Here is a 72089-nt window from a genome sequence, read left to right as displayed (position 1 = left end):
AATGTGAGGGAACGATTACCATTATTTTGTTAGTATAAAGATATAGTTTATAGTTATTGATAGGATTACAGATGATAATGTCACTAATATAGTTCAGTTTTGTAAGTGAAATGAATACTGTAGGCTTTGTGCAAACAGCGTATCTTATCTCTTACAATATTACTCAAATTCACTAATTTTCTTGGTTGAGGAAAGGGCCTCGTTAACAAATAATAATTGGAATTATAAAATTCTTCTAAAATATAAGCTTTTAAATCTTGCAGTCGTATAGTGACCTCTACCAAGCTACAAAATGTTTTAAAGTAGAAGATGTGTTAATAAGTCAACAATAGTAAATAAGAAGAATACATGCCATTGATTAACTGTTTACTACTGTTCATGTGCTACACTAATTGTTTTGTATACGTAAGAGGACCCTATTTAGTCCTCTTACTTGTAAGAATGGTACTGTTCTCACTCCTATTTCACAGGAGGTAAGACCGAGGCTAGATAAGTAACTTGCCCAAACCATGCAACTGGTAAATAGTAAACGATAACTTTGTCTGACTCAAAAATCCCATTTAGATTTATTCAACAAGGTGCGTGCCTACTACATACCAGGTACTATTCTAGATTGAGGATCTTACAGTGAACAGAACAAAGAAAAATCCCTGTCCTCATAGAACTTAGTTTGTAGTCTATGTTATACATTTTCATAAGCAGTAGAAATAGTATCTCACAATTTAGTAGATTGGTGTTCTTCCACATATTAATTAACCTATTTATTTAATATTCATTATTAAATTATAAGTTCCTTATAGGCTTATAAGAAGTATATAATTCTTTTATTTTAATTTTCCTATAGCACAGTGAAGTGATGACAGATTGCGCTTTTCAATATGTACTTTTTAAACTATTTTTTCATTCTTTCCTTTTATTTTCTTTCCTTTTTTTTTTTCTTTCCATTAGCAAACCCTTGAGAAATCACCAGTGTAGGGCTGTTTTATTGTCTGAAGTTGCTGCTGATTCATTGTAGGGGCAGCAGGAAACGCGATTAATCCAGGTCTCCAGGGTGTCTACATAACTTTCACTTCCAGATGTTGTGCTGATTTGAATCGTGGGTGTCCAATGCCAACATCTAGAGAATAACTTAGAAAGTTATTCTAAACATTTAGTACCATATTAAAAAACTGTAATGGTGTGATGTCAAAGAAATTCTTTGCATCTCTTGCACTTATTTCTCCTTGTAGTGTACTTCAGCAGGGGGAAGAGTCAGAGGGAAGAGATAAAATGATACCTGACCTCTTTAAGTGATATCTTCCTTTTCCTTTTAAACAGAGTGTCAAAGGAAGCTGTGCCCTTGTTCAATTATTTTATTTTCAGTATTTTGGCAACTATAATGAGAAATAAAAGATTATCTGATTTAAATACTATTTTAAAACAATTTCTAATAAAGAGATTAAATAATCACTTCTCTCTTGGTCTTTACAGATATGTTTAAAAGGACCAGTGATGGCTTGAATTCCAGCAATGTGGCAGACTAAACAGCTAGGTATGTCCTCTCAGTTCAGAACACTTTTGGACTGAAAGCCAATGTCAACACCATGTCAAATTTTTGAGATGCTTGGAAAGCAGGACTTTGAGGGAAATTTAAAGTAATGCTTATAATTAAAAGAAGACAGAGGAAAAATTAACAAGTTACATGTCTAGCCTGGGTTATATAGCAAGACCCCATCTCTACAAAAAATAAATAAGTTAGCTGGGTGTGGTGGCACACACCTGTGGTCCCAGCTACTTGGAGGCTGAGGCAGGAGGATTCCTTGAGCTCAAGAATTCAAGGCTGCAGTAAGCTATGATTATGCCACTGTATTCCAGTCTGAGTGACAGAGACAGGCCTCATATAAAAAAAAAAAAAAAAAGTTAGAAAAATAAATAATATAACCCTCAAAAGCAGAAAGGGAAGGAAAAAAGTAAGAGCTGAACTAATGAAATAGAAAGCAAACATACAACAGGAAGGATCAAAACCCAAAAATTTGATTTCTTGTGAAGCCTAGTAAAATTGACAAACCATTTGCAAAACTGGTTACAGAAAACACACACACACACACACACACACACACACGAGAAAGCCCAGGACAGAAAAAGAAGGTCCCAAAACGTAGTATCACACTATTTGAAATAAATGGGGAATATGACTACAGATGTATCAAAGTCTAAATAAATAAACAGATATTATGACAATTTTATACCAATATATTGGTAAAATTATTAGAAAATGTATTAGAAAAATAGAAAATACTCCCCCCCCCAAAAAAAAGATTTTTCACTTTAGAAAAATCTTCTTATATTGACTCAGCACACACACACTCCTATAATACAATGCAGACCATACAGGTTGTTAAATATTGAAACATCTTTTAAATATTTCTTGTTTCAATCTTTTGAAATGGAACACACAAGGTTTTGGGTTTTGTTTTTGAGACAGAGTCTTGCACTGTCGCCTGGGCTGGAGTGTAATGGCATGATCTCAGCTCACTACACCCTCCACCTCCTGGGTTCAAGCAATTCTCTTGCTTCAGCCTCCCTAGTAGCTGGGATTACAGGCGCCTGCCACCAAGCCTGGCTAATTTTTATATTTTCAGTAGAGACAGGGTTTCACCATGTTGGCCAGGCTCGTCTCAAACTCCTGATCTCAGGTGATCTGCCTGCCTCGGCCTCTCAAAGTGCTAGGATTACAGGTGTGAGCCATTGCACCCAGCCTACATGTGACTTTTAAGAGCCTCTACCTTGGTCCCTAAGTATCTCCTGAGCCACGTTTGCCCCTCCTCAAGGACCACTCCCTAAGCCTCTCTATAATCCACTAACTTAAGATTAATTCTAGGCACAGAGGGGAACTTCAAGATTCTCTTTTAGGGCTATTGGTTGCTATCCCTCCTGACTAGTCCAGTGTCTGATCCAGATCACTAGCAACAAATTTCGTCACTTTTGCCTATAGCAATTAATTAAAATGAAATTATAATTTACAACATACCCATCAAAAACACAGCAGTTCCAGAAGATTTTACAAATGAGTTCTACCAAACATTGAAGAAATTGGTAAATTCATGCAGTTTTTCATATTTCTTTAGACTATAAAAAGAGAGAACATTGCCTACTTCATTCTACAGTACTAATCTATCCACAAATTCAAAATGAGACACACAAATTACAAAGACATGAAAATCACATGACAACTTTATTCACAAATTTAGGTAAAAAATTTGTAAACATAATATTAGCAAACCAAACCCAGAAATATATTTTGGAGATGATTACATTATTAAGAAAATAGATTTATTCCAAAACCGCAATATAGTTTCAGTATTACAAAACTCATTAATGTGATTTGTCATTTTAAGAGAATAAAAGCAAAAATATTTTCAATAGATACAGAAAACTAGCTTGGTAAAATCTAGCTGATATTCATGATTTTTAAAAATAGAATCATAGAAAATTTGGAAAAGATGGGATTTCCTTCATCTGGTAAAAAATATATGCCCAAAACTATAGCAAACTCCATGTTTCATGGTAAAATATTAGAAGCATTTTTTTTTTTCAAATTAAAAACAAGATTTTAAAAAGCCTACTGTCAACATGTCAGTCAACATAGTACTGGAACACAGACAGCTAAATTTGACTACAGAAAATGTAACAGATACCAAGATTGCGAAAAACAAAACTACATTGTTACTATTTTAGATAACATGATTATCTACATAGAACCTCCCCAAAATTGAGATTACTAGAATTATTAAGACAATTTAATGATGCATCCAGTAATAAGATAAATTTGCAAAGCTCAATTGCATAGGCTATAGAGAGTAAGAAAACATTATAACACATTTTATAGACAGATAGATAGAGATATATACCATACTTTTATTATTATAACAAGTACAAAGAATAAATACATTAAAAGTTGTACAAGACAAAACCTTATGGATAAAATTATAAAATGTTGAAATGCATTAAAGAAACCCTTCATAAATGGAAGGGTACATCTTACTGACTTATAGATGCTAATTCTCCCCAAATTATTCATCTTTCTTCACATTCAATTCAATTTCAAATAAAATTCTATAGGTTTTTTTTGTTTTCTCCTAGCAAGCTGTTATCTATAGGTATTTTTCAAGCTGATTCTACTATTTATATCTAAGAATAAAACTTTAAAAATAGCCAGTACGTTAATGCAGAACAATGACAAAGTTGTGGATCTGGCTGTAATCAATAATTATTATTGTAAAGTCTGATAAGACAGTGTAGTTTTGGGATAGAAACAGGTAAATAAATGCAATCAAATGAAGATTCTATGTACGTAGAGACTTGTTAAATGACAGAGCTGGCTTTGAAAATCAGTGACTAAAACAGACTCTACTCAATAAGCAATGTGGAAACAATTAGTGGCCCATATGTAAAAATATGAAATTGGATACCTATTTCCTACTAGTTGCAAATATCAGTTGTGCTAAAGTTATGACCTTAATGAAAAAGGCAAAATTTAAAACTTTTTAAACGTAGGAGACTTTGTACCTGTAGAATGGAAAAGATTTGTTAAAATAAACTCAAAAAGCAAAATTTGTTTAAAAATGGATAGATTCAAATATATTAAAATTAAAATTTGCTTTCAACAAATGACACCATAAAGAAAGTGAAAGAGGCAAGCCGCAAGTAGGAAAAAAAAATGTCGGCAACACATATCATAATAATGGATTTATGTTCAGGAGAAAAAACACAAAAACAGAAAATTAAAATTCAAAAAGAAGTAGACAAAATACCAATAGGAAATTTGACAAAAAGTCATGACCACCCATTTTCAAGAAGAGAAACTACCAATGGTCAATAAACATATGAGAAGATACGAATCTCCTTAATTACTAAGAAAATATAAATTAAAATCCCAGTGAGATACAACTATATAACCCATTGATTAACAAAAATTTAAACGACAATACTAAAACTTGGCAAGAATGTATAATGAGAAGTTTTATACTCTGTTGATTGGAGGATAAATTGGCACAATTACATAGGAAAATAATCTAGAAAAGTTCAAGATGTGTGTAGACTCTGCAACCTAGGAATTCTACTCTACAAGAGTAGAATTGTAGAACATCTACACGAATGTTCAGAAAACCAATGTTTGTAATAAAAAAATTAACTAATTAATTCTGGTATATACAAACCAGGAAATATTATACAGTAAAAATGAATGAATATAGCTACTTAATAATTTCAATGAATCTCAAAAACATAATATCAAGTAAAACATTGAAACTGTAAAATATAGAGAGCATGATTTCATTTATATAGGAATCAAAACCAGAAAAAAGTAAATAATTTATTGTTTAGGGAGACATACATGTGTAAAAGCAACAAGAAGAGTTATTAACACAAAATTCAGACTGTGGTTAACCCAAGCAGGGACAGTGGGAGTGTGATTTGCAAAGGGCATATAGAATGCTAAGAGGTCTTGGTATTCTATTTTGTATGCAGTCTTATCGGTACACAAGTTCATTTCAATATTTTTCTTTAAATTCTAAATATATGTTATAAACTTTCTTCTTTGTGGATGATATATTTCATCATAAAAAATTTTTAATATCATGAAAATCCCATGTCGAAATATCTTATGAGTCTCAAAAGAAAAACCTTGGTGATTGCCTATCAAGGCACAGCAATTCAGTGTAAGAAATAAACTCAGAGGCAATGTGCAGAAAATACAACTTATACCGAAGAACCCTGTTACACAGGCTAGGCAGCCAGGCACAGAAGTGAAATGCAATTTTAGAGTAGCTTAAATCTTCACATTAAAAAAAGACAAAAATATATATATTGGTTTCAGAGTGGAAACACAAATTTACATTTGAATGAGATTATTTTGCACAATCAAATCACAAGGGTGAAAACGTTCATAGATCTGTCTGTGGACTCTGAACACAACCGTGAACTCCTCCACAGGACTCAGGCAGGGCATTCAGCACTTGCCCTAGAACAAGAACCCTGGGAAGCCTGGTCTGGGAGAAAGAAACAGCTGGCAATTACAAGTCCAGGGGAGAGGGTTAACCCACAGCTGGTGGAAATCAACCAAATGACTAAGAAGACAAAGGAAAGCATGGGGGAGGTGCAGAGAGACAGACCAAGAGGGGAAAGGAGTTGACTAAATTACACCAGACATCCATATAAATTAAGCTTTGTTAAAACGGTGCTATGGTTCTGATTCTTTTAATACTAATTTATTGGTTCTAATAGATAGGTTCTTATAGCTGAGAAGAGCTCAAGGTACAGGGAAGCAGAATGTTCCCTGGGCTCTGGACAATGAGTATGTGAAGCTTCCCATATTCTCCTCTTCTTCCTTCCCCTCATTCTCCCATTCCCAAAGAAGTCTACCTGTTTGTCTACATGAAGCCCCTGGAAGCAAGCAGCCTGAAAAACAAAGACATGAGTCAGCGGCTCTAGTGATGCAGTTCCACCTAAACTGATCTGGCTTTTAGGCTTTGCTATTAAGAAAACATTTCTTACTGTCAAATGCAACAGACTAAAATACATTTTGTTAAAGAGAATGTTTTACCACTGAGGCACTAAAACCTAAATGGGCCACATTTCTGAAAGATCTATAAAGTTTAGGAGGAATTAAAGGAGAAATATATCAGCATTTATGGAAGATTAATGAGAGACTGCAAAATGTGAAATATAATGTCCTTAAATTAGTCTGGGAAAAAGGAAATGGAGCAAAGTGTTGAGAAAAGGGGGATGAAATACGGAAAGGAAACTCTTAGACTGAACATCAGGGAAATGACAGGCAGAAAGAAATCTACAATGATACAGGGACTTTCCCAAGGAAAGGAAAGAAGTGGCCCAGAGGAGACAGATCATTCTAAGGGTCCACTGTCAGGGCTGGGTGAATGAAATGATCTGTTTGTACTGTATCTTCCATCTTTAATGTCTCATTCCTGTCAAACCACACCAACTATCTATCTTATACCAGGACGTTTCATCAAAGTAGTGTCATTCCTGGGGTGGGCAAATTGACCTTAGGATAAAATGAAAATTCCAAACTTACTCACACAGTCAAACAAGAACTCCTCTCCCAAGGGAGCCTTCTTGACTAATGCACCTTGACTAATTCCTAAGGATTTTCTTTAGGAGGTTAGGGAGGGGGTGGCAGCACCGAGGGGCAAGATAGGGGACAGATTGTTTTGCTTTAAACAAAAATAAATAACATCTTGGATTTTTGATAAAACCAAAAAAACTCACGGACTTAGAAGGTTAGAACCTCTGATAAATCAGAATGGACCTAATAAAAAACTCAGGGCAGTTAAGTTGTATGATTTTTGTTTTTATTTATTTTTCCCAATGAAGAAAAAAGTAATACTTCCCCATATGCTGAAGAGCCAATGAGAAATTTAAAGTGAAAATGCTTTATTAACTGTAAACAGTAAAATGTTCAACATAGAGAGCTTCTTTGGAGTCTAGACAATATACATTGTATAATAGTTCAATTAGACCATAAGCTTCCTTTCTAAAAAATGTTCCATGCAGTGATTTTCCTAACCTACCCAAAGCAATACCTCTACACAAGAATGAATGAATGCTTTCTATATGTTCATGTCCTAAACACTCATTCACTATGCACAAAAGCCCCATAAAATGGACATTGTTTCTATCTTCGTTTTCCAGAGGAAACAAAAACTTAAAGAGATTAGCTGATTTGCTGAAGGTCAAACAGTGATATTAATAGCAAAAGGATCCCAGGCCAGTTCTGCCACACAATAACTGTGTGACCTTGGGAAATGTTCATTTCAAAAGATGATGGCATCTGCCTCTTGAGATTATTAGGAGTGATTACATGAGATAATATACATAGAGTACTTGGCACTAAGTAAACAGACAATACACCTTAATTTATATTTTAATTAATTGTAGAAAATAACCAGTATCGCCTATGAAAATCTTGAAAAAATATAAAGCCCTGAGCTCTACTCCAACTCAGTTCTACAGTGTCAGAATCTCTGAGAGTGGGACCCATTAATTTTTATTTGAAAAAGTTTCCTTCCAAGGGATTTTGTTACAGTAGTGCAGAACCTGGTATTTAGAAACCAATGAAATCTGTATTTTGGCCATAGGAGCTCAGTGGAACAGACCCGGAGGCTGTGGTGGTTGAAATATGCAAAGACATGAAATCAACTTAAATGCCCAACAATGACAGACTGGATAAAGAAAATCTGTACATATACACCATGGAATACTATGTGGCCATAAAAAAAGAATGAAATCATGTCCTTTCCAGGGGTATGGATGGAGCTGGAGGCCATTATCCTTCACAAACTAACATAGAAACAGAAAACCAAATACCACATGTTCTCATTTATAAGTGGAAACTAAATGATGAGACCACACACTGGGGCCTATCAGAGGGTGAGGGTGGGTGGACAGAGAGGATCACGAAAAATAATTAGTGGGTACTCAGCTTAATACCTGGATAATGAAATAATCTGTACAACAAACCTCCACAACACAAGTTAAAGAAAAAAAAAAAAAGAAGAACTATTACCTCCTGAAGACGTGGGCTGAATCTGCCCCTTTAGAATGCATGCTATGTAGACAGATTGAGGGAAGTCAACAAAGCACAACCCAGTAACTAGCCACCTGGTCATGAGCATTGTCTCCGATCTCACTTGTAGACTAAGCAGCAAAGAAACAGATCCAACCCAGGCTGCTTGATTTCCCATGCATGTGATGGTTGGATTGAAACTCTGTGGGCTAGAAAGAAAAGTACTCTTGGAGGAGAGCTGCTATCACTGGGTTCTAAGTGCTTGTGGTCTTGAAAGCCCATCTCACCTAAAACTAAGGTTGGGGCAAAGTCTGCGGTCACTGCTGGCCTTAGTGCCCTAATCTAGAAAATGAACAAGTTAAGTGATCCCGTGACCCTTCCTGCTGCAATGTTCTGTGAGTTTAAGACCTATTGATATTTATACTAAGACTTTCTAAGTGGTGTGTACGGTGGATGAAGAGAGGCAGAGGTCGGGCAGATTCCTGACCGAAGCTACTTCTTATGAGTGAAGCATCAGCAATGTCAGGAACCCAGATTCCATTTGATCAACACAATTGCCTTTTCCCCTTTCCTGTGGATTCTGATTCTTTTGCCTTTGTTTCTGCTGGCTTTCCAGCAGGACTCCCTCCTCCTCTGTGCCCTGAATACCAGTCAGCAGGATCCCCCTGGATTATCTCATCCCTACCCTTCCACCATGCATTTTCTCTCCTGTGTGTTTATCCTATTTAGAGCTGCGCTCGTTGTGCTTGAAATTTGACCCTCTCTTTTGTTCGGCAAATCAGCAGCACTTCCCCTGATCCATGTATCCACACTGGTGGTAAATTGGGACTATTGTCTTCCAGAGTCCTTTGGAGCTGCTGAGTTTTGGAAATCCATTTATTCTGTATTTGCATATGTATGTTAGTGAACATTCAAGCATCTCATCTACATAAGCAAAAGAACATCTGTTTTGCTTTCTTAACTAGTATTGATCATAGATTTTTCAGGGGCTTTATTGCTAGGCTCCTTGGTATCTAATCCCAACGTGTATTACAGAGCCACCTCCTGGCCAAAAGAAAGAAAGAAAGCAGAGGAGTGCTGTTTGTGAAGATAGCCGAATAGGGGGACACTGGGACCTGGGCAGCCCTAAATATAAACCACGAGTCCCTCAGACTTTAAGGCAGTAGGGGGCTCCTTGTCAGTGAAATTCTAGGCCTCCGGCTTTAGTGGCAGCAGATATCATAGTCACAAGCAAAAAAGCCCTGTTTAGGATGGATGATTTTGCTCTTAGTGATGTAGGAGCTCAGGAAAGCATCACTGGTTCTATTCCCCAAGGTCACAGAGATTTTATTTTAACCCCAAATCCATGAACTGTCACCTGCTGTACTTCTAAGACCAAAATACACTTTCCACTTCTCTGTTTGCTCAACATAACACACCACTAGCATGCCTAGTGCCGAATTGTGAACCAGAGAGGCAATTATGCAATCATTGAAACTGGAGAGGGGAAATATGTAACTATTTTTTAAAGAATAGTTAACTATATAGAGAAGGCACTGAGCTAGGAGTCTGAACATATGCCTTCTAGCCTTGCTCTGCTGCTCCAGAGATGAGTGAGTTGCCCCATGCTTGCTCCTCTGGGCCTTAGCTTTCTCACAGTCATGGATGAGTTACAAAATCTCTAAGACCCCCTCTATTTTTCAATCTTCCCCTTCATCAAAATGAGGCCTGCGTAGCCAAGGAGTTTCAATGAGGCCTGCAGAGCTTAGGAGTTTCAATAAGGTCTGCACAACCAGAGAGTTTCTGGCCTCAATATCCTGCATGGAACAGATATTCACTGAATCAATGTTTCTGCTACGGAATAATTATTAACTTCCCAGACCACATCAGGTCAACTTCTTCACTCTTTGAGAACACTTTTGACAACTTAGGCTAAATTCTACATGTTTTAGCAGAAATAGGGACTTAAATGAAACACATTTACAAAGGCTTCCAGAAACCTAGTTTGCAGAATACTAGGCCAAGAAAAGATCTCATATCCCTGTTTAACTTCTTAATTTTACAAGTGCTGGAACTGAGGTCCAGAGGTGGCACACTCTCCATCAGAGGCAGATTCAGAACGGAAGGCTGTATCTTCTAACCCCTGAGCTTACCCTTTGCCATCTCGACTCCTCGCTGCATATCTCTTCCCTTTTGAAGTCACTGACATGTCGGTCAGAGGAGTTCTCATGTCACTGGCATGAGTGAGAGGGATGTGTCAGCCCTTGAGAAATCTCTCCTCCCCAGGAGAGCAAGGCAAGGACACAAGAGAAGAGAGACATATGTAGGTGAGCCCAGAGAATCAGGTTTTCTTAGAAATAAAACTTTGAACTTCAAGGGCAAGAAATGCATCCTTTTAATTTTTAAATTTCCCCTCCCTCGGTCTCAGGCACAGCCCCTGACGCAGAGCAGATTCAATGAATACAAGATGACCGAGCGAAGCAGGAACAGTGGCAAACTCTCTGTCCCTGAGGGACAATGTATGGCAGAACTGACTTTTAGCTTTCTCCAAAAGAGTAGTGCAGGCTAGAGCAGAGTCTCCTTGACCATCATATGTTAAAGTTACTTAGACTTCCCTTGTCCTTATTTTCCAACTTACCCAGCATGGATTCCATACTGTGACACCATAACCACTCCCTTTCCGTTAACCTCAACTCCTTTACCTCTTGCTGCATCTATTATAAGTACCTGGTTCATTTCACCAGCACCTAAGCAGCTGAACGTTGCTGGAGCGAAACACATAAACATGCATGCACACACACATGCACACACACACCCTTACACACACACACACACACAGGTGTGCTTTTCTTTCAATTAGCATTATCAATTTGGGTACACAGAACTATCAGGCAATCCTGCTAGTTTCTAAATAAATTCACTTGTTTCTTTTCCAGAAAGACTATTTCACACCTCTTTTCTCCAGCATCCTTTCTGCTCCAACCCCATTTTCAACATGTGACTGCACCTTTCTTCCTAGAGAAAAACTGATAGAAACATGATTGCTACCTCATTCCCTACTAGCCAACCCATCAACCTGCCTGCTCTCATCCTCATAGGTTCTGCCTTCTTCTTACCACAAAAAAGTGTCCCTGCTCACACCTTGGAGTCCATTCTTTCTCATTAGTCAATCACTTCTCCCACTCTGAAAAACATCTTTTGCTCTTCCACCATCAATTTCTTCCTCTCTATTAGATCATTACCATGAGGATATAAACCTTAACACCATGCAAAAATGTCATCTTTCTAAGGAAGAAAGACCCTCACAAAACTCTCCCCTTAAGTCTGAATCTGCAGCAGCCTTCATCTCATTTCTTTGCTTTCCTTCATAGCAAAATGCCTGAGAAAAGTTGTAAGAAGTTGCTCTTCTTATGAGTGCAGTTGCTGCCTCTACTTTCTCATATTCCATTTCCCCTGGGCTTGGGTTTCCATCTCTGAGCCCTGAAACAGAGCTCTTTAGAGTTGCCACTTCCATCTTGCCCTAATCCAATGGGCGGCTCGCTTTATCTCATTCGGATTCTACCCAGTATTCAACTTAGTTCATCACAACCTCCTTCCTCACACACTTTCTTGTCTAAGGCCTCCAGGGTGTGGCATTCACCCAGTTTTCCTCTGACCTCCCTATCCTCTCAATCCCTTAACTGATATTTCTTTCTCTGCAACATCCTTAAATATTGTAGCCCTTCAAGGCTCTAAAGGATCTGCTGTGTGTTGTGAATACCATATATATGTTCAGGCCTCTCGAAACTGTATTTCCAGCCTGGACCTCTCTATTGAAGTTGTAAATCCAAGTGCTGATCTGGCATCACACCTCTTAATGACTAACCGGTATCTCAATCATAACATGACCAAAACATAGCACTTATTTTTTCACCCTCATCCAACAAGCCTGCACCTCCCTATTCTTCCCCATTTTAGCAAACGACAACATTGTTCACTCAATTAGTTAGGCACGAAACCCCATCTTTGTCTTTGATTGCTCTTTTTCACTTCACACTCCACGTTTAACATGTCAGTGTGCCATATCAAAAATATTTCCAAATATATCTAGGACCCAGCTACTTCCTATCACTTTCTGTGTAACAACTTTATTTCAAGTGAATGAATGAATGAATAATGTGATGGTACCTACAGAGAAAAGGGTGTCTGGCATAAAATTTTTCATGGTTCCTGTGGTGTAATGTCAGATCAGCATGAAGGGAGAGTTTATGAGATGTAGGCTCTGATATCTATTTGCATCCTGGAAGAGGTCACGCTGCTGCCATAATTCATTGGGTCTTTGGCTGAAAGCAATTTAAAAATTGAGTCCAGGCAGGTATACAAAGAAATTTTTCAGTTTCGAACCATGTTCTGTTTAACCCTCTCCATTTCTATGTGCTGCAGACATCCAGCTTTTTACAAGGATTAACATCCTTTCCCGACATTGAGCTAAGATAGCATTGTGAGGCTTCTGCTTTCAGACAACTTTGTTCAGAAAGTAGATTTATCCTCCATTATTTGGAACAAATAAAATAACAGGGAAAATGTATAAAATGACAATTTTCAAAACATTGACTATCATGCAACGAAGGATAGGGAAACCTCAGAGACAGGAAGGAAAACTGAGTGTGCCTTACGATTGTCCCAGCCTGCTGACAAGGAATCATAGTGATCATTTCCAATAACAAGAACTAACATTTACATGACGCTTACTGCTCTAAGTACTTTATGTACATATTAGCTCAGTAAATCCTTAGAGCAGCCATTTGAGATAGGTGTGCTATTGTTATCCGTATTTTCCAGAGAAGAAAGTATGTTTTAAAGCATACTCAAGGTTACACAATAGAGCTGTGGTTGTGCCTAGACAGTCTGGATCCAGACTTTACGTTCATAACTACTTCCCTCAAAATGCACTTTAGTAAGATCACTTACATGTGTGACCAAGGGCGAGGAGTGGGAGAGCTGAGAAGGGTGTCAGGCAGGAAATGGGGGCAAAATGTTCAAGACTGCAGCAATGTGAATAGGTCAGAATATGGATTAACAACGAGAAGGCCAGGTGAAGATCGAGGCAGAGATTGGAGCTTTGCTGCCACAGAGGGCCAGGTGTTACCCCAAGCTTACAAAGGTGAGGACGAACTCTTTCCCAGAGCATTCAGAGGGGGCATGGCCCTTTTGACACCTTGATTTTAGACTCCTAGCCACGAGAAGTGTTAGATAATATATTTCTGTTTGTGATAATTACCAAGTTTGTGGTGGTTTGTTACAGTGGTGCTAGAAAGGTAATACACATTTTGGCTTACAATGCCGAAAGCTGAATCAGTTTTGTCTAAAGGCTTTCCAAGCCATCTATCTGAGTAACCCAGACTGGACCATGTTGTCTGCCACTGTGGTTTTCTAGTATTCCAGAGCTATGCAGCATCATGTGGAGCTGCCAGTCTGTGGTTCTCAGATCTTTCTAACAATGCCAGAGGAGCAATATAATCTTACGAACAAGAACATTGGCATAGCTAATAGTTGACCTTGGTGATTGCATTGGATGGATTTACAGTTGGCTCATTTCTCTTGACCATCATCAGGGACCATGTTCTAAAGTATGAACATAATCTACAATTCCTCTTATTCTACTGCCAAGGAGCAAAGCCTTACTCAATTCTATAATCTTTGTTTAATACATGGCTTCAATCTCTATGTTATAACTCAATAATTTTTGGCATATTCAATTTCACTCTGACTTCTGGTCAAGATAGCATTGTGAGAATTATTCTTCTAGACAAGTTGGAATAACAAGGATTAGATTTACCCACCCCTTGAAACAAATAAAATACCAGACACAATGTATGAACAGATTTCAACGCATTAAATATGAGACAACAAAGGACAAAGAAACCTCAGAGACAGGAAGCAAATGAGTTAAAACCTATGATTTTCCAAGATTACTGACTGGGAAGAGTATCTGGGCCACGGCATAGGAACAGGGAACCTAAATAAACTTGGCAGTCTCCCTGAGCTGAAAAAATGGGGCTGGAAGTACAGTTTGACTAAGGCAGCTAAAATTCTCAGTGTCGAGTACTAAAGAAGATAGAGCTATACAGAGACAGAACACCTGAAATCTGCATAGTACTGATCTGCAGCTGTGATTAAGGGAAATATTAGGGGTCAGGGAAGTAAATACCTGAAAAAATTAGAGGTAATAATTACTTAACCACACACAGAGCTAGAAACAATGCCTGTTCCTACCAGCCAGAGTAGAAAACTTTATAACTGATAGGACATCAGAGAGTGCTCACAAAGATCTGTCTCTGTAGTGGGGCAAAATTAGACTTAGACTACTTTAAACTCTCTAAGAAAACTTAAAAGCAAAATCCAAAATTATTAAATTGTTTCTCAGTAACATAACCTCTTTGTAATACTAAGTTCAGGAGTAATGTTAGGAATACAGAAACATACATCACACAGAAATTGATATTGAAAATGTCTGACATCCAATCAAAAATTATCTGATATCCAAAGAAGCACAGAACTATAATCCATAATAAAGAGAAATCCATCTAAACTGAGCAAGAAATTCCACAGATTACACAATTAGTAGACAAGTCATTAAAACTACTACTGTATCAGTTTTCATATCTTCAAGAAACTAAAGATTAAAATTATGTTAACATGCAGATCACAGTAAAAAAAAGATACAAATTAAGCTTTCAGAAGCAAAAATTCTACTATCTAAAATAAAATTAATTTGATAGGATTAAAAGCAGATTACATATTACAGAAGAAAAGACTAACTTAGAGACATAGTTGGAGACAATAATATAAAATATTCAAAGTGAAATTCAGAGAGAAAAAAAGAATGGTAGAAAGATGAACAGGAGACTCCTGTTTCCGAACAAGATGAAATAAGAGGACCTGGATTTATACTCCCACCTGAAACAACCGAAGGGAAGAGAAAGGCAAAATATTTGAAACAAGACACTAAACATTAGGCAACACAGGAACTACCTGAGACTGGGAGAAAATTACCAGAAACAATTAGTGGTAACAGTGCCTAACACATATGTAGAATTAAGAATTGTCCTTGGTCCTATCAGTCAGATTGGAAACCTCATAATTCATGGGCATTGAGATTTACTCAAGGCCCCAAACAGCCTTGCCTCAATGAGTGTTAGAATATTTATACAAAATATCTAATACCTAGAAAGTAAAATTATCACTGTGTGACATCCAAGAAATATTACCAGCAACACACAGAAGTAGGAAAATACTACCCAAATGAGAAAAAATCCATCAATCAAAACCAACTTAGAACTGGTACAGAGGTTAGAATTAGCAAAAAAGAACATGAAAACATTATTATACGTGAATTCCACATGTTGAAAGAGTTAAGTAGAGACATGGAAGATATCAAAAGTATAAATAGAGCTTCTAGAGATGTGAATTGTACTATGGGAGATAATAACCTACAATGCTATCCAGTGACAATGCAGATCAGTAAAAGTAGAAGGAGAGACTTATGACTTTGAAACAATAGGAATTATTCAAAATGAAACAGAGGAAAAAAAGGAAGAAGAATGCATCAGTGAGTTGTGGAACAACTTCAAAGGGCCTAATATATGTTTAATAATAGTGACGAAGACAAAAAGAGAAGGAGAAAAAAATTTTGAAGAAATAATGGTCAAAAATGTGCTGAATTTGAGAAAAGCATAAACTCAAAGATGGAAGAAGTTTAATAAATCTGAAACACAAGAAAAATAAATAAAATGATTATCCCAAGTTACATTATAATCAGTATTCAAAACAATGCATGAAGACAAACGTCTTAAAAATGGCAAGAGAAAATGACATGTTATGCGTTAGGAACACACATACAGAAACAGAGATAAGGATGACGACAGATTTCTCTTCAGAAAAATGCAAGCAAGGAGGCAATAAAATACTTTCTAAAGTACTGAGAGAAAAAAAGAAATCTTTCAATCTAGAATTCTACATCCAGTGAAAGTGTCATTCAAAAGTGAAGATGTCACCTTAAATCTATAACAGTTATAAAAAGTGAAGCTGAAAGAAAAGTTTCTTCGGGCATGAAAAAGCAGAGAATTAATCATTAGAAGACACACACTACCAGAAATGTGAAAGACAGCCTTTAAAAGAAGAAAAATGACACCAGATGGAAATACGGATCTCTGTAAAGGACTGAAAAGCACTAGAAATGGTAACAATGTGGGTAAACACATAAAATTTTTGCTTGTTATTTAAATCTTATTAAAATATAATTGACTCTTAAAAACAATATCAATGTATCTTGGGGTTTACAAAATATGTTAAAGTAAAAGACATGACACTATCATCAAGGCTAAGAGAAGGAAAAATGGAAGTATAATATTGTAAGATCTAAATCCTACATGTGAAGTGTTATCACTGAAGGTAGATGGTGATAACTTAAAGATGTATCGCATAAACACTTACACAATTGGTAAAAATCATGGAACAAAAAGCTATAGCTAGTAATCTAAAGAAGTAGATGAAATAAAATTATAAAAGAATATTAAACTGATCCCAAAAAATGATTAATTAATTTAAAAGTAAACAAAAAGTAAGTAGAAGAAAACAAAGAACAGATAGGAAAAATTAAAAGTAGCAGGATAATAGACTTAAACTAGCCATATTAATAAACAAATTAAATATAAATATTTCCAACACCACAAGTAAAAGGAAGACATTTTCAGATTGCACAAAAAAGGAAGGCCCAAATATATGGTGCTTATAAAAGATACACTTTGAATATCAAGTAATAAGTAGGTTAAATGTAAAAGGATTAAAAAATGTGTATTATGAATAAAATTAATCAGAAGACAGGCGTTATCACTATAATAATATCCCACAAAATAAATTTTAGAGCAAACAATATCATCGGTTTATTTTATAATGCTAAAGGAGTCAATTTATACAAAGAATTCAGCAATTCTAAATGTTTATGCCCACAGTCACAGAACTTCAAGACCAAATCTTGATTAAAATAAAAGGAGAAATAAACAAAGGTTGCAGATCAATGAACGCAACTACCACATTAAGAAATTAGAAAAATAGCAAATTAAACCCAAAGTAAGTGAAAGAAAGAATGTAATAACAAAATAGAAATTAATAAAATACAAAAAGAAGACAATACAGAAAATCAATGAAGCTAAAAACTGATGCTTTGAGAAAAATCAATAAAACTTCATCTCAATAAATTTGATCAGAGAAAATATAAGAACACAGCAATTATCAATAGCAGAAATGAGAAAAGTGTCATCACTTTTATAAATTCTAGAGGTATTAATAGAATAAGAGAATATGGTGAATAGTATTATGCCAATAAATTCAGTAACATAGATAAATGAACAAATTATTTGGAAGATATAAACGATCAAAGCTCATATAAGAAAAAATAAATAATATGAACAGTGCATTGTGTATTAAAAATTGGAATTTGTAGTTAAAAATGTTTCCACACAGAAAAGTCAAGGGCTAGATGACTTTTCTGGTGAGAATTCTACCAAATATTTAAGCAAGAAATAATACCAATTCTATGAAAAGATTTTTAGAAAACAGAAGAGGAGGAAATACTTTGCAATTCATTCTATGGAGCCCACCATTATCTTGATACTCAAACCAGAGACATGACAGAAATAAAAACTAAAGATTAAGATTTCTTATTAACATCGATGTAAAAATTATTTAATATGTATACAATAAAAACAGGATATAAAAAGATGATATATTATAACTAAATGAGGATTATCCCAGAAATACAAAGATAATATAACATTAAAAACTCAATGAATGTAATTTATCTTTAAATATGTATGTATATAAGGATATAATTATATACACACATATATATGTATATATAATTATTCACAATAGATGCAGGATAATCATTTGAAACAAATCCAACATCAATTCCTGGTTTTAAAAATCCCAGCAAAGCGTATATATCCAAAGGAAAGGAAATCAGTGTATCAAAGAGATCTGTACTCCCATGTTTTTGCAGCACTATTCACAATAGTCAAGTATAAAATCAACCTAAGTATCCATCATGGGGTGAATGGGTAAGAAAAATGTGGCACATACACACAATAGAATATTATTCAGCCTTTAAAAAGAATAAAATCTTGTCATTTGCAAACAACATGGATGGAACTGGAGGACACTGTGTTAAGTGAAACCAGATGTAGAAAAAATTTCCAAGTTCTCACTTATATGAGGGGGCTAAAAAAATTTTTAAGTGAATTCACACAGAGAATAAACTTATTGTTACCAGAGGCTGGAAGGGTAGCAGGGAGGGAGAAATAAAGTGGGGATGGTTAATGGATACAAAAATACAGTTAGAAGAACTGAATAAGATCTAGTATTTGGTAGCACAATAGGGTGACTATAATCAACAACAATTTATTGTGTATTTTAAAATAAGAGTAGAATTGAAATGTTCTTAACACAAAGAAATTATAAATGCTTGAGGTGATGGATACCCCAATTTCACTGATTTGAGCATTATACATTATATGCCTGTATCAAAGCATCACAGGTACTCCATTAATACATTAACCTATTATGTACCTATAATAATTTAAAATATTTTAAAGGCAAAAAAAAAAATCATAGCTAACTAGTAATATAAAGGAATTTTCTCTAACCTAATAAAGAACATCTCATAAAACCTATAGCTTATAGCACACTTAATGGTGAAACATTAAATACTGTCTTCTAATATTAGGAATAAGGAGATAATGCACACTCTACCTACTTGTGTTTAACAGTGTACACTAGAGTCACTAGTCAGAAAAATAATGTAAGAAAAAAAAATGCATCTCAATTGAAAAAGGACAAAGTAAAACTTGTTATTCACTGAAGACAACCATTTATGTAAAAAATCTAATGAAATATTCAGAAAAGCTACTTGAAATATTATGTACATTTAGCAAGATTACAAGATCAATGTGCAAAACTCTAAGTCTTTCTGTACACTAACAATAAGCAATCAGAATTAAAAATATTGTTTACAAAAACATGAAAATTTTTAAAATACTTAGGAATAAATCTGTCAAACTATGTACAAGATATATTCACTGAAATCTTCAGTCTTGCAGAAAGAAATGAAAGAAAATTTAAATAACTGAAGAGATATAACTTATGTTGGGGGGAAATAGGGGAGGGGCAGTGGGGGGTGGGGAGTTGGGAAGAGATAGCATGGGGAGAAATGCCAGATATAAGTGAAGGGGAGGAAGGCAGCAAATCACACTGCCATGTGTGTACCTATGCAACAATCTTGCATGTTCTCCACATGTACCCCAAAACCTAAAATGTAATAAAAAAATAAAAAATAACTTGTTTATTGATTAGAAAGCTCAATATTATACAAATATCATTCCGTTATTTCAATATTGAGGCATAACTCAGTACAGTCTCAATCAAAATTCTAGCAGGTTTTTGTGGAAATAAGTAAGTTGATTCTGAAATGCATCCAGAAATGCAAAGGACCTAGACTATTTCCTATATCCATGAACAAAAGAAAAAAGTTGGATGACCCACACAATCTTACTTCAATGCTTACTATAAAGTCACATTAATCAAAACAATGTAGTATTGGTATAAATACAGACACATGAATGTAATAGACTAGAAAATCCAGAAATAGACCAACCCTTATGATCAATTGACTTTTTCTATAAAGGTATAAATATAATTCAGTGTGGAACAGATAGAATTTTCAACAAATGAAGTTCCAACAATTGGATATCCACAAGTAAAAAGTAAACTTCAACATTTATTTTGTGACATGTTCAAAAATTCAAGATGGATCATATGCCTAAAGATACTACTTAAAATTACAAGACTTCTAGAAGACAACATAGGAAACAAAATTGTGTGACCTTGGGTTAGATGAAGACTTCGTAGATATAATACAAAAAGCACAAACCAAAAAAGAAAAATTAATCAATTTGACTTCACACAAAATTAAGACTTTTGCTCTGAAATACAGTTTTAAGAAAATGAAGATAATCCCAACTGGAAGGAATAGTTTCAAAGCATATATCTATCTAATAAATAACTAGTACATAATACATAAAGAAATACATTAAAAAACTAGTACAAAAATACGTAAGGAAATTTAAAATGTAATAAGAAAAGAAAAAACACATAAAATAATAGAGAAAAGATTTGAGTAGACACTTGACAAATGATGGTATATGGATGGTGAATAAGCTCACGAAAAGAAAAGATGCTCAACATGATTAGTGATTAGAAATATGCAACAGTCTGATCTTTGACAAACCTGACAAAAACGAGCAATGGGGAAAGGATTCCCTGTTTAATAAATGGTGTTGGGAAAACTGGCTAGCCATGTGCAGAAAGCAGGAACTGGACCCTTTCCTGACACCTTACACTAAAATTAACTCCAGATGGATTAAAGACTTAAACATAAGACCTAACACCATAAAAACCCTAGAAGAAAACCTAGGCAAAACCATTCAGGACATAGGCATAGGCAAGGACTTCATGACTAAAATACCAAAAGCATTGGCAACAAAAGCCAAAATAGACAAATGGGATCTAATTAAACTCCAGAACAGCACAGTAAAAGAAACAATCATTAGAGTGGACTGGCAACCAACAGAATGGGAAAAAATTTTTGCAATCTACCCATCCGACAAAGGGCTAAAATCCAGAATCCACAAAGAACTACAACAAATTTACAAGAAAAAAACAAACCCATTCAAAAGTGGGTGAAGGATATGAACAGACACTTTTCAAAAGAAGACATATATGAGGCCAACAAACCTGAAAAAATGCTCATCATTACTGATTATTAGAGAAATGCAAATCAAAACCACATTGAGATACCATCTCACACCAGTTAGAATGGCAATCATCAAAAAATCTGGAGACAACAGATGCTGGAGAGGATGTGGAGAAATAGGAACACTCTTACACAGTTGGTGGGAGTGTCAATTAGTTCAACCATGTGGAAGACAGTGTGGCAATTCCTCAAGGATCTAGAAATAGAAATTTGATTTGACCCAGCAATCCCATTACTGGGTATATACCCAAAGGATTATAAACCATTCTATTATAAAGACATATGCACATGTATGTTCACTGAGGCACTGTTTATAATAGCAAAGATCTGGAACCAACCCAAATGCCCATTGGTGATAGACTGCACAAGGAAAATGTGGCACATATACACCATGGAATACTATGCAGCCATAAAAAACGATGAGTTTATGTCCTTTCTAGGGACATGGATGAATCTGGAAACCATCATTCTCAGCAAACTGACACAAGAACAGAAAATCAAACACCGCATGTTCTCACTCATAGGTGTGTGTTGAACAATGGGAACACATGGACACAGGGAGGGGTGCATCACACACTGGGGTCTGTTGGGGGGAATAGGGGAGGGACAGCGGTGGGGGTTGAGGGTGGGTAGGTTGGGGAGGAATAACATGGGGAGAAATGCCAGATATAGGTGATGGGGGGAATGGAGGGAGCAAACCACTAGCAATGTAAGTACCTATGCAACAACCCTGCATGATCTGCACTTGTACCCCAGAACCTAAAGTACAATTAAAAAAAAAAAGAAGAAACATGGAAATAAAATCCACCTTAGGATACCATCTTAAACCTATCAGAATGGTCAAAATTAAAAGCACTGACCATACCACGTGTTTGCAAAGATGTAGATGTTCTCTCCAACAACATACACTGGAGTCTAAACTGTGATCATCACAGGAATTCCAAGGGTCAGGGGACCATGTGCAAGATGTGTAGGTTTGTTACATAGGTATACATGCGTCACGGTGGTTTGCTGCACCTATCAACCCATCACCCAGGTATTAAGCCCAGCATGCCTTAGCTCTTTTCCCTAATGCTCTCCACTCCCCACCACTCTCCAAGCCCTCAACAGGTCCCAGTGTGTGTTGTTCCCCTCCCTGTGTTGCACGACTTTCCCTTAGTTCAGCTAAAGACGGGGTCCTTATCACACAGCCATGAAAATTTAGGCTCACAGACTATTTGAAGGGTGAGCAGGGCAGAGTTTATTGCACTTAAACGGAAAAAGGGGAAACAGGGGCTCAGCAGAGTGAGAGTCCTCCTAGCATAGGCTTCCTGCTTCACAGTTTTAATTCCAGTTTCCACCCAGGAAGAGGAGGGGCCACGCTCCTCCCCTGCAAATGACGTCAACTTCTGTGGTGCCACCCCAGTGTGCACTTCTCCCAGTGCTCAGAACGGTCGGGGGGAGAGGGGACCCTTCCCATCTGGCTGTTTCACCTGTGTCCATGTATTCTCATTGTTCAGCTCCCACTTACAAGTGAGAACATGAATCCCTACATATTTGCAAAGTTCTCTGAGATTTGTTAATAAAAGTTGTGCTGTGAAGAGAAAGTTTATAAAAAAGATGTACATCTCAGAAAAATTAACCCAAATGACCTAACGGCCACCAGCACCTAACATTGTATAGTCTACTAAATTGATAAATCTTCTTTAAATGTACTTCACCCAAGAGAAAATGCTAAATATCTTTTCATCTTTTAATAGGAGATAAATAAGAAAAGCCATGTGAACTAGAGTTTTCTCTTCATCCAACCTTCAATATTTTACCTCAGTTCTTCATTGATTGTCCATGTTGCTTTAAGTCTGTCCTTCTGGGGAGGACTAAGGTACGAAGCTTCGTGAACTTATGTCAGACAGTATAAGTCTGTGCAGTAGGTAGAAGAAGTGTTACTTTCTCATTTTGTTGATATTTGTGTATAGTAGTGTGGCTTATACATTCATCTCTCTCGAAAGCCTATGAGAAGTGAATTTGGCAGGGCATACTATCTCCCGTTTGTGAATCTTTGTTTTCCATCTGTGTTATAAAGAGGTTGGACTCAGTGTTCTTTCCAACTGTAGTGCGGGGTGCTTCTCTATTTTTTAATCACACTATGTGTGTCTTAAGCTATACTTAATAAATTTTTTTCTGAAGGTAGCCATCTACAGAGAAGAAAACACGTCACCAAAAAGGGTGCAAATATTTCTCTTGAATATATAATAGACTTTTGTCTGTGTAAAATAGTTTGTAAGTGGCTTGGCCAAAATACAGGGAGGAGAAAACAGCAGGGTTGACCTGAACGGTCTCTGCAAATTCACTCTGGCTCACTAATGTTCTGTGTCTGCACAAAATAAGTGTTTAATAAATGTTTGTCAAATAAATACAGTCCATGTGCACTTTATTTCTCCCTGGCTCTCAGAGCACTTTCTCATGCATTATCTCATTTGACCCCACAATATCCTTACAAAGTGGCTACGGCAGGTATTCTTAACCCCGTTTTCCAGATTCAAGAAACTGAGCCTCAGAGCATTTGCGTGATTATGCCCAGGTCACATTGCTAGTAAATGGCAGAGCCAGGTCTCAAACGGAGAGCTTTTAACTTTATATTCTGTGTACTTTCCATGGCATTATGCAAGCCTCGTAATTCTAAGATACAGTCCTAAAATAACACAAAAGACTCAGCCAGCCTCCTTCTTTATTCCCTTGACCTCATTAAAGCTTTAAATGGAACTTGTCCTCACAAACTTAGGGTGCAACATCAAATCCGTCTGAGCTTCTAGGGCACGTAGCAACAGCTTGCTTTAATCTAATAATTGGCTGAAGTAGGACCACAGAAAGGACATAAAAAAGGCAAATTGCTATTTTTCAAAACCAAGCCATTCCCTGCCTAAAAGGTTCACAGCATTTTTTCTTTTCCAAGAAAATATTTATCCCCCTGAAAGATTTCTTCCCGTTAACAATATTTTTACAGCCTTTGTGATACTTTTACAGCATTTTAGTTGCAATCTAAATACTATATATTTCAAGAATGGAACCATTACATTAAGAACGCTGCATATGTTTAAAAGTGTCTTTTATGAGGTTTATTAAAAGAAGCCATAAATTTCTGAGAAAGGTTTAAGCCATATTACATTGATCTTACTTCTCATTTAAACAAAATGTAAACTTTAAGTAAAACCTTGATGTGGAATGTAAACTCGCTCATATACCCTGAGCTTACTCGTTCACATGTGCCACCTTGAAAATATTAAATCATCTGTGAAGCACTCCATTTCTTTGAGTGTTTTCCAATCACAACAAATAGCTTTCCAGTGATTGCTTGTACCTGTTGAGTTTCTTGAATTCATTCAGTGAAGAATGGGTGGTGCCGGCTGGATACAGAGCAGGGTTTTCAAATCATTCTGGGCTCTGCACACCTAAGGCAACTTGCAGCCCAGCTTAACTCCTGAGGTGCCCTCTCCAAAGATAAATTCATACAACAAAGGTAGGTGCTTTTATCCCCATTTTATAGATGGAAACACTAAGGCACAAATGAGTGTTGAGTGATTTTCCAAAGTCACACAGTTAATAAGAAAGAGTCAGTGTGTGAACCCAGACAGTCTGGTTCCAGATGGCTGAAGCCCAAGCGTTGCTCCAGAGTCTGATTCTATCCTGCCTTCTTTATAGGATTAAGAGGATTAGATGAGGTAATACGTAGAAAGCATTTAGCACAGTGCTTGACAGATAGCACTCAACAAGATTAGTAATTATTAACATCATCATTACTATTAGCTAGAGCATGTTAAGGCTGATTGTTTTTACCAGAGCCATCCTTCAGAAGGACCAAGGCAAACTGCTATGTACCCAAAATTACCCTCTGTCATATTGTGATATGATAAGAAATATATATTTGATTTTCATCTGCAGTTTCTTGCACAGAGCTCCTAAAACGCTCAAAATTCCTTGGTGATAGAGGTAGGAGGAGCATCTTTTGTTATTCATAACAAGCTTCTTTCAACCATACCTGAGTTGATGTTAACGAGATAACTGATGGCTGGAAGCCTCTAGATAGTTTCAGGATGAGAGCTGGTTGCCAGAGGAATCAGCAGTGTGACTAGAGGGTTGAAACTTTCGGCCCCTGCCCCTAACCTCCAGGGAAGGGGAGGACTGAAGATTGAGCTCATCACCAATGGCCAATAATTTAATCAGTCATTCCTATACAATATAGCCTTCATAAAAACCCTAAATGATGGGGTTTAGAGAGGTTCTGTTGGTAAAGGAATCTATATGCCAAGGAGGGACAGCACACCACAAACTCCACAGGGACAGAAGCCCCTTGCTCCAGACCCTTCCTGACCTCACCCTATGGACCTCTTCACCTGGATGTTTGTTTGTATTTTTTATAATAAACTGGTAGATGTAAGTAAAGTGTTTCCCTGAGTTTTGAGAGTCATTTATATTAATTTATTGAAACTGAGAAGGCGATTGTGGGGATTCCTGATCTGTAGCCGAGACCTATAAAATCATGGCAACCTGGGGAACCTCTACTTATGATTGGCTTCTGAAGTAGGGGTCAGTCTTGTGGGTTTGAACCCTTAACCTGTAGAGTTTGGACTAACTTCAAACAGTTAGTGTCAGAACTGAATTAAATGGTAACGCTTCTATCTAGAACGTTCTCTCATTTCTCCACATAGCAAACTCCTATTAATCCTTCAATACAAAGGTCACGTGTCATCCTTTCAATTTCTTCTTTACAAACTTTGTTGACATTTATTAAATAATATTTAGGAGGTTACATTTTACTTACATGTTTACATGTCTGTCTCTCCCACTGAAGTCCAGACTGTAAAATGCTTGAAGAAATGGGCCACGCAGCTCTGTGTCCTTTTACCTCACACAAAGCCTGGAACAAAGGAGATTTTACTTAAAAACCTGGCAAGTAAATGAGTGCATGATTACCGCTGTGATCTTAGCCTACTCATTTTACCTGAAAGGCTGATCATTTCAGAATCAAGTACCAGGAAAAAAAAAAACTTCACCTAATGCTGTACCTAAGCTGAGATCTATAGAATTTGTGGACCAAAATCAGAGCTACTGAATTTTCACCTCTCTCAGCCGATGGAAAATAAAGCTGTAGGCTCAGCCCCAGTTGTCACAAAGCTAGCCCAAGTGAAGCTGCCTACGGCTGCTACACAAAGGTCCCTCTTATGCCACTGTGTCCCAATTCCCAATTTTAGCTCCTTTAGAAGTTAGGCCTCTGTGGCTTTTGTCAATCATCATTCATGTGCTTTCTCAGAAATGACTTGCAAATCTTAGAAAGGAGCAGGTGCTCCCTGGTAAGGCCTGAGTTGAAGGAATCAAATCCAAGGTTTCTAGAAAGCAGGGAGAAAATGGCTTCCACCAGAGAACCAATATGGAGAAAATTTAAATCTTCCAAGTGGGTCTGGAGATTTAGAAGACCTTTTTATAAACAGGTGATCATCACCCTTCACTTTTATTTATTTCATGACCTACCCCTCTGCTATATTTTGTATTTGGGGAAGAAAGCCATTTATGTATCAGTTTTCTCAAGGAATGGTTAATGTGGTCAATCTGAACTCAGATATTATCTCACCTAACTAGCTATGTAGTAGTGACATCTACTGGGGAACATTGTCACTTCAGAGTTTTTATTTGTGTGCTGTACTAAGAAACTTCAAAATGTTAACTCACTTAATCTTTGTAACAACGCTATGAGGTAGTTAATATTATAATCTGCATTTGTTGGATAAGGAGACTGAGACAGAGAAATGAAATAACTAGCCGAGTGTCATACAGCCATCACGTGGTAGAGCTGGGATATGATTTCAGAGCAGCATGGCTCCAGAGTCTATGTGCTTAAACATTAAGATCTGTTGCCTCTTCTATCATTCATCACCTGCACACTGAACATGCCCATTAAATAGCATTTTGCCTTTTGCTTTGAAGCTATATGTTTGTATTTACAGTTTCCCAATAAATTCTCTCAGGGCAGGGTCTGTGTTTCATTTTTGTATTTGCAATGTCAGCACTTAGCACAGTTCCTAACACATAATAGATGTTTAATAAATATGTTAAATAAGTGTTGCATAAATGGATGAATGAGCAAAAGACTATCTTCGTATTTGAGGGCAGGCCCAGAGTAGGGAGAGAGAATGGTCAACAAGGCATGGCTGCTCTCTTTGGAGTCAACATATTTCTCAATATGGTTTTCAGAAATGCACATGAATGAGAGCTGGGTCATCTATAATTCAAGTCTGCTAATCCTTGAGCTCATCAGGGGTACCTCATAGCTTTCAAAATTAAGTCCACATTTCCTAACTTGAAATAGAAGACCCTTCGGGATCTGGCTCCTACCTATCTCTCCAGCTTCTGGGATTACCACAATACCCTGCATCCTTTCCAGTGATCTCATGCTATTTGTGAGTCCCTATGCAAGCCATGCCCTCATACCTGCACGTTTTGACATTATCTTTAACTAGAATCACCTTTTCACCTCACCAGGCCCTTTCTTACTTTGCCCTGATGAGCAGCCCGTATTTATTTTCAAACTTCAGGCACCATCTCCTCCAAGAAGCTTTTCCAGAGGTGACAGGGCTGCCACCCTCTTCTGTGGCACAATAGCATCAGGGGTAGAGGAAGTGCTGCAGGGCACAGCTGAGTGACCTGGGACTGAATCCCAGCCTGACCACTAACTAAGCGTGTGACCTTAGGTGAGTCGCTTAATCATTCTGTACGTTTCCTCCCATTTTCAATATGGGAGTATTGAAAAACAGTATCTACTTCATAGTGTTGTAAGCACTGAATGAGTGAATAAATGTACTATGTTTAGAACAGTGTAGAGTAAGGGGAATTGAAGTATGTGCTGATTATCCCCATTCTTCTCTACTCATCTTTCTTTTCCTACCAGTCAGTAAGTCCCATAACCAGAGGCCGTATCGTCAGTGTCTTTACATCCATAGGGCCTGGCAAAGTGCCCGGTAGGAAACAATGAATGTCTGGGAGGGAGGGGGAAGACAGCAATGTAGAAATAAACATGCTTGTTTTTTACGTGTGGTTACAATGCCCTGCAAACAGAATTAGACAGTATACAAGCTCTGAGCAAGAAATGGAGCAAAGACGGAGCAAAGAAGTACACTTCATTGTGGCTTTGCCTCATTCTTCCCTCTGCTTTGTTCTGTGCCAGTTCTTCTCTGCTTGCTTCATCCCCTCAACCCCCTTTCCTGCTCTCCAGACCCATCCCCCACCAAGACGTCTTTTGAAAGCTACAACCACTTCCACACATGGAAAACATATTGAAGCCATTCTGGATCGTCCTTATGAAGAGACATAAACCAAAGCGATATGGTCTTTCTGGGACCAGATCTCATCAGATGGGTAGGGAAACATCTCTGTGGGTACAATGCTAAAGGCTCCAAATGCACTTGGCTCCAGAATGTTTCCCCTGCCTCTCTCCCTCCACAGCTGAACATTTCCAGCACTAAACTCATTCCTCCGTATAAGTCATTGTATTTCTAGAAAGACTCCATTCCAAATACAAAAATGCTACTCAAGAAGGCTAATCTCATTTACACACATGAAAGGATTTCTTGTTCCCATGGAGAGCGGAGACCTAGAGACTTTTAGGTAATGAGCTGGTTCAAGTTGCAGAGAAAAATAAGAGTTGCCATTTATCAAGTACTTTCTATGTGCTGTTAGGCTTCATGAAAATGTCTTTTAAACATTTGACTTTAAAGTGCTGTGTTAAGAAGGTGGGGCTGGGTGATTGACCCTAACTGGTGGCCCTTTGTTGACAGGAGGAGAAGAGCTTCTGAGGAGAGAGGGCAGTTCAAAGAGGAGAGAGGTGTGGACAGTGGGTCAAATACCTCCAAAGGTGAACCCAAACTAGACAGCTTTAGGAGAAGCTGCTGGTGGGAGGAGGCAATGACATGGCTTGTTGGGGGGTCGTGCCTATCCCTCACTATATGGCCTCAAATTAACATGTATTTTATTAGCCTCATTCGCTTTCGTTTCCTCTCTTTTTCATTAGAACCCATTCCCAAAGAGAACCAAGTAAATAAACTCTTTTCTCTAAGACCGTGAGTTGCCCATTCGCTCATTTGCCCAAGAGGTGTGGATTGTATACCTGCCCCCTGCCATACAGAGAGGAAGGCACTAGGATAAAGAACTTATGGTAATGTACACTCCTTGCCCCTACCCACCACTGTAACTGATCTTACTCTGTGACTTTCCACTGCCCACCCCAACCCCATAAAACCAACTCCTATCCCACTGCCCTTTGCTAACGTCCTTTTTGGCCTTTAGCCAACCTGTACCCAGGTGAATAAACAGCCATGTTGCTCACACAAAGCCTGTTTTGGGGGGGGGGGGTCTCTTCATGCAAAGCGCGCATTTTTAACATTCACAGTCTCACCAACTCCCACATAAATGCTCTGGACTTCCAAGTGCTTTAAAGACTCTCCTGGATTTCCCTGTCATTCTTGCTACAAATTTAAGATTGAGAAAGGGAAGAGAGAAGGTAATGATGTCAAGGGGAAGTGCAGTGCTCAATATTTTTTTTTCTATATGACCATCTTGTTGGAAATGACTAGTTTTTTAATTGCCTATTAACTATGTGTAATTGGTTACGGATTCATTAAAGGCAAGCAGCTCAAATGCTTGCATGCATAGATATTCCCTCAAGATATAAAATGCTATTGTGAACGTAACTATCTCCACCAATGTGATGATTCTTCTACACATTGTGTGAGACACATGACTTAGGCACAGGGTTTCCCATTGCCACATCTCTAGCCTTTTCTTGACTTTGGAGAAATGCTGGCACTTGAATTTAATTCAGTCTTGGTAGCTTTACTTTAATCACCTTCAACTCTATGGAGTTGATAATAACTCTATTATCTTATTTCATGAAAAAAATTCTACTTTTCTAACTCTCAGTCAAATCAACATATTTGTGTGTGTATCCTTTCCAAATCTTGAAGAAACCATTTTAATGTTCAGAAAACTATTTATATTTCTGGTAAAAGCAAATATTCTACAATATCTGCTAGCTGCTTTAGAAATCAATTTTGAGGAACTCTGTTATAGAGACAAGTTATAAATATTGGAGCCTGATGATCATTGCCACAATAAAGAGAAGAAATGAATATAAAAGTTAAAAAAACCCTGAACAGTGATGCCTCTGGAAATATATATCAGTAGGCAGAACATACACCTTTTTTTAAAAAAGAAAGTAGAACTTAACATGAAGGGGAAACATAAAGAGTCTTGGAGAATTTTATGTTAGGACATAAAGAAGCCCTGAGCTACTGTATGGATTCAGGCAGAATAAAAGCAAGATAAATCATCTTTCTCAATACAGTAGGAGCAAAGGAAGCTAATGAATGGGACAAGGTGAGAAAGGGAAGGAGGAGAAGAACAGATGGTGAAGGAGGAGGAGGAAATAGAGTAGGAGGATGAGGAGATGGAGAAGAAGTGGGAGATGGAGAAGAAGGGAAAGGAAGAAGGACGGAGAGATGGAAGGAAGGGAGGGAGGGAGTGAGGGAGGGAACAGAGTAAGTTGTCCATTACATCTGACAGCTTGAATTTATTGGTAAATTAACCCAATGGGGGTTAAGTGAAAGAGGGACCACGTTGTGAGAATACCAAGACAATTCAAAGCTGAACGAAGAGATGAAAAGTCCCAGTAGCACTAGTAACTAGAGTAGGCCCGACTTTTTGGACCCCAGCTCTGCAGGGAGCTGCTGTCAGAGCAGCCATGCTTCTCATCCTTATAATTTCTATCAAAGTTTCAGATTTGAAGTAAAGAAGATCTGATTAGCCTGGCTTGGTTCAGGTTTAAAAGCTTCTGGATCAATAGCTATAGAGAAATTTCAGGGCAGGGGGAGGAGTGGAAGACAGGTGTGTATCAAAAGCCAGTTAAAAAATATCTGAGCAGTTTATGCACCTTTACTACACAACAGAAGATTTTTTTTTTTAAAGCAATTCTCCTGTCTCAGCCTCCCAAGTAACTGGGATTTAAAGCATGTGTCACCATGCCCAGCTAATTTTGTACTTTTTTAGTAGAGATGGGGTTTCACCATATTGGTCAGACTGCTCTCGAACTCCTGACCTCAGGTGATCCACCCATCTCTGCCTCCCAGAGTGCTGATTACAGGCATGAGCCACCATGCCTGGCCCATCAGAAGAATTTTGAAGAGCTAACAGTATAATGGAGAATAAGCAGACAGAATTTCTGTCCCTCAGGAAGTCCAGGGGATCTGTATGGGCAAGACTGCCACCAAATTAGTCTCTATTGCATTAAGTCAAGAAATAGTGTTTCTGAGACTGACTCAGGAAAATCTGCAAACCAGAAAGCTGTAGACTTATTTCTGCAGGAATTATTGAGACAATAAGTCCCCCACTGAAACCCCAAAACCATGTGGCAGCTTATAGAGGTTTCTGTTTTAAAGAGTCAGGGAGGAGAAAGAGAGAAACAGAGAAACACAGAGAGAGATGGAGAAAATGGTTGCGAGAAAGAGGAGCCTTATCAAGTTAAGGGAAGATTCACTTTATATTAAACAATGTTAGACACCAATTAGGATTAATAGAAAAACTTCCGAATTGTACTCACATTTGTGATAATTACATAGCATAGTACCTGCTATAATAGATGCATAAATATTAACTAAACCTGAATTTATGCTATTGATAGAGAGACACAAAATATAGGCATAGTAGCGGATATTCAGGCTTTACATATGGGCAGTTTGAACTCTGGTATATTATTGCTATGTGACCCTGGACAAAGAGGGTCTTTAAACCGAGGACATTAAGGAATACTGATAGAGTTTCATGAAGTTTAAAATAATGTATGTAAAATCATATAGTAAGTGCTCAGTAAATATTAATTCCTTCTCTATCTTCTTATTAAGTGCATGGTCGTAACATTCAGAATTTGATTTTACTAGAAAGTTTGTGTTTTAAAACAAAGTATTAAAAAGTTATTATTATAAATGTAAAGTGCTAGACAGAGAGTCTAGGTCTTAGATAAACTATATTTCTTGCAGTTCAGAGACTGTTCATTAAAGGCTGCCGCTATCACCACCTGGTGGCAGCATACTGTATAATTTTTTTAAATTTCAAAATGACATAATCATACATATTTACAGGGTAAAGTGTAATATTTTGATACCTGTGTACAATACATCATAATCAAATTAGGGTAATTAGAATATTTATCACCTCAAGTATTCATTTCTTTGGGTTGGGAATGTTCAAAATCCTCTCCTCTAGTTATTTAAAAATACAGAATAAGTAATTATTGACCATAGTCATCCTTCAGTGCTATAGAACACTAGAACTTACTCCTCATATCTAGGTATAATTATGTGTCCCTTAACCAACCTCTTTCCCTATCTCCTCTTTTCACCCTTCTTAGACTCTAGTTATCATTGTTCTACTCTCTACTTCTATGAGGTCTTACTTAACTCCACATATGAGTGAGAATACATGGCATTTACCTTTCTGTAGCTGCCTTATGTCACTTAACATAATATCCTCTAGACTCATCCATGTGGCGACAAATGAGAGGACTTCATTCTTTTCTATAGCGGAATAGTATTCCACTGTGTACATATCTCATGTTTCCTTTATGCATTCATCTGTTGATGGACACTTAGGTTGATTCCCTACCTCGGCTATTGTGAATAGTGTTTCAGTAAACATGGGAGTGCATACATGTCTTTGACACACTGATTTTCTTTCCTGTCGATATATGCTCGGCAGTGGGATTGCTGGGTCCCATGGTAAGTTTCAGTTTTACTTCATGAGGAACCTCCATACTGCTGTTCATAATGGCTATACTAATTTACATTCCCACAAACAGTATATAGGAGTTTCCTTTTCCCCTCCACATCCTTGCCGGCTTTGATATTTTTTGACCTTTTGATAATAACCATTCCAGCTGGGGTGAGATGGTATCTCACTGTGGTTTTGATTTGTGTTTCCCTGATAATTAGCAATATTGAGCATTTTTTCCACATTTCTTGACCATTTGTATGCCTGCTTTTGAGAAATGTCTTTTCACATCATTTGCCCATTTTTAATTGCATTATCTCTGTGTGTGTGTGTGTGAGAGACAGAGAGAGAGAGAGAGAGAGAGTGTGTGTGTGTGTGTGTGTGTGTGTGTGTTGGCTGTTGAGTTGTTTGAATATTCTGAGTATTGTTCCCTTGTTGGATAAGTAATTTGAGAATATTTTCTCCCATTCTGTAGGTTGTGCTTTACTCTGTCGATGTTTCCTTCGCTATGCTCAAGCTTTTTAATTTAATGTAATCTCATTTGCCTATTTTGGCTTTTGTTGTCTTTGTTAAGATCTTTTCCATAAAAGTATCTGCCTAGACCAATGTCCTGAAGCATTTCTTCTATGTTTTCTTCTAGTAGTTTCATAGTTTGAGACCTTATTTTTTAGGTCTTTAATACATTTTGAATTGATTTTTGTACATGGTGATAGAGGCCTAGTTTCATTCTTCTGCATATGAATATTTGTTTTTTCCAGGACTATTCATTAAACAGACTGTCCTTTCCTCAATGTATGTTCTCATTATCTTTGTTGAAAATCAAGTGTCTTTAAGTATGTGGATGTACTTCTGGATCCTCTTTCTGTTCCATTGGCATATATGTGTATTTTTATGTCAGTACCATGCTGTTTTGTTTATTATAGGTTTATAGTATATTTTGAGGTCAGGCAGTGTGATGCCTACAATTTTATTCTTTTCACACAGGATTGCTTTGGCAAATTGTCCCTGCTTGCAAAACGGCATGCTCTCACACAGAAAAACTAAAAATTCCATCTACAAAAACTCTTAGAACTGAGAAATAAATTTAGCAAAGTTGTAGGATACAAAATCAACATGCAAAATCTGCATTATTTCTATATACCAATAATTAACTAGCTGGAAGAATTATTTATTATTTCATTATATAATCACTCAAAATATTCTACAAAAATCAAGAAGGCAATCCCATTTATAATAGCCACAAAAAATATTTTAAAAACTAAATTAACCAAGGAGATGAAAAATCCCTATGTGAATAAATATAAAATTCTGACGAAAGAAATTGAAGAGCACGCAAAACAATGAAGGGACATCCCATGTTTATGAGTTTGGAAAAATTAATATTGTTAAAATCATTGTACCACCCAAAGGAATCTATAGATTCAATGCAATCTCTATCAAAATACAAATGACATTCTTCACAAAAATATAAAAAATTCTAAAATGTATATGGAACCACAGAAGACCCCAAATAGCCCAAAGCAATCTTGTATATTTTTGAAGGACAACTATACATAATGAAATCCTAAACATTCCTTAGAGTCTCGCATATTTCACATATGGGAAAGGTTTAGACAACAACTATTTTTACAACACATTTTCCTAACCAATATGTGGTGACACTATGGTATGTTATGAAGATACCTGAAGCAGTAACCTGGATTTTCAAAATTTACTGGTGTCTATCTTTAATGGCATCAGCCTAACACTACTCTCCTTCTACAGCCTCAATATCCTTGTTGCAGCCCAAATTCAAAAGCTTAGGCACTGCTTTGAAGAGTTATGTAAAAATAAAGCAAGTCATGACACCAAAAAAAAAAAAAAAAAAAAAAAAAAAAAAAAAAAAAAAAAAAAAAAAAAAAAAAAAAAAAAAAAGCGAGAGAGAGAAAACAAATTGGATATCATCAACATTAAAAGCCCTTACGTTCCAAAGTATATTATCAAGAAAGTGAAAAGACAATCCACAGAATGACAGAGCATTTTTGCAAATCATATATCTGATGAGAGAATTGTATCTAGACTATATAAAAGATTCCTACAACTCAGTAATAAAAAGACCAATAACCCAATAAAAATGGTTGAGATCTAAATAGATATTTATCTAAAGAATATATACACAAAGCCAAAAAACACATACAAAATGTTTAGCATCAGCTGCCACAGAAATGCAAACCAAAATCAGGAGATACCATAGCACACATACTGGTTATAATAAAAAAGACGGTTAATAACAAATGTTGGCAAAGATTTGGAGAAATTAGCACCCTTATACACTACTGACAGAAATGTAAAATGTTGCAGCTACTTTGGAAAACAGTCTGGCAGTTTGTCAAAAAATTAACCTGGGGTTATCAAATGACCCATCAGTTCTACCTCTAGGTATAATCTAAGAGAAGTGAAAACATAAATCCACACAAAAATTTGTACAAAAATGTTCATAAGCACATTACTTGGCTCTTCTCATGCCGAAGAGTGAAAACAACCTCAAATGTTCCTCAATTAATTCCTATGGTGGAATATTACCCAACAATAAAAAGAATAAAGTACCTATACATGCAACAACATGTCTGAACCTTGAAAATACTGTGCAAAGTGGAAGTCAGTCACAGAACCACATATTATATAATTTTATTCATATGAAATATTCAGAAAAGGAAAGTCCATAGAAACAGAATGTAGATTGTATTTTCCCGGGGCTAGAGGGGTATGCTGGGGTTGGGAGATAATGGTTAAGGGAAATGGGGTTTCTTTCTGGGGTAATGAACACATTCTAAAATTGCTTGTGGAAATGGTTGCACAATTCTGTGAATATATAAAAAGCCTTTATATATTTATAGGTTAATTCCATATTTTAATTATATCTCAAAAAGTTTGTTAAAAAGTAAAAAACAAACCATGTCCAAAATGGTGATGGAGAAGAGGTTCACCATTTCTCCCCTATGCACACAAAAGTTTCTTCACGTTCTGGAAAAATTTTCAGAACTAAAAATTTCAATCTAACATTGGAAGCTAATCTTTTATAGAAGCTAAAATATTTTAGGTAAACTAATTTGAAACTTTGGAAACATTTTTTTTTCCTGGTTTTATTTTACCATAAAAGAGTATTCTCTTCTGGCTTCAGTGGTGCTCATCAAAATGGGAAAATAACACAATTTTACATTTAACTATAACAAGATTCACTTTAGATATCTAGAGCAGAGCTAATGTCCACCACCAGAAGTCATTGATGTCAGTATTGCATTACTGATTCTATGATCTGACCCATGGTCACAATCCCTTCCGCAACACACACACACGTTCTCACATGTATATATGCACACAATACTCTGGTGCATTAGGTTGTGACATGGAACATTTTGGGGAACCTTGTCTGCAGTGCCAAGGCAGGCCCCAGCTAGGCTTGCTAATGTATCTGTTTAGTTTCAGCTTCTTATATTCCTAAAAACAGTATTTCTGGACCTCTATAGCTCATTGAAACGAATCACAGAATCTATGTATTGAAAAGCACTTTACAAGCATCTAAGTCTTACATAGCCTTTCCAGTGTGAATTAAACTAACCCAATCTTTCATTCCTATCTGATTCTGCTACAGTCATAGAGATGCCGCGCAAAGAATGAAAGAGCCATTTTTCATGACCTTCCGCGTTTCTCTGAACAAAGCCCAGTGTCAAAATCTTTGAAAAGCATGTATTATAGTGAAGAACAAGATTCAAAAAAATGTTTGGAAGCATTCATGATACAGAAAAATAATTTCCTCTTTCTCATCCCAAAATAAAAAACAACGTTATGATGTGTTAGATGGAAGTGTTTAAATATTGAACCAGTGCCAAAAAATGATTTGTAAGCCTCAATAAGTTTCATGAAATTTAAAAATGATATTATTATCCCATCTGACAGAGTGTCTTTCAGGACTAGAAGCTGTGTGGCCCAGATTAGGGGCCCTCTAATGAAAAATAAACATGCAGCACATTTGACTGAGAAATATAGTGACATATAATATTCAAAGACATATATTCAATGAGGTATATTTGCAATTGCTAGTTACTAGTATCAATTTGGCTTCCTACACAGAGCAATGGGGTTCTTTTCTTGCATATTAGATGCTGATACTTACAACATAAAGCTTCTTTCCAAAAAGAAAAAAAAAATGCACATATTAAAAAACAACACAGTGCCTATTCCCACTGAATGGACTATCCAATTTGATATTTAAAAAGATGGACAACTGATTGTCAAGGAGATAGGTATAATATTTACATATGTAATATGAAACTCACATGTCATTCGTACTTTGGAGATGTTGTAACATGCACAACATTAGCGGCATGCCTGGCAGTCCTTTCTACAGTCTCAGCTCTATCCATCCCAACGCCTACTATGTAATGAGTTTCCTAAAGCTGCTGACATTGGAGAAAAGGGCCTGTTTGGGGTTTGTTTCGTTTCTATTCTTCTGTTTCCATCTCTTTACCAGAAATGCTTTATGGAAATAGCATCTTTCCCTTTGCCATCTCCTGCTGTACTACAAAGCACTGGAGAGGAGAGTGAGAGATGGTTAGAAAGAGGGGGTGGGGCAAGAAGGGTTCTTGTTCACTCTCAGTTGTTCTGAGCTGAGAGCCAGCACAAGATTGATGACATTCCCTGGGTGTACAGGAAGATCTCCTCCTTGTGAAACACTGCTCATGAGGCCTGATAGACTTGTCATCTCTTAATAAACATCACTGATGTGTCGGAAGGAGAGGGCCGGCACAGGAGAAGGGCATACCCAGCAGAGTGCTTGCCTTTCTCGATGATTTACTTAGCTTGTCCTGCTCATGGTGCCACAGAGGAGTGGTCCTGATTCCCTACCTTGAAAAGCCTCTGCAAGGCCTCCATTCCCGCTCGGGACCCAGAGACGTGTAATTGTGATCCAGCTCTGCCTTCTGTGGGAAACTTCCTAACTTCCCAGGTCTCTTCGCATCTCTGAATATGGATGCAAAGAGGAATTAAGGATTACTGTGTTACAGATCTTTCTTTCTGCCGGTAGGCAGGTCACTCCACACACTACTGTTCTCCCTAGTCCCTGGGAAGCTTCTTCCCTAGCTGTTTAGAGTGATACAGAGAGAGCATCGAATCAAGTTTAATAAAGTCACAGGAGCAACCCGGAGAAAGTCTGTCCTGGTTCAAGAACTTCTTTACCTCTTCCTCCTCTCTTGACATCTCTTCTTTCTCCACCTAGCTTATAAATCATTCTGAAATACAACCTTCTCCACAAATATGCCCCTGATTGATTCAATGGGCAGTCCTCGCTGCCCTTTAGTGCATGTGGTCCACAGAGGGAATTCTCAATTTCTTCTCCACTTGACTCCAGAGGGAACACACCTCTGTTTCGCCATCCAGGTCCCACTTAAGAGCTGTCACTGAGCACATGTGCCACAGACACTTGATGCAGAGTGAATGTGTGCATGGATGAATTCCATGTTCATTCTTTTCCCTGTCAAACTTGAAACCAAACTTATTTTTGCCTCCTAAATAAACATATAAACGTTTCAGTGTTCATTTTTTTCACTGGGATGTTTAATTCTTCTTTTCAATGGGTGATCAGCATGTTTACCTCTACACACCTACACTGGAGTCTCCTGGAGGACAGGGAGCCAGGGGCTGTCTCTGGACAGCACTAGAGTCCCTTTGCAGGAAGTAAAGTCTTTCCTGATGGATGTTGCCAATGACCATGATGAAGATGCTCACGGACATCTTCTCCACGACTGGGGATGTATTTCATTGTGTTAAACAAGCCACACAGACAGCTTAGGTGACGCAAGACAAGGCTTGGCCATTGGAATAACAAAAGACCCAAAGACATAAATGGGGTCCCAGCCTGGTTGTTGTAGTAGGGCCCTGTGGCCCAGCTTCCTCCTAACTGAGGCCAGCCTCCATGCTCCGTTTCCCCCACGGGAAATTGTTCTTCTGATATTTTAAAGTCTTTTATGTGTAACATGTGTGTGTAGCCAAATAGTGAGCTTTCATTTTCGTCTTGAAATAACTGTTTTAATAAATTACAATGGAGCTGCAGTATTAGCTTCATTCCCAGGGGAACCAAAATATGTTCTTATTCCTAGAAGTCAGCCACAGACTGAACTCAAAAAGTTCATCCCCCCACTGGAATTCAAGGAGGCTTATAGCTGTGTGTCAAGACTGGGGAGTGGGGAAAGAGGGGAAGTTTACCTTTAGAATACCCTTCTGTGATCCTCTTTTGTTCTCTATAGTGAGCCTATTCCTAAGGCAACTGCCTCTTTATTATTCCCCTATTCCCCTCATCCTCAGACCCAGACCAGCAAACAGATACAACATGGCCCCTGTCCTTAGTCCTCTACCTCTTCAGGCCAGCAGCCTTGCAGGATTCCTTGCAGGAAGCCTCCATTAGCCATTTGCTCTGCAAATTCACTTGCTGGGGCATCTGGGAAAACAGATTTTCTGTAATGGTCTGGACAGAGTTAGCTGCTTATCTCTGTTAGAGAACCATTTTTCTTTAGGTTTTGTATTAATTAGTCCATTCTTAGCATGTCTTACTACCATGAAGCAGGAAAGAGAGAGAGAGAGAGAGAGAGAGGGAGGGAGGGGGGAGGGAGCGAGCGCGGGAGCGAGCTGGGACGTGTCACACTTTTAAACCATCAGGTCTCATGAGGGCACTCACTAACACAAGAACAGCATGGGAGAAATTCATCCCCATGATCCAATCACCTCCCAACAGGTCCTTCCCTGACATGTGGGATTACAATTTGACAAGAGATTTGGGCAGGGACACAAAGCCAAAGCATAACAGGTTACAGTATATCACAAATACTGGTTAATTTTGTGGAAATATAACAATTCACTATATAAGAGGCTTTAAACTCAACCTAAGCAGCAAAGAGGTAAGAGGCTGCTGTTCATGAGTGAGACTAGCTTTGATTTCACGTTCTGCCTCTAATTGTCTGGCTTCACAATTTTTTAAATTATTAATTTTTAATTTTTGTAGGTACATCATAGATGTATATATATGTGTGTGTGTATATGTATATGGAATACATAAGACATTTTGATACAGACATACAATGCATAATAATCATATCAGGGTAAATAGGGTACTCATCATCTCAAGCATTTATCCTTTGTGTTACAAACAATCCAATTATACTTTTTAAAGTTATTTATTTATTGTACATTTGTACAATAAATGATTGTTGACTATCGTCACCCTGCTGTGCTATACTAGATCTTATTCATTCTATCTACATATATCTAACTATATTTCCTCCCCATTTATCATCCCCACTCCCCCTAACCTCCCACTACCTTTCTCAGCCTCTGGTAACCATTGTTCTACTGTGTATCTTCATGAGTTCAGTTGTTTCCATTTTTAGTTCCCACAAATAAGTGAGAACATGTGAAATTTGTCTTTCTGTGCCTGGCTTATTTCACTTAACATAATAACGTGCAGTTCCATTTATGTTGCAAATGACAGAATCTCATTCTTTCTTAAGACTAAATACTCCATAGTTATAGATATCATGCTTTCTTTATCCATTCGTCTATTGATGGGCACTTAGGTTGCTTCCAAATCTTGGCTGTTGTGAACAGTGCTGCAATAAACATGGGAGTGCAGGTATCTCTTCAACATATTAATTTCCTTTCTTTTTGGTATACCTAGCAGTAGGATGGCTGGATTATATAGTAGCTCTATAGTTACTTTTTTTTTTTTTTTTTGAGACAGAGTTTCGCTCTTGTTACCCAGGCTGGAGTGCAATGGCGCGATCTCGGCTCACCGCAAACTCCGCCTCCTGGGTTCAGGCAATTCTCCTGCCTCAGCCTCCCGAGTAGCTGGGATTACAGGCACGTGCCACCATGCCCAGCTAATTTTTTGTATTTTTAGTAGAGACGGGGTTTCACCATGTTGACCAGGATGGTCTCGATCTCTTGACCTTGTGACCCACCCGCCTCGGCCTCCCAAAGTGTTGGGATTACAGGCATGAGCCACCGCGCCCGGCCTCTATAGTTACTTTTTTGAGGAACCTCAAATTGCTCTCCATAGCAGATGTACTAAGTTAAGTACCACCAACACTATATAAGGGTTCCCATTTCTCCACATCCTTACCCGCATTTATTACCGGTCTTTTGCATAAAACCACTTTAACTGGTATAATATCTCATTGTAGTTTTGATTTGCATTTCTCTGATGATCAGTGATGCTGAGCACCTAAATATGCTGAGCATGCTAAACATATACCTGTTTACCATTTGTGTGTCTTCTTTTCTTCTTTTCAGAAATGTCTTTTCAGATCTTTAACTTTAAAAAAAATCAAAATCAAATTATTAGATTTTTTCCTATAGAGTTGTATGGGCTCCTTATGTATTCTGTTTTGTTTTGTTTCATTTCGTTTTGCTTTTGAGATGGAGTCTCACTCTGTCGCACAAGCTGGAAAGCAGTGGTGCAATCTTGGCTCACTGCAAACTCTGCCTCTCAGGTTCAAGTATTTCTCCTGCCTCAGCCTCAACCTCAGCCTCCAGAGTAGCTGGGACTACCAGTGCACACGACCACAACCAGCTAATTTTTTTGTATTTTGGCAGATTGGGTTTCACTGTGTTGCCCAGGCTGGATGTGAACTCCTGAGCTCAGGCAATCCACCCGCCTTGGTTTCCCAAAATGCTGGGATTACAGGCATTAGACACCACACCCAGCCATGTATTCTAGTTATTAGTCCCTTGCCAGATGGGTACTTTGCAAATATTTGCTCCCACATTCATGGGTTGTCTCTTCACTTTGTGTATTGTTTTCTTTACTGTGCAGGAGGTTTATACCTTGACGCGATTCCATTTGTCCATTTTTTCTTTGGTGGCCGTGCTTGTAGGGTATTACTAAAGAAGTCTTTGCCCAGTCCAATGTCCTGGAAGAACTTAGATTTAAGTCTTTAATCCATTTTGATTTGATATTTGTATATGGTGGAAGACAAGGATCTAGTTTTATTTGTCTGCATAGGGATTTCCAGTTTTCTCAGCATCATTTATTGGAGAGATTGCCTTTTTTCCAATGTATTTCCTTGGCACATTTGTTGAAAATGAGCTCATTATTGGTGTATGGATTTGTTTATGGATTCTCTATTCTGTTCCACTGGTCTATATGTCTGTTTTTATACTAGTACCATACTGTTTTGATTACTACAGCTCTGTAATATCATTAGAAATCAGGTAATGTGATTCTTCCAGTTTCTTTCTTTTGCTGGGGATAGCTTTGGCTATTCTGGGTCTTTAGCGATTCTATATACATTTTAGAATTTTTTTTTTCTATTTCTGTGAAGAATGTCATTAGTATTTTGAAGGAGATTGCTTTGAATTTGTAGATTCTTTCGGTAGTATGGACATTTGAACAATATTGATTCTTCCAAACCATGAACATGAAATCTCTTTATAGTTTTTAGTGTCCTCTTGAGCCTTTTAAGATCAATGCTTTATAGTTTTCACAGTAGAGATCTTTCACTTCTTTGGTTAAGTTCCTAGGTATTTTACTTTATTTGTAGTGATTATAAATGGGATTCCTTTCTTGATTTCTTTTTCAGATTGTGATCACTCACCTAATATTTGGTTGTCCTGAAGCTGCTTTCTTGTATGGATAGTTGTTCAATTTGGTATTCCTGCAGGGAGGGCAATCAGTGCAGGCTTCTATTTAGCCATCCTGCTCTGCCTCAAGCTGGCTTCACAAATTTTTATTACCCCTCCATAATACTGTTTTGTCACCTTTAAAGATTATCCATGGATACTGTCTTACACACAATAATCACTCAATAAATTATTTATTGTTAGTATTATCATAGCTTATCATCATCATCACCTTACCAGGCACAACTTAAGTTCCCTTCATTAGTTCAATAAACATTTATTGATCATGTCCTATGTGATCAAAGAGGATTGAAAAGTGTGGTGCCTAAAATGAATGTACTTTATTACCCATCAACATAACTGCAAAACTATTCACAGAAATAAGAAATGTCCAGGCTATGTCAGATTGAAGATAAAAATGAAGACATAATCATAATAACAAAAGTACATTATTTGGCTTTGTATCTACCAATTATGAGAGTTAAGGACCCACTCAATTATTTCCTCACTAAATCTTAGGGTCCCTGTACAGTTTCTTAAGGCTCATAAAATAGTTTCCTCAACTAGCAAGAGACATACCTATATTATTTTGCTTCAGTTTCCTCCTTTGTTGTCTCCTTTTGCAACTATCCTCAATAAACCAAGAGAGAAAAACTTTTTATCGCTCTTTGGATGGCTCTATGCAACATGTTTCTTTAGGAGGTGGGGAGTTAGCAATGAATTTTTTAAATGCTGGCTCCATCCTTTGAGCCAGCTTGCCCTCTCTAGTTTGACAGACCCCACCATTACCAATTGTCTTATATCTGTCACTTCACATTTCACACAACTTTATGCTGCTTGCCAGGACCCTAAAAGGTTTTTTTTTTGTTTTTTATACAAACACCCTTTCCCATAAATTCACTAATTTCAAAAGCTAGTAATACACCCTGAGGGCATCAAAACTGCTGTCAGACCAAGGAGGCCACACAGTGTGATGCTTTCTCCTGCCTCTTCTCCCTTCTGGCTATCCTGGGCACAGAGGAAATGCTCCAACATAGAATTAGTGAGTAAATGTGCAGTCTGTTGCATTCATTCCATATTTCTGCATACTCAAACCATAGCTCCTTAAGGAAGAAATCTTTGATGTTATGTCTTGTGATTTAGGATACCAAACAAGGCAGCCTTGTAATTTCCACATATCAGGGAAATCTTAGTGAAATAGCTTTTTATTTTTATTTTGCCTTTATTGCTCCTCCTGCTCCCAGGAAAGTTGTATGAGAGCTGAAGAAAACAATAGGGGAGCGTCCCATTGTTCTCAGAAGAGTGTGTGTGCACGTGCATAGCTGTGTTTTACCTCCTCCTCACTCCAGGTAGAAAAATACTGCATTCTTACAGAACTCTATCAGTCAGAAACACAATGAATTCAATTGCCAGCGACAGAAAATCCCTCAGAAAGTGGTTTACAGAAATAACGGATTTAGATGCAACATGTAACAAGTTTGAGTATTGGCACTGCAGAGTAGGACAATGATTCAGTAGCCAGGCCCCTCCTGTCTTCCTGCTCTGCCATCTTTACTGTGTGGTTTCGATTTTATGGTCTTAAGATGGCAGCTGTACTCCAAGCATTATGTCTGCATGCCAGACAGAAAGAAGGAGAAAAGAGCAAAAGGCAAAAGGATGTGTGAATCAACTTTGTCCTTTTTAATAGCTTTCCTAGAAACCTCAACCAGTAACTGCCACTTGTATCTCAATGAACAAAATAGGGTCACATGTTAATATCTATTTTCAAGGAAGTCTAAGGAGGAATCTTTTTTAACCAGGCTCACTAGCCCACCAAATCAAATCAGGGAAGAAAGACAGACTGAAAGTTAAATCGGTAATTAGCACTGTCTGCCAAGAATAGTGATTGAAGTAGTGAATAAGGTCATCAAAGACATTTGCCAAAGAATATTTGTAGGTACAATGTCTAAGAAGAACCTGTGTTTTAGGTTGCTGGCCCTCTACAAAAGCATAACAGGAAATTCCAGGACAGTTTCATAAGCAGTGACTTCCAAGGTCAAAGGTAAAAATCACAGATTTCAAGTACATCTGCATTTTAAAGTGAGATTTTGGACATTCTCTGTAGGTTTTTCATAGGGAGTAGCCCATTAACTGACCCTCTGCTGATAAGCTAAGCACATACCTCTAGCCTACTTAATGAGAGCAGAGGTGTTCCCCTCGCCTCAAGTCAGGTGAAGGGGTCTGCATGAGAACCACACGGAACACTTGACTTGTGTTCTTTGGAGGTCAAAAGACACAGGGACTGGTATTTGATTCTGCCTTGGAAAAGACTCAACATGGGAACTTACGTTTAGTCCTGCCCTGATGGCAGAGCAAAGGAGGTGGCTGTACTCAGAGAGAGAGATGCACTTCCCCAAAAATCTAGGAAGAGGGGTGTATTTTTCAAGGAACTATGTATAAGAACACCTTCCATGCAAGTACTAACCAGGCCAAAACCTGCTTAGTTTCTGAGATGAGATGAGATTGGTCGTGTTCAGGGTGGTATGGCCATAAACTAGGTATAATATCTCAAAGAAGAGGAACACTCTGGGTTTGTCTGAAAATGGATTGCAACGAAAAAGACTAAAGATCCATCCTAAACTGTCACCTTTTGTTTTCTCTACAGCAGGTGAGTCATAAAGAGTAGGATGACCTTGCATCTTGGTTGGTCTGGGGCAGTCCCATGTGACCTCTGCTATTCCTGCAACATTATTAATAGCTCCTCCTTCCACTCTCCAAAGTGTCCCAGTTTGAATGATAAATTACATGGTCACTTGATAATAAGGGACTCTTACTGATGCATGGAACTGGATTACCAGCCTGCAGTTTTTCAAGATTCTAATCTATGAAGGCACTAAAACATCACTGGAAAGGTGCTACCAACACTGTTTTTGAGAGAAAGTATATATGTAGTTAACAGGATTACTTCAAGATATTGATTAGGATATAGAAGGGTTATAGGGTATAACAGCAGATAATTGCTAAATTACTTTCTCAGGAAGATAATTCCAGGTAACTGAGGAGTTTTATCCTACAAGCAGGTTAGCAGGTTTGAACAAATCAGGAAATAGAAAAAAATGTGTGAGGTATTACAAGCGGTCTTCTGAGTCTATTCTCCCAACATAGAATTCAGTGCTAAATAAACATTGAAGAAATATGTTAAGAATATATCACCTAAAGAGGTGTCCAATAATGTGCCTGCTGTGGATTCTCACATCTTACTCACCTTCTCAGTACATCATAATTTTAGCAATTACAAATTATCATGTGTTTTATTTCTCTACAACATTGTTTTCAGGTTAATGAGGATCTGAATATACCCACAGAGGAGTTTCCTATATGTAAAATAACAGTTACATGACAGTAGGACCAAATATCAGATAACAAATGATCTTTTGGGATTCAGAGCCTATTGCTATCACGTTTGCTCTCCTTCCCAGAATGCAAAGACGAAACAGAGAGAAGGAAGAGAAAAAAGAGCCAAATACAGTCCATATACCATAGGAATTAAAAATATCCTGACGATAGAGCATGTTGGACAAATGATAAAATAGTTTCTTCAAAGCTACTATATACACATCAGTGATCAAAAGTTTGATTAGGACAGTGTTATATTAGGTGCTGCTCAAAATTCCTTCAAAATGGTGATAATTTGTTAATGACCTATTGGATACAGGCATTTGCAAAGCTTCTAATTTAGTTACCTTAAGCCCAATGCATATTTCTCCTTGTCCAGAGAACAGCATGAAAGAGCTTGTTATGTGCCTTGCTGAAATCCAGCTACATTAGATCTATTTTATTTCCCTAATACACCCATCTAATAATAATACTATCAAAGAAATAAATGGTGCTGGTCTGGCATGATTTGTTCTTTGTGAACCCAATACTGCTTAAATCCTTAATCATTACTGCTACCACTTCTAGACACCTACAAAGTATACACTGCAGTATCTTGCTAGGGTCTACGATAGCCTTCTCAGGATTTATGAAATTCACCTTCCTTTTAAGGAATCAAAATAGCAGTTGCTCATCTAGACTTATGGCACTTCTCTGATTTGCCATGATTCTGCAAATATCACACATTTCAATAAAAGTTGCCAGATAATTAACATTTACTAGGTGTCAATCAGTGTAATAAGAGCTTTTGTGTTCATTATCTAATATATGTAAAGGAGATTAATGGGCCAGCCTAGCTGTAAGATCTGTGAATATAAAATGCTAATTTTTAACATTTTTAAATGAACATGATAGAATTTATTGTCTATTTTCAAAACTATCTCGAGGCCTATTTATAAAACTCAGGTGTCCCCAGGTTCTCCTGCCTGCCAAGTTGCACTTCATCTATAATTTCCTAAAGATCATCATTCAATTTCCTGTTTTTCTGCCCTCAGGAAGTTCAGTGCCTTGCTCAAGTGCTTCTGAGGATCTGAAGGAGAGTATACTTCGTCCTGTTGTCATTTGTTACTACCAAGAACAGCTTTCCTAGGCTTTTTCAAGATGCTCCTCCACACCCACTGAGCTTTGTCCTCACTTCTATTGTCCATGGTTTGAGCAACTGCTCTCTGTATTTCTCCAACAGAGCTGACACTAGGCCATCAGAAGCAAAAACTGGAGTTGGTGCTTGAAGAGCGCACAAGGCAGAAATCTCGGTTCTACCTGACCACTCCGATAGTTCCACCTCACTGTGACCGGTGTAGAAGAGCATGAGGAAAAGAGAGGGAGCTAACTTCCAAATTTCTTTATTGTGTCTCCCAGGCCTGGGCGTGGGGATAATCAAACCCTGTCATTTGGGAAACCACAGCCACAAAGCTTCTCTATGTCCTCCAATTTGTTTTTTGTACACACTGGCACTCTCTTTCAGGAAGAAAGCTGGAACAAGATGAGATAGGATAGAGATGACCAACCATAAGGGCAGTGTAAGATATAAGTGAGGGCTGCATGTAGATACACAATTGAGTTGTATATTCATTGCATAGATGCTGCCATTTTTAAACATTGTAGTGTTTCCTTTTGGAATTTTTTTGTTTATTTAGAAACTAGATATATTCAATGGAGCCAACTTTTGACAGTTTTGTGGTGATTTCAATTTCTAAAAACTAGCAAAAGGTATTCAGAAATAAATCTGGCAAGGTGAATAATTTCCTTCTGGGTCAAAAAACACATGGTGATATTGTAACAATGCTGATGATTTCTTTAACTGAAGAAAGAGCTGTTAAGGATATTCTCAAAGAGAGCTTTACAAAGATGTTTGAGCATCTGCAGTCTGAGTATTATGAGGCATAACACTCACCGAAGAAATACGGTAGTGTGACAAAGCACATAGTCTTTGTGGGTTAGCTCTGGGGTGAAAGCCACACTCTTCTCCTCCCTCTGTCAATTTGGAAATGATTTGGGGCCATTTTTCATTTCACAGTCTTCAGACGTAATAAATGAATAATACCTGCCTGTAAAGGGTTGCTTTGAGGGTTGCTGTGAGACGGGAGGCCCATAGTTGGTGCTCTGCTACCCACTTCTGGTTTCCCTTTTTCAATGAGCAAAACCTAAGATACTCGAGAGCCTTTTCTGGCTTCCAATCTCAACGCGAGTATTTTACAACATGTGAAAAAAATGATCCCCTCCCTATTAAAATACTACTGCAGCCCTTAATTTACTGCCTCCAAGATTCAATGTACACAGGACCTGAGAACTTCTGAGTGCTCAAGAGGCAAAGATATTTCATAGATAAGATATAATTTTATGAAATCCAAACATTCATCAATGGTGACTCTATCTGTTGAGACAGTCTTCCTTGCCCACCATACAATAAAATGGACAACAGTTTACTGCTTTGCAGTCTTGATTGCTGGAGAGTCAGGTTTAGGTGGCATAATGACAGAATCCCGAGCAAATCATACAAATAGTTATTGAGCCAGAAGTTTCTTTCATAGGGTGTATTTTCACACACACATAGACACACACACACACACAAACACACACACACACACACACACACACACACACACACTATACAGAGAAAGGGAAAGTGAAGGCTGGGGGAGATACCTGTTTTGGAAATCCTACTTTGGGACAATGGAAATATTAATTAATAGATAACAGAAGCATAGTTTTCCATGTAATGGCTTTTAAGAAATTTTGTCAGCAACTAGTTATATTTTTTTATAAAAAGTAATTTAGGCTGGGCGTGGTAGCTCATGCCTGTAATCCCAGCACTTTGGGAGGCCGAGGTGGGCAGATCACTTGAGGTCAGGAGTTCGAGACTAGCCTGGCCAACATGGCGAAACCCCGTCTTTAAAAAATAAATTATTGAAAAAAAAGCTAATTTCAATAAGAATAGCAATATTTATGGAGCAACTAAGCATTGTACTAAATGTTATAACCCCATCATCATATTTGCTTCAGCTTAGTATAAAAGTCAGTATCCACTAGTTGCATAAAGAATGAATTTGTATGGATATAAATATTAATTATATAGTTGTATCTGTCTGCAAGTGAAAGAGGTGAAGTTCATAAGGGTGTACAGGCAGTTTGGATTTCTTGGCACATCATCTGGAATTGAGAGATGGACCAGGCTAGCTAGGTGGAGACTATTCTTAGATGCTAGGAGAGGAACAGAGGTCATGAGGGCAAGGAGACAGCCCACTATTCTAAAGCAAATCATTTATTGTTGGATTGCTGGCAACTGCTGGTAATTCTACAAAAGAGATGAGTCCTGCAGCAAGGGCAGCCATGTTTCACCAGCAGGCAAAGTTATGGGGTCAGTCTGAATTCCATAAAGCTTCTGAGGTTTGTGAAAGGCACTATATGGGCCTCGATAAACAACAATGATCAGGTTAACCTCTTGCTTCTGAGATGCCTGTAATTTCCATTTGTAGCAGGACCTGATTTTGAACGTGGCTAACAGCATCCCCCACTGATCCTGTCCTTTGCAAAGCAAATGCATTGTGACAAAATGACAGAAGATAATCTCAAAATCTAAGTCTACTTGATGAGTATGGATGTTGGATTTCAGTATGAAGATGTTTTACATTACTGCCATCCTCTTTCAGCCAAACAAAGAGAAAGCACTCCTCGGCAGAGCTTTTATTTTGTTTAAAGCCCCTCTGATGGGCTCCTGCTCTCGGTAGCTATATAACAAAGTGGTGGCATAATATATGGGGGCAGTGGGGCGGGAGTTGAACATACCTGTATTTGCAGCCATAATGAGAGCTTGGAGGTAACAAGGGGGATAATTTGGATAATAATTAATAACCTGAGTTCCAGGCACAACTGGAGCTGCATGCAAATTCTATGACCCTGCAGTGGCACCTCTTGAAGAAGAAGGTGCTTTATTGCCTCTGTCAGGCGTTCCCTTCTCAGCTGTGACTCCTCGCAGCAGTCTTGTTGGTTTGCATACTGCAGCTAAACATTAGGCGGTAATGAATGACAACTCAGCCACTCTGCACACTGCAGCGAGAAGCTGCCATAATTGGCTCCCCCATCACCACCACCATCCTCTCCCCCTTTGCAAAGCACAGGAGGTGTAGATAAGCAAGCACTTTGACAAAATGTAAAGGGCAGGAGGACCCACGATAGTACTCTTAAGGGCACAGAGTTAGTTGTTCCAACCCCATATTTACACCCTTCCTGGAGATACAGAGACCACTAGCTTAGTATATGAAATATGTAGCTCTCCCTTTCATACCCTGGAAAGTGCTTGACTCTGAGGAGAGAACCTAAGTGCTAGAATTCAATCTATTTGTGCCTGCTTTCTGGGCCTCTATCCCATACTGTGTCTGGGTTGATTGTGGATTATGGAATGAGAAGATATACAAGAAAAACTGAAGGAAAAGAAGTGAACACATCCTAATTTCAGTTTTGTTTTCTACGCTTTTTGTTGCTGTTGTTGTCATTTTTAATGTCAGACTGGGTCCAGACCTTAAACAGATGCTGCCACTAAATACATGATCCTTAACAGGATGGATAACAATTCTCAGTTGCAAATGGCAAAAATATCAGCCATAATGACTGAAAGTGAAACAAAATAGGTTAAGAATACCTCTAAAGGTTAAAGCCATATAAATACAAAGGTCTGTTCTACAAAGTGCCTGTATTCCAGTTAATACCCCAGTTTTAAAACTTATTTTATGTTGTCACACAATGAAAGACATACTTTCTGTTTTTTTGAATTCCCCAATAAGGCAAAATCTTCCTTTAAGGCCTAAACAACTGCATTTAATTGCAAATTAAATGCTCTATTTCTTACTAGTACACAGACCTAGTGACTAGAATAACGAAAGGGCCAGGAATAAGCTTGATAATGAATATCAAGCCTAGTAGAGTAATGCTGAATACAAACTAAAGCCTTAGAAAGCAAGTACTTGGTGCTTACAGGTATAACATAGTCATTACACTCTGGAAAAAAAAATCCTGGTTTTTTAATTACAGTACTAGAAATTTAGCTGAGATTATAATTTGGTATTCCCTTGCTCCATATAGCTATTTGAATAACATGTAGAATGATTTTTTTTAACCTGGTTATTCATTAATATAATTAATGATTTGAAAAAATAAACTAATATGAAGAAATAACTGTACCAAAAGTACTGAACTTTACTGAATGTGACCTATATAGCCCAGACAGCAAGAGCATACTCTTGAGCGTTAATACCTGAGTATCTCTCAAATGAGGAAGGATAAAAGATTGCAATGATGGAGATTAACAAGATAACCTTACTTTAGACAGAGTAGTCACAAAAGATTGCACAGCCAGAATGTGATAAACAGGGGAAGAGGTTATGTCATAGGATTGGGAGAAGGAGTCAAGGGTGAGATGATTTAGGCTGTTGTGGTAGAGACTGGCAGTAGCCTATTCAAAGTTCATTTTCTTCTTCTCCCTTATAAGAGAAGTCTGATATTTCTGGATGTTGGATAATAATAAAATATTGTTTTTCTTAGTCTCCTTTGAATACAGATGTGAATATATAATTAGGTTCCACTCAAGGAGACTTAAGCAGAACTTTCTGGCTAAGAACTCCTAGAAAAGTTTCTGCAAAGGGGGGTAAAGAACTGAAGTTACTTTTGTTGTACCTTTTCATTTCTTGTATTCCCATGGAAAATAAGTGTAACAGCGGGGGTACATCAGCCCATCTTATGATCATAGGGCAACATTGAGGATTGAAGCCAAGGCTAAGAATGGCAGAACAGAACAATAGAAGGAGCCAGAGTTCCTCATGACTTTGTGGAGCCGAAAACCAATACTGGATAAAGCCTTTTAGAGTTCTTTTACATGAGAAGAAAAAACACTTGATTTATTTAAACACCATGGTCAAATCTCTGTTTTAGGAGCTAAATACATTTTCTTGCAGATACAGACACCAAAAACACAAGGCTTTTATTTTATTCCCACTGTGATGGGAAGTCATGGAGAGATTTTTAAGCACATGAGTGGCATGACCTAATTTACATGCTTAAAAAGAAAATTGGCTGCTATGTGAAGAACAAATTGAAGGGAAAAAAAGGGAGAAGGAAAGAGATCAGTTAGAAATGTATTGCCTTAGTTCAAATGGGAAATGAATATATTATAGCTTGGAGTTGGATGGTGCCAATAGAAATGGAGAAAAAAGCCAGATTTGAAACATTTTGGAAGTTGAAGCTATGAGACATGTGAAACCCATGGGTGTTGATGTGAAATGAGAAAGAAGAAGGTATCCACAATAAATCTCTTAGGTTTCTGACTTGTTATTTAAAACTATAGGAATAAAAAAATTGTCTTAGGTGAGAATGTAAAAAAAAGAAAAGGAAAGAAGAGAAGAGGAATCAGGACTAAGCTATGCAAAACTCCAACGTTTAGAGGAAAAGTAGAAGAGAATGAGCCAGCAATGGAAACTGAGATGGAGATGTCTGGAAGGTAAAAGGAAAAAGACGAGTGCGGAGTTACAGAACTCAAAAGGGAAGCATGTTCCAAAAAGGAGAGAATGCTCACTGGTGCCAAGTGCTATTGAGGGTTTAGGTAAGATGAGACTCAAGAAAGCATTAATCAAGCATGGGAACATGTCTACCAATAGGATGTCAACAAGACAGATGAATAAAGCCACACTGAGTGGGTTGAAGAGTGAAAAGATGAGGGTCTTCTGAAAATAACAAAGAAAAAAAGTATATTTTGACCAACCCTCCTACTAAAAACAACTAGAAAATTTGGTGCACGCACACACACACACACACGCACGCACACACATTAATGTACTTGAAGTCATCATAGACATGTCAAAGATAAAGCAGGATATCAGTTAAAGCAGTAAGAACAGATTTTAATTACCAATATATTATTGTAATAAGGAAAAGAGTCCAGCATGAACTGAACTTAAATTCAATTTGTACAGATAAACAAGCTTTTTATAGGCAGAATTAGGAAATAGGGAGGGGGTGAACAAAAGCTCAATGTAATCAAGGAAGTAAAAAGTTACAAAAAGGGAAAAGAAGAGTTGATGAATGTAAAACCCATGGGTGTTTGCTAACTGATGCTTACTAAAGTTAGGCCCCTACTTATCCACCAAGGCTTGGAGACATGGACTCTGTCTTCAGGAGTCACCTGGATGGAACAAAAGTAAATTCTTTTAGCAGCCTTGGGTCTTCCCAGGCAAACGCTTTGAAGGCATTAGATTCATCATGGGACATGGCCTTGAGTTGTTATAAACTATGTTAGTGTTTCCTTCAAGCCTTTAAAGGCCAAGGTTGACACCTAGTTGACAAGAAGCATGGAGGAGGTTGGCTAAAGCTTTATCAAGGAGAGGATCTTTATCAGATATTGCAAGGCATCAACTATGTAGGGGACCAACATCCACAAAAAGGCAAGCCAAAAAGTTGAGGACAGAATTTAAGGACTCCCATTCCCAGAAGAGGTAGCCAAGAGAAGATACGAAGACAAAAATGGAGTCCAGGAACTACTGAGTAAGAGTGCCCTGTGAAAACCCCTCCCTTAGGCTGGAAAACCAAAGGGCTACACAGTAGAAATAACTGTGGCTCAGAGTTCAACAGAAGTTAGCACAAATGCCAAATGAACTTAAACCCTAATATCTGTGATTGCTTTTGTCTCTATCTGTGAGGCACAAACTAAACCCTGTAAAAAGACCATCACTCTACTCTCAAATTGTTTCTATAAATTTTACAAATAATGCCAGCTTGGCACTCAAACAATAGTCAATCCTATCTGATGGAAAACTAAATGAAGTAATAAATAACTGCATATTTTAAGGAAAGAAACACCACCATAAACTGAAAAGAACATTTAAAAATAATGAAAAGGTAAATTCACCAGGAAGATATAACAATTCTAAATATGTATGCAACTAATACAGTAGTCCAAAATATATACCAAATTTTGAATTATTGACAAAATTGAAGGAGGAATATAAAATTTCCAATCATTATGCATGATTTTCTCAAAAACTGGTAAGATTTTTCTCAACAACTGATATGACAAGCACACAAAAAATCAGGATACATACATAAAATTTGAACAATCTGGTTAATAAACTTTATTTAATTGATATATACAGAACACTGGATAATACCACAAAATACACATTTTTTCAACTGAAAAAAAGTAAATAATTTACCAAACCTGACTACAAAGTAAATATCAACAAATCTCAAACTATTGAGACTATGTGGAAATTTGTTTTGTCACACCTAAAGCTAGAAATAAATAATGAAAAGAAAACTAGAAAATCCCTATATTCCATTTTTTTGGTAAATTAACTAGCATACTTTAAGTTACCATATAAGTAAAACAAAAATCTCAATAGAAATTGGAAATTATATTAAGCTGAATAATTATAAAATATGGCATATAAAAATCTGTAAGATATAGCTAAGGCTATGCTTAGAGGAAAAGGCATAGTCTTAAATATATATATTAGGCAAGAAAAAAGGCTTAAAATAAAAAAATAGTAACATATATCAAAAGTTAGGATAATGTAGCAGTTAAGCTCAAAGTGTAAGGAAGAAAATAATGAATATAAAACAGAAATTAATGAATCAGAAAACAAATATACAGTATAGCATCAAGAAAGCCAAAAGTTTAGACTTCTCAAAGGTTAATAAAATGACAACCCATGACAAGACTGATAAAGAGAAAAATGAGGGATGGAAAAATAAGCATTGCGAGGAGTTAAAAAGCAGACATCATTAGAGATGTTACAGGTGTTAAAAGTAAGAGAATAGTACAAACAACTTTGTCAGTCACTTTGAAATTTCAAGTGAAATGCATAAATGCTTTCATACTACCTACTAAAAGATAATAAAAAGTTTTTTAAAACTTAGTGGTTCTATCTTTACCTATTAAAGGCTACAAACCTGCAAATTCAAACCTTCCAACAAAGAAATAGGCCCCAACAGCTTTATTAATGAATTCTATCAACCAATAGAGGAAAAATGAAGCCAATATTTGTATAAACTTGTCCAGCACTGGAAAATGAATTCCCAATTCATTTTATTCACATATAATCATGATTTTTTAATGACAAAGCAGTTATAAAAAAGAAAAACTGTAGGCCAATATTTCTCATGAAATCATTTTTTAAAAATACTAATAAATGATTTCTTTGGTTTCTGAGGATTTTATTCCTTACCTTCATTCCTTGACAGTCGTAGTTGTGTCTCCTGCCCTGGGGTTCATTGAGATATTCTAACTCCTTTATTAAATAAACTTCCCTTCTTAAGCCAAAATAAATAAAAGAAAATCAAGAGAATTTCTAGTTAGAAAAGACTAACCGCATGCATTTATTTGTTCTCTTTCATGAAGTACTTTCAAATGACAGCATAGATATTTTAAATGAAATGGACACATGAAGACAAAGAAAATGGAAGAGGAAACATCCATGGACAAGTGATTGCAAACATATTAGGAAGAAATAAAGTTAATTGAGGACTGGTAACTGAGTTAAAGAAGAGGCTGCAAAGCCGCGAGAAGTTATCCTATTTGTTACACCAACCCCTGAAAACCTAAACTCTTCAAAGCTTCAGATACTAAAAAAAGTGGAACTAAGAAACTGGGAAATGATTAAAAGTCGGTATACAGAGTGGTCATCACAAATACAGCAGCAGACTTGAAGGTTATTTGCTGGAAGAACTGAATGGGAGAAACTCCTGAAAGAGGAGAACCAAGCATAGTAGACAGTGGAGGTAAGTGTGGAACAAAGGGTAAGTGCATTAATAAAAATTCCACGTTGTAAACACTAAATCCCCTAGGCTATTTATGTTTCCCTAGTTCCAGAACACCTGCAACTCACCATATACCTTTCCAGGTTTCATAGAGAGTACTTCAGTTGCTACTGATATAGAATTTTGTCAAATGCATGTGTGCAGAATGCCTCATCAGTTTTCTAATACCGTAATCTTACTTTCATACAGACATGTCATCATGGATTGTAAGATAATAGAAAAAAAAATTGGCAATAAGAAATACAGAAGTCAAAACAAACAAAAAAAAATGTGGAAGAAAGAAAGAATGCAGAGCATATTAGTTTTCTACTGCTATCTAACAAATTACCACAAACTTTGCAGCTTAAATAGCACTTATTTCAATCAAGTAGAAGAAAAAATGAGCAAACTCAAAGACAGATAATTTGAAAGTATGTAATCAGAGTAACAAAATGAAAAAGTACAAAAGGCTATCAAGCAAAATAATATACAGATATGTGTGTGTGTGTGTGTGTGTGTGTGTGTGTGTGTGTGTACACATATATAAAACATGGGAGCCCCAGGAGGGGCAGACAAAGAGAAAATAGCAGAAAATATATTTAAAGAAATAATGATAGAAAACTTTCTAAATCTGGAGAGATAAGTGGCATCTGGATCACTAGGCACAAAGAACCTAAGATAGATTAAATGTAAATAATTCTTTAAATTAAATGAGACACATTAGAATTGAATTCTCAAAAATCAAAGAGAATTTTGAAAGCAGCAAGAAAAAAATGATTCACCACATATAGACCCTCCACGTAATTAAACAAGCTCTCTATTTTCAACTCTATTAACATTTCTTCAGTAGTACCCACAAAGGGTATCTCAGAGCCAGAGAAAATCTTTACCTCTTGCCTACCTTACAGTGTCCATCAGTTTACTACTCTAAAAACTAACCTTTAGCATTAAGAAGCATGCTTTCTATGCAAATCCAGCTCTAAGCCAAGTCTCTTCAGTACTCTCCTACCCCATTTCACCTTATCTCAACCATCCCACCTAACTAGAAATTCTTGATCTTCCTTTATACTACCAAAATTCAAAACACCAGGAAGGGGATCTGGCACGATATCGATCATGATATTGATTAGCAGGTTTAACTTCATTCTGTAGTATATTTAGAAGATGTGTCTTCTCTTATCAAATTTCTCATCTTGATATTTCTCAAAGATAGAGGAGAAGAGGCCTTTGGTCAGGGATTCATATATGTCAAAGATACAATCACAACAAACTCCAACTGGCCTACATCTCAGTAAAGAAAAATTAAAGGATCAGTAAGATTTAAATAGTCATCAGAGATATGAGAGGACATTTCAGCAATAAGATGCAGGTCAGCATGTAGTAATATTTAGCAATGAATACCCAGTTTTCAAGATGGCTTGTAATCATGTTTTTCTTTAGAAAACTACCAAGATCTAAAGAAGTAAATAAAAGCTGTTGCCATATTTACTGTCCAAACTATTTTTCTTCTTATCACTAGATCTGCAGAATTGTTACCTGTATAAAGAACTCTATGATTTCTTCCCAAAATTCCTACTGGTAATTTCATGTCTATTATATGGGTATGAAAGAAGAATGCCTAGAACTCAGAATGTATGATTCTCACCATTACCAGAGAGACCTAGCTGCCCTGAATGAGCGTTAACTATTTATGTTGTGAGGATGGGACTGTAGTCAGGATTTCAAGTTAGAGATAATGGTGAAATCCAGGAAATGAATAAATGATCAAGACAATGTTTAAAATAAAACCGAGACATTAATTTATAAGAGAGAACATATCCAAATGCCAAGTCTTATGAATTAGAGGATGAAGATCAAGATTGAGCACTAAGAATACATCTAACTCCTAGGTCAATCTTATATATATATATATGTACACACATCTATCTCCCCAATAATTGATTCCAATAGATGCATTCATCAAATGGGTAAGATGAAGACTGTCCCATGTCTTAACCAAAATGGTCCTTAAAAACAAATTTTCAAAATAAAAAAATATCTGATAAGTAGTTTTAAAGTAATACAATTAAATTCCTGATGTTCTTAATTCAAAAGTTTGGACTTTTATAATTAAACTTGATGAGCCATATCGTAAAATATCTTACCTCTGTCTTAGTTTTCTATTGCTACGTTAAAAACTACCACAAATTAAGCAGCTTAAAATAGTGTTCATTTATTAGTTCACAGTTCTGTAGGTCAGACACTTGGCAGAGCATGGTTGGGTTCCCTGCTAAAGTTTAAAAAAAGGTATCAGCAGGAGGCATTCTCATTTGAAGCTCAAATCCCACTTTAACCCTATCCTTATTATTGACAGAAATAATCCTCTGTGGCTATAGGACTACAGCTTCCACTAATTTCCTGGTATCAGCTAGCAACACATCTTAGCTCCAAGAGCTGCTCTTTGCCCATGTCTTGTCTGTCTAACTCCATTACAAAACCAACAGTAGAGAGCGTCCCTGGTGACGAACACCTCTCATATTTTTAATTTCTCTCCTTTAAAAGGACTCACTCATGTGGTTAGATCAGGCCCATACAAATAATCTATTTTAGAGTCAACTGAGATTTTAATTATAGCTGCAAAATCTCTTTACAACTGCACATACATTAGTGAATGATTCAATAACCAGAGGCCAAGAATCTTGAAAGTTTAGGATTTTGCTTACAACATTTTTTAAGACCAATATCTTTGAAAATTATGATAGAGTGGCTGGCTCAAACAAAACATAATATCAAATAAGACTAGAAAAATCCATAAATCTAATTTTATGTGGCCAATTCTTACTATTTCAACCTCCTGATCAGCAACTTTCAATAACTCCAATGACTATTAAATATACCATTACCTCCTTAGCCTGGCATGGGAGGACCTCCGTAACATCGTCCTAGTTTAACTTGCCACCTATGTTTTCTTCTCTGTGTATTCATGTACTCTATTTCATTTTTTCTCCCCATTCTGTCCTTGCTCTTGTTTCTTTCAGGTAAGGCCATCATCATCATTCATTATCTGGCACAAGCCTACCATTTTTTATGAACAAAAACAAAAGAGTAATTGAGCACCATATTTGATAGTTTTTACCTTCTTTAAAGAACACTTTATTGCCTACCTATAAAGATTAAACTAGAGTAGTATTTGAAGCCTACAATTAATCAATTTCTTTAGGCCGTATCTCCAATTCTTTCCCCTCTGCAACTAGTTCTCTCCGGTGACCCAAACAGTACATTATTCTTTCAACAAAGACTTTTTTCCCCTTACTGCCTTTGGTTACAATTTTCTCTTTCCCTGAGTTGCTCATCCTCTTCATTTCCACTATGAAAAAACCTACTTAACCTCCGCTTTCACCAACAAAAGAGTTAATTCCTATTGAATACTTCCTTCCACCATAAACATCTATAAAACTACACAATTTATACACACACACACACACACACACACACACACACATATACATATATACATAAACATATACATATAACAATTTTCAGATAGTGAACAAAAGGCAGCTCAGGGCTGTGTTTCTTGAGAGAAGGGAAACAAATGAGATGAATGCTATGATTATCTTAGATTTCTGCCTGGAAGAAACTTCTGGACTCTATGATGCCAGAAAGGGAACACAAACAAAGCCTGGCAGTCTCATAGACTTAAAAAGACAGAGAGTGGAGTTCAAAGATGGTAATATGCTAGATTTTTCAAGGTGGAATACCAAAGAGAAAGGATGTACGCAGGAAAAGTATCACAGGAATCTGCACAGATCCCCAGAGTTTTTCCTAGACTGCTAATCTGTGCCTGCATAAGGAAACTCCACAGGTCATGCAAAGAACTGCTAGAGAAAAAGCAGTGAATTAGGAACTGTAAGCCAAACAATTCCCAGAGCTTCATAAAGGGCTGGAAGTCTTCTGTGTTCCCACCAGCCAGAGAGGCGAGACAGTGTCAAATACATAGGACATTCCACACAGCACCAGAAAGATCATCCTTCAGTAGTGTGAAGAATAAAGCTACACTATTCCTTTTCTTTTAAAAGTTTTAAAACAAGCCTCAAAGAATCAGTTGTTCCACAAATAATTATAACGCCTAACAGAAAAAATCCCAATGGCACTTAAATTTTATTTATTTATTTATTTATTTTTCAGACAGGGCCTTGCTCTGTCACCAAGGCTGAAGTGCAGTGGTACCATCATGTCTCACTGCAGCCTCAACCATCTGGGCTCAAGTGATCCTCCTACCTCAGCCTTTCAAATAGCTGGGACCACAAGTATGCGCTACCATGCAGAGCTAACCAATGCTGTTTAAAAGGATACAACAAAAATCATTCAAAAGAAATGTACCCAGAACAGAAAGAAAAATTAAATCAGTAAGACTTAAAAACAGATATTTTAAATATTAGAAATATGCTTAAGATTTGGAAAAAAAGTAAATCTGATGTTGAAATTGAAATTATTTAAAAATAATTTCTACAGATGAAAATCTATTTGAAATGAAAATTACATGACTGGGATTTAAAACAGATTAGACACTGATGAATAAAAGATTAGTGAACTTGACGACATAGTAATAGAAAATATCCTAAATGCAACACAGAAAGAACAGAATATTGAACAAAATAAAAAATGACTCAGTGGCCAATAGAAAAATAAATTAAAAATGTAGTTTTAGGAAAAGGAGGAGGATAAAAAAAAAGATTTGAAAAAATGATAGTTAAAATTTTTCCAGTTTGATAATGGTTATAAACCTACTAATCTAAGAATTTCAACAAACCTCAATCTGGATAAATACATAGAAAATCACACCAGGGAATAATGAAATTGCAGACAAGAAATCACAGACAAGAAAACCAACTTATGAGCAGAAAAGGACAAAATGACAGTAAAGTGCACTATCAACCTTAAAAATCCTGTCCATAAAATGAATTAGAGTAGAATAAAAAAAAAAGCAGACTTTATCCATGACAAACTATTGAAAAATGTCAGAATTTGTGAACAGAAGGTTAAGACTCTGAAAAGAAATAAAACACAAAGCTTAAGAAAATTATAACATTGCACTTTAACCAAAGCAAGAAATGAGGATATTCATAAACACCTTGAATCAGAAAAACTAAAAACAGAAATAAATGAAAAAAGAAGAAATAAGTTATTTTTTCTCATGAAAGAGAGAAAAGCAAACACACACACACACACACACACAGAGAGACACACACATTTTTAAAAGACTAAACTACTGTGTGCCAAGTGAGAACAGATTTAAATGCAAATTAATAAAAGGTATTAAAGAAAATCAGTAAAGCAACAAAGAAAATATAAGTGAGATAAAGAAAGAAATAAAAAGACTCTGGTAAAATAATTAAATGGAAGGCCAAAAAATTAAAAAAACAGCAAATATTTGTTTATACTACTATTGTCCCTGAAGAAAAAAATTCAAAACAATGTAAAAGAATTAATATTTAAACTACAATACAAAAAAGAGAGAGAAAGAGAGACTCCAGAAGTAAAAGAAGAAACCATACATGGAAAGGACTTAGCAGGTACCAGAGAAATTGATCTAGAACTATGCAATCTGAGACATAAAGAAAGCAAAAATCCTTAGGGGCGCTGGCCAAAAAGATGAAATAAAGTACAAAGCAAGAGAATTAAATAATTTCCAGGTTTCTCAGAAGAAACATGAAAAGATCATAACAGTGGAACCATATTTTCAAGCAACGTAATGAAAAAAAAAGTGTGAACCAAGGATATTATATTCAGTCAATCTGCCACCCCATGTCTACTAAAAATATAATCTGTCATAAGGCTGTAGAAAAAGAGTTTTGTGTGTACATGAACTCAGGGAATACTGTAAGTTCATCCTGAGATATCTACTTCAGGATGTTTCTCATCCAATCATGAAATCACTGGAAAAATTGACCAAAAGAGGATTTTATACATTCAGTTGTAGAGCTAGGACTAAAACAATTGTGGAGTAAAGGTTTGAAAAATTCTATAGAAATATTACATATTCATAGGCTGGGTACTTGGGCTCACGCCTGTAATCCCAGCAGACAGATCACCTGAAGTCAGGCGTTTAACACAAGCCTGGCCAACATGGTAAAGCTGTGTCTCTCCTAAAAATACAAAAATTAGCTGGGTATAGTGGCAGATGCCTGTAATCCCAGCTACTCAGAAGGCTGAGGCAGGAGAATCGCTTGAACCCAGGCGGCAGAGGTTGCAGTGAGCCGAAATCACACCACTGCACTCCAGCCTGGGCAACAGCTAGAGACTCTGTCTCAAAAAATAAATAAATACATACATACATCCATACATACATACAACTTTTAAAAAGAAATATTACATGTTCTTTCTAAGTAGAAAGAACGCAACTAAACATCAGGAGAAAAGAACAAAAAGGGAAAGTAAAATACTCATTGAATGCTGCGTAGATAATAAATGGGAATCATAGGATACAATTTAAAACTGACAAATGGTAAAGGGTTTAGAAAGAATAAAGGGAATTAAGGGCACTATAAACAGTATTAATACAAAGATAACCACTTGTGATTGGCAGAATAATATCCCCCCAAAGATATTTCTGTCCTAATCCTCCCACTCTGTGAATATGTTAGGTAAATGGCAAAGGGAAATTAAAATTGCAGATGGAATTAAGGCTGCTAATCAGTTGATCTGAAAATAAAGAGATTATCCTGAATTATCTGGGTGGGCCTAATATAAACATGAGATTTTTAAAAAGTGGAATAGAAAATCAGAAGAGGGAATCAGGGACATGATAGCACGAGAAAGAGGTAGCCCAGCATTGCTGGTTTTGAAGATGGCTGAAAAGGCTGTGAGACAAGAACAGGCAATCTCTAGAAGCTGCAAAAGGCAAAGAATGGCTTCTCCCCTGGATTCGCCAGAAAGAAACATAGACCAGCTGACATCTTAATTTTAGCCCATTTCCGACATCTGACCCATAGAACTTAATTTGTGCTGTTTCATGCCAGTAAGTTTGCAGTAATTTGTTACAGCAGTAATGAAAAACTAATATACCACTAAAATAAAATAAGAACCTTCCTATATACCAAAACATGCTTTAAAAAGAAAAACAAAAGAGCCCAAATAAAAAAAGTAAACATAATGATATACACAGTTATTACAATGCAAGATAATATGACAGAATTGAGACAAAACATGTCATTTTAACAAATATGAACAATTTTAACTGGCCTATTAAGAGAAACAGATTTTTAAATTGGCTCATAAGGTAAAACCCAACTATGTAAGACATAGGTAAAACATGATAATTCATAGTTTAAATATAAAAGGATAAACAATGATTTAGCAAAGAAACAGAAACAATAAGAAAGTAAGATGTTATAATTCTAATACCAAAGCAGACTTCAAATCAGAAAGACTTAAATAACAAAGAGATGTTAAATACTGGTATGAACTAAAGATTTCTAAAATTTGTATATATGTATGAGCATATGTTTATGTGCACCTGTGTATGTGTGTGTCTACATATATGTGCATATATACATGTATCCCTTACGGATGTTGTTCACAGTTAACTTTGATTACCCAGTCATGATGTTTTCCTAATAAATACACACACACAGAGAGAGAGAACTATAGATATATTTGTTTAAGTATACATGCAGCTGAACCTCTCCACTGAAATTCTTTCTTGCTAAAGTTAATAACTCCTTACTAATTGGCAAGTCCAAAGGCCACTTAATAGTTCTTATCTTAGGTGCTTTCTTTTTGCCATTTGATGCTCTTGAGCACCTTTTTTCCATAAACTACTTACCCAATTTACTTATGTGTTAGCATATTCTCCTTAGTCTCATTCTTCAAGGTTTTTTTTTCCCCCAGATTCTTTTTTTCGCTTACCTTCAAACAATGGTGCTTTCTAGGGTTTCACTCTTAATCTTTTCTTGCTGAATAAACTTTCGGGGCAAAATTTTTCAGTTCAACGACCAACAACTTCTACCATCTCTATGCTGATAATTTCAAATTATGCCTTTACTTTCAAGTTTTTTTAAATTATTTTTTATTTTATACCTGAGTTCAAGGCTCATTTATCTACCTACCTTCTAAATATAAAAGGCATTCAAATTATACTTGTCCAGAATTGACCTCATTTTTTAAAATTCCCAAATGTGTTATTTCTTTTATATTCCCTCTTCTCTTATAAAACTACATAAATCAAATTACCCAAACCAAATCAAGCATATTTTAGACTCCTCACTCTCCCTGCATACCCAAGTGGTCATTAAATCCTATTGACTCTATTCCTTAATAGGTTTTATATCATTTACTTCTTTTTCTTCTCTGATTTAATTCAAAGTTTGAATACAAAATGGAGCTTATATTCCACCTCAGGTTTAGGAAGTGGGAAATATAATATAATAAGGTCAGTATGGGAGGATGCTGACTTTTAAGGCAAATGAGAAATAATCGACAGGATATACTCATCAGAGACTTGGATTCCTGAGCTCAAATATCAAAGACGAGAACAAGCTAGAAATGAAAGTACAGATTTTGGAGCCCTTAGAATGTAAATGGTAATTAAATTCATGAAAGCGTGGGCAGCCAGCAGCGGGCCAAAGTTAGAAGCCTCGTGGCCTTTCATTCCTTACAGGAAGAAATCTTGGCTGCTATATTAGTCCATTTGCATGCTGCTGATAAAGACATACCTGAGACTTGGCAATTTACAAAAGAAAGAGGTTTATTAGATTTACAGTTCCAAGTGGCTATCAAGGCCTCACAATCATGGTGGAAAGCGAAAGGCACATCTCACATGGTGGCGGCAAGAGAGAATAAGAGCCAAGAGAAACAGGTTTTCCTTTACCAAACCATCAGATCTTGTGAGGCTCATTTACTATCACTAGAACAGCACAGGAAAGACCCACCCTCATAATTCAATTACCTCCAACTGGGTTCTTCCACAACATGTGGGAATTGTGGGAGATCCAATTCAAGATGAGATTTGGCTGGGGACACAGCCAAACCATATCATTCTGCCCTTGGCCCTTCTCAAATCTCATGTCCTCACATTTCAAAACTAATCATGCCTTTCCAACAGTCCCCTAAAGTTTTAACTCATTTCAGCATCAACTTAAAAATCCACAGTCCAACATCTCATCTGAGACAAGGCAAGTCTCTTCTGCCTATAAGCATGTAAAATAAAAAGCAAGTTAGTTACTTCCTAGACACAATAGGGGTACAGGCATTGGGTAAATACAGTCATTCCAAATGGGAGAAATTGGCGAAAACAAAGGGGCTACAGGGCCCATGCAAATCCAAAATCCAGTGAGGCACTCAAATTTTAAAGCTCCAAAATCTCCTTTGACTCCATGTCTGACATAAATGGTGATGCAAGAGATGGGTTCCCATGGTCTTGGGCAGCTCTGCCTCTGTGGCTCTGCAGAGTACAGCCTTCATCCCAGCCGCTTTCATGGGCTGGCGTAGAGTGTCTGCAGTTTTTCGAGGTGCACAATGCAAGCTGTTAGTGTATCTACCATTCTGGGGTTTGGAGGACAGTGGATCTCTTCTCACAGCTCCACTAGGCAGTTCCCCAGTAGAGACTCTGTTTGGGGGCTCTGATCCCACATTTCTCTTCTATACTGCCCTAGCAGAGGTTCTCCATGAGGGTCCCACCCCTGCAGCAAATGTCTGCCTGGGCATCCAGACATTTTCATACATCTGAAATCTAGGCAAAGGCTCCCATCCCCAATTCTTGACTTCTGTGTACTCGCAAGCTCAACACCACATGGAAGCAGCCAAGACTTGGGGCTTGCACCCTCTGAAGCCATGGCCGGAGCTCTACTTTGGCCCCTTTCAACCACACCTGGAGCAGCTGGAACACAGGGTACCAAGTCCGCAGACTGCACAGAGCACAGGGACCCTTGGCTTAGCTCACAAAACTATTTTCTCCTAGGTCTCTGGGCCTGTGATGGGAGGGAGTGCCATGAAGAACTCTGACATGCCATGGAGACATTATCCCCATTGTCTTTGGGATTAACATTCAGGTCCTTGTCACTTATGTAAATTTCTGCAGCCAGCTTGAATGTCTCCTCAGAAAATAGGTTTTTCTTTTCTATCACATTGTCAGGCTGCAAATTTTCCAAAGGCTTTTGCTCTGCTTCCCTTATAAACTGAATGTCTTTAATAGCACCCAAGTCACCTCTTGAATGCTTTGCTGCTTAGAAATTTCTTCTGCCAGATGTCCTAAATCATCTCTCTCAAGTTCAAAGTTCCACAAATCTCTAGGGCAGGGCAAAATGCTGCCAGGCTTTTTGCTAAAAATGCAACAAGAGTCACTTTTGCTCCCATTTCCAGCAAGTTCCTCATCTCCATCTGAGACTACCTTAGCTTGGACCTTATTTTCCATATCACTATCAGGCTTTTGGTCAAAGCCATTCAACGAGCCTCTACGAAGTTCAAAACTTTCCCACAATTTCCTGTCTTCTTCTGAGCCCTCCAAACTGTTCCAAATCTGCTTGTTACCCAGTTCCAAAGTCACTTCCATATTTTCAGGTATCTTTTCAGCAACACCCACTCTTGATAACAATTTACTATATTAGTCTGTTTTGACACTGCTGATATAGACATATCCAAGACTGGGCAATTTATAAAAGAAAGAGGTTTATTGGACTTATAGTTCCACATAGCTTGGAGTACTCACAATCATGGCAGGAAGTGAAAGGCACATCTCACATGGTGGCAGCAAAAGAGAGAATGAAAGCCAGGCAAAATGGGTTTCCCCTTATCAAACCATCAGATCTTGTGAGACTCATTCACTGCCATGAGAACAGTGTAGGAAAGACATCCCCACCCCATAATTCAATCACTTCCCACAGAGTTTCTCCCATAACACGTGGGAATTATGGGAGGGGAGTTACATTCCAGATGCGATTTTGGTGGGGACACAGCCAAACCATATCAGCTGAAGGAGGGAACTTGCTAAATGGAGTGAATTCTTGACAGAGTTGTTTTGGAGAAATGAAATCGGGAGTCAACAAGGAATTGCAGCATGGCTCTGGAGAAGTGGGTTTGCGGGGCAGAATAAAGATGTAAGGGATCCAGAATCCCACCCAAAAGACCCTAGAATTGACTACTATGGTGAATGTTCTGGATGGTGAGTGAAGAGAAGCCAGGCAGGATGGGGGCTCTGAAAGACTTGGAGAACAAGAGTCAAGGAATGAGAGTCACAATTAGAGCAGAGCATAGATGTGTAGTGTAAGTAACAGAGCAAAACATAAGAAAGAATTAAGGTCAGGTCAAAATATAGAAGACCACTGAGGTACTGCAGGGAGATAATGTAAGAATGATTAGAATCAAGCATGCAAGAAAGCATAATCTGGAGGCATTGGCTGTAACGTCAACAAATACACTGAATCTCCCAAGTATTTTAGGTAGTTTTGGGTGACCAGGAAGACTTTTGGCCAGATATCTAAGTCCTCACTAAAGATTACAAAAAGAGAGGAAGTCTCTAGTCACCCTTAATATCTCATGACACCTTGAGAAGAAGCAGAGAATGTTAGTTTAAGAGAATTATAATTTTTAAGAAGTCTGATGTGGCTACAGGTCCAGAAGCTTTGCTTTGGAACCTGGTTTGGAAAATGGGGGACAGGAAAGTCAGGGATTGTGTCTGCTGTTGGGTCCTTGAATTGATGAAGGGCAAAACTCTGGAAAAGAGGTTTATATCTATGTGCTTATGAATTCAAAGTCCCCTAAAAAAAATTTTTTTTTTATCATCTTTCATTTAAGCCTTAGAACTTCAGAAACTGCTTTACTAGTGAAGAAGGATGGCAGAGTCTGAAATGAGGGAGGCTACTTTGTCTCCTTCTCTTAAAAATCAAATGGTACTTGGTAGGAAGTCTCTGGAGAAACAGCTGATTCACATTTTCTCTTGTGACAACATCACCTTGGCAGTGCTTCTTGGGTCACAGAGGATTTGAGCTTCTGTCATTCACATAGGTCACACTTGCCTGGAGAAAAAGGCAATTAGTATCCTTTCCCGAAGGTCTATTGGCTTACCCTGAGACTTCCTTTGTTTCTGTGACCTTTTTTAGCTCTTAATTTTACATTATTTATGGATGCTAAAGGAAAGGGTTTGGGGCAACATTATTGAATAAACTTGTTTTAGCTGATTTTTTTCTATCTAATATTTTTTCCTTCTGATCATAAGCAGAGGTCATGAAAAGAGGTGAGACCTACAAAGACTATTACTGTGATATCAGCTGAGGAGAGCAGATGCTGAGAAGCACACAGAGAAAAAGCAAAAGACCCAGAGATGGACAGAGAGAGACGCAGAAAGCTTCCAGAAATCCTAAAAAGCAAAAATGCTATGCCAATAAGCACAAAAATGTTTAAAATGTTAAAAGTTTCATCAAAAAGTAAATTAGTCATTCAAATTAATTATAAACATCAATTACCATTTAATTGATGAAAATCCTAAAGGATAAAAGGGCCAGTGGAGAAAAGAAAATTTAGTGATGAGATTTACTTAGATTTTACTGTATCCAGTTCTAATTTCAGAAAGGAGCAGGCTGGTTATAAACATTCGAAAGGAAGCCTCCACCACCCCTTTCTACCTTACTAGTAAAATGATAAGAGAAGATGTGTCTAGCCCTTCTAAATAGCCCCAGAGCTAGCCATATACAGAAGATTTTAAACTAGACCCTTTTCTGATACCATATGCAAAGATCAACTCAAGATGGATTAAATACTGAAATATAAAACCTAAAAATATAAAAAGCCTGGAAGATAACCTAGAAAATACCATTCTGGACATAGGACCTGGCAAAGATTTCATGATAAAGACACCAAAAGCAACTGCAACAAAAGCAAAAATTGACAAAGGAGACCTAGTTAAACTAAAGAGTTCTGCACAGCAAAAGAAGCTATCAATAGAGCAAACAGCTTCTACAGCATGGAAGAAAATATTTGCAACTATCCATCTGACAAAGTTTTAATATCTAGAATCTACAAAAAACCAAACAAATTTACAAGAAAAAACCAACCCCATTAAGAAGTCGGCAAAAGACACGAACAGACACTTTTCAAAAGAAGACATATGTGCAACCAACAAGCATGTGAAAAAATGCTCAACATCACTAATTATTAGAGAAATGCAAATCAAAACCACAATTAGAAACCATCTCGCACCAGTCAGAATAGCTATCATTTTAAAAAATCAAAAAATAACAGATGCCGGTGAGGTGCTGGAGAAAAGGTAACACTTAACACACTGTGGGTGGGAATGTAAATTAGTTTACTTATTGTGGAAAACAATTTGGCAATTTCTCAAAGAACTTAAAACAAAATTACCATTTGACCTAGCAATCCCATTACTGGGTACATATCCAAAGGTATAAATGTCATTCTGCCGTAAAGACACACGCTTTCATATGTTCATCACAGTACTATTCACAATAGTAAAGACATGGAACCAGCCTAAGTACCTATCAATGAAAGACTGGATAAGAAATAAGGGTTAAATACGCACCACGGAATACTCTGTAGCCATCAAAAGGAATGAGGTCGCTGGGCGCGGTGGCTCAAGCCTGTAATGCAAGCACTTTGGGAGGCCGAGGCGGGTGGATCACGAGGTCAAGAGATCGAGACCATCCTGGTCAACATGGTGAAACCCCGTCTCTACTAAAAATACAAAACATTAGCTGGGTATGGTGGCGTGTGCCTGTAATCCCAGCTACTCAGGAGGCTGAGGCAGGAGAATTGCCTGAACCCAGGAGGCAGAGGTTGCGGTGAGCCGAGATTGCACCATTGCACTCCAGCCTGGGTAACAAGAGTGAAACTCCGTCTCAAAAAAAAAAAAAAAAAAAAAAAAAAAAAAAAAAAAAAAGAATGAGATCATGTCCTTTGCAGCAGCATGGATGGAGCTGGAGTCCATTATCCTAAGCAAACTAACACAGGAACAGAAAACCAAGTGCCGCATGTTCTCCCTTATAAGTGGGAACTAAACATCGAGTACCCATGGATACAAGGAAAGCGACAACACACACCAGGGCCTACCTGAGGGTGAGGATCAAAAAACTTTTTATCAGGTACTATGCTGATGACTTGGGTGACAAAATAATCTGCACACCAAACTCTTAAAACATGCAATTTTTGTATATAACAAACTTGCACATATATCCCTGAACCTGAAAGGCGAAAAAAATGAACAAATAAATAAACAGAACTAGAGAAGAGTTGCTGAGCTCAATTCTAGTCTTAAAAAAATGCAACATTGTGAAGCAAAAGATTTGGAGGTAGAAATACCATCTTTACCCAAAGATTTTCTAGGCAAACCTTGAGATGTCTGTGCTCCTACAGGGGCTTTTTTCCCCCACTTCTAAGCTTGGCTAAACATCATTCTGGTGACCACCATACATCATGGAGAGCTTCTCTTTTGCTGCATAATTACTAGTGCCTTAGATTCAACAGGTTTATTATGGCTAACTCTATCAAGGGCTATGCTACATGCTAGACTGATTCAAATATTTGGCAAACCCTATGAATATTTATTGATCATTTATTGATGTCATGGTACTAGGCCCAACACCCACCTAGGTATTATAGAATGTACCAAAAAACATAAATGTGATCTCTTACATTCTAAGAAGGGAGAAAAGACGCATATGGAAGATTTTAAAAGAACAATGAACACAGACCAGGTCCAATGAGACACATTTACAGTATATGAAGGATAGAGATTGCTATGAGCTCAAGTCCTCAGAGAAAACTATTGTCATGATGGCAAATATGCAAAGAACAGTGCGTGAGTGGATGTTTGTTTTAGAATATTATTCAGGCAACATTATTAAGAATGGATTTGAGGGAAAGAAGATGAGGAGACTACTGCTGCATCAGCAAGGATACACATTAACATGCGGGCAGTGGGGCTGGAGAGAAATAGATGCATTTAAATCATATTAAGCAGATCCCTTGTCAGAACTTAGTGATTGATTGGAAGAGAAGTTGCCAAACAAGGAAGAGTTAAGAATGACACACAAGATTTTTGTCTAAGAAAATTGCTTAGATGGTTTTTCCATTCACTGAGATGGCAAATGCATACGAAGAGATAGGCTTTTGTGTCAGGTGTTATTTGAAATACAGAAATAGTATGAGATGTTGTTCCTGCCTGGATTCCAATTCTATTTTCTCTTTTTTTTTTAATCTCCTTTATATCAAGGGTCTTGAGTAGTTTCATTTCATAAATTTATTTAAATATTTCGATGACCTTATTGTCATGTTACCTTTATTTACTTCAGTACTTCTGCAAGGCTTATAGAAGTTACTTGGAAGAGAAGCATAAATAATTCAAAACAAAGAGATTCCATAGAACTTAAAACGGATATCTCCCTAGTCTCCCATCCCTTAACAGTTCTAACTTTAATAATTAAAAGGATATAAAGAGATTCAGACAGACTTTCAGACATCTTCAGAAACTATTCCAGTCTGTAAAAATGCTTATGAACCTACCAAATATTCCCCCTACCAAATATTCCCAGCTTTGCATGTTTCTAAAGGGAGTTGAAAACAAAGGTGATGAATGTTACAGTCCAGAGGCTAGAACTGAGGCTTTGAATTATGTTTTGTTTACTTTTTTTCTATGAAAATTTCTAGTTTTCTGAAAATTTGAGCTCTCAGCTAGAAATCTCGTAGGCTCTTTGATTCAGGCCTAAGACTGTATGATGTGCACACATCTACATGGCTGGATTAAGCAGATCATTTCTAGCCTCATTTGACCTAGTCAAGAGGCCAGCTTTCCCCAAATTACAGGTTCTCCCAGGAAAAGGCTTCACCACCCTTGTCTATTCTGCTTAGTCTCTGGAATTGATGAAGCAATGGATGTTTTGTGCTGGACTGAAAAGAGAGAGGGGGGGAATCTGCACATGTCAACATCATTCCACCCCGCTACCTGTCTAGAGGCCCAGCAGCATAAGCATGTACCTGCCAAGATAGGATCGATGGAGAGAAGCCAGGGCCCAGCTAAAACGTCCCAACCAAAGTATTTCAAGTCAGTAGTAATAGACGCAAAGCCTAGATAAG

The sequence above is a fragment of the Cebus imitator genome, unplaced genomic scaffold (assembly GCF_001604975.1).
Source record: "Cebus imitator isolate Cc_AM_T3 unplaced genomic scaffold, Cebus_imitator-1.0 Scaffold84, whole genome shotgun sequence".
Classification (NCBI taxonomy): domain Eukaryota; kingdom Metazoa; phylum Chordata; class Mammalia; order Primates; family Cebidae; genus Cebus; species Cebus imitator.
Note: the sequence above shows the minus strand (reverse complement) of the source record.